This window comes from Carassius gibelio, chromosome B23 (genome assembly GCF_023724105.1).
Source record: "Carassius gibelio isolate Cgi1373 ecotype wild population from Czech Republic chromosome B23, carGib1.2-hapl.c, whole genome shotgun sequence".
NCBI lineage: Eukaryota > Metazoa > Chordata > Actinopteri > Cypriniformes > Cyprinidae > Carassius > Carassius gibelio.
The window spans coordinates 27187904-27248851 of NC_068418.1; the positions used below are offsets into that span (position 1 = coordinate 27187904).

The 60948-nt window shown below is 38.3% G+C and overlaps 3 protein-coding genes across 3 annotated transcripts; 2 read left to right on the forward strand and 1 right to left on the reverse strand.

The window, feature by feature from the left end:
* The first annotated feature begins 15481 nt into the window (after positions 1–15481).
* On the forward strand, positions 15482–17654 carry LOC128011695 (uncharacterized). The gene is made up of 3 exons (XM_052594375.1): positions 15482–16240; positions 16879–17157; positions 17269–17654. The coding sequence occupies exons 1-3, from the start codon at positions 15802–15804 to the stop codon at positions 17652–17654; spliced, it is 1104 nt and encodes a 367-aa protein (XP_052450335.1). The 5' UTR covers positions 15482–15801.
* A 20168-nt stretch (positions 17655–37822) lies between these two features.
* Positions 37823–43752, reverse strand: LOC128011697 (uncharacterized). Its single transcript, XM_052594376.1, has one exon. It carries the CDS (start codon positions 43408–43410, stop codon positions 38155–38157), a length of 5256 nt encoding a protein of 1751 aa, XP_052450336.1. The 5' UTR covers positions 43411–43752; the 3' UTR covers positions 37823–38154.
* A 2401-nt stretch (positions 43753–46153) lies between these two features.
* Positions 46154–49080, forward strand: LOC128011698 (uncharacterized). Its single transcript, XM_052594377.1, has 5 exons — positions 46154–46751; positions 47445–47723; positions 47835–48249; positions 48355–48623; positions 48719–49080. Exons 1-5 carry the CDS (start codon positions 46313–46315, stop codon positions 48985–48987), a joined length of 1671 nt encoding a protein of 556 aa, XP_052450337.1. The 5' UTR covers positions 46154–46312; the 3' UTR covers positions 48988–49080.
* The last annotated feature ends 11868 nt before the right edge of the window (positions 49081–60948 follow it).

Genomic DNA, 60948 nt, shown 5'->3' on the forward strand with positions numbered 1-60948 from the left:
ATTGGTACAATGGTTTATAAAACTAAACATGCTACATTGTTTCAAAGCCTCTATTTTCACAGTCCATACTACAACAGGAAAACAGCATCCCAAATTTATCTGCTCCGGAGGCTGTTTAAAAGGGCCCGAAGGCCAAAACAAGAGGAAAAGATGCTTTTCCAACAGGACTGTATTAATTCAGACAAGGTTTGAGCAATTGTCAAATCAGCCAACAACTACAGCAGCCAAAGCAAGCATGAAGCTACTTTTACTTGCAACACGGGCCTGCACATCTCAGTATTTCCATCCTGTTACTTCTGCTAGCAGTGCAGGCTACACAGGTTCTTCAAGACATCACACACCCCAGCCCCTTCCCACGACCCACAGCTACAGCAGCTGAAGCAAACGTGAGGCCGCCTCCATTCGTAAACGCGCCCTCAACTCTTCCGCTCCCTCATGCTACTAACCATTTTTCTGTTCAGTGGCCTCCAGCTCCAGATTTGCCAGAAGGCAGAGGGTACCAAGACCTATTATTGGTCAGGCCGATTATTTTATTTATTTATATATCTATCTCGAACCCTCTTCAGCCAACCCCTCTAACGCCAGCTCATCCCCTTTCACTAAAACTCCTAATCTACCATAGCTAACTCTCCTAACATGCCCTATCTATCTGTAATGGTCAATCCTCACTTCAGCCATCCTTCCGCAGGAGCTTTCTCTGTATCTCCCCACCGCCGCAGCATTGTCCGCTCCCGCAGGAGCCTTCTCTATATCTCCCCATCGCCGCAGTATTGTCCGCTCCTGCAGGAGCCTTTTCTGTTTTTTCCTCACTGCCGCAGCAGTCTCCGCTTCCGCAGGAGCCTCTACCTATATTTCACCACTGCCGCAGCAGTGTCTGCTCCCGCAGGAGCCTCTACCTATATTTCACCACTGCCGCAGCAGTGTCTGCTCCCGCAGGAGCCTCTACCTATATTTCACTACTGCCGCAGCAGTGTCTGCTCCCGCAGGAGCCTCTACCTATATTTCACCACTGCCGCAGCAGTGTCTGCTCCCGCAGGAGCCTCTACCTATATTTCACCACTGCCATAGCAGTGTCTGCTCCCGCAGGAGCCCTTTCCATCCTTCCCTACTGCCGCAATTCTCGCTGCCGCAAGAGCCTCAAAAATAAATAAATAAATAAATAAATAAATAAATAAATAAATAAAAATATATATTTTATGTCCATTCTCCAATCCAACCTCATCAGGCTCGCTTTTGTCTAACTCCGGAACGCCCAATCTAAATTCACGATGGACCCTCATTTCATCAACGACTCTGGTTTAAAAAAAAAAAAAAAAAAAAAAAAATTAATCGAGTAACAAAATGTGTTGTTGCTTAATTATACTGATGTGCGCATGCACAGTAAATCTGATGGGTAGGATAAAATGTCAGGACCCCGGACCTTTATTTAGTCGGGTTGACGTACCTTTTCAGTTCTGTGTATGTGATGTGACGCTAGTTTTACTTAAAGTCAAATGCTCATGAACTGACTGTCAGAGCAGTTCTGGAGATGTTGTTCATGTGTTCAAGTCCTCATTTAGTGAGACAGCAGACGCAGAAATTACCGCGAGAGTAATGCGCGCTTCAGTGGGTGTGTGAAAAAGGAAGTCGCGCTCCTGCTCCATTCATTAACAGAGACACACAGAACATGCAGGATTTACATTTAAACACTGTTCCGTCTTAATATTTAGAGATATTAATTCGTGAATCGGATGTAAGTGCAATTACCTATTTTGATTAATTCATTCAAAAAAAAAAAAAAAAAAAAAAATTCATTGCGAAAGAACCCGACGTGAGATTTAGAATAAATTAAAAGAGGCTTCGAAGCAGAGGAATTTGCCTACATCATTTTTTGTAATCGCGTTACTCGAGGAATCGTTTCAGCCCTAATCTTAAGCAGCTCAAAAGGGGCCTCTCACATAATCCGATAGATGCCCTCGGTTGTTGTTCATCAGACATTTAAAAAAAAAAAAAAAAAAATTTATATATTCCTCCTTAAATCATGTTGTGTACTTGAATAATAGAAGCCTCTCAGTTATCGTTTCTTCGGCCAAAGTAAGGGCCCTCCAGCCATCGTTACAATCTCCTTGCCTATTTCAGCATCGGACAGGGCTGTCCCTTCCGGTGCAGCTGGGCAGTGGCTCCCTTCGGTCGCAGTGTGAGCCTTTCATCTGTCATTGAGTTGCGCTGCGCGCTCAGCGGCAGATGGGGGTATCCCTCCCGGTGCAGCAGAGCCACAGGCCCCCTTCGGTCGTTGTGACAGCCCTCCATCCGATGCATCAAATTAAGCCGCTTATACAGTCGCAAGGGGGACTCTCCCTTCCGGTGCAGCAGAGCCGCAGCTCCCTTCGGACGCAGCGAGAGTCCCTCCATCAGTCGCGTTTTCTTGCCTACTCCGTATCGGACGGGGCTCCCCTACCGGTGCAGCAGACCCACGGCTCCCTTCGGTCGCAGGGTGAACCCCCCGTCTGAGTTATGTTGCATGCTCAAGGGCGGACCGGGATCTCCCTCCTGGGGGAACACAGCCGCTGGCTCCCTTCGGTCGCAGCAGGAGCCCTCCATCCGATGCATCAAACCGTTCCTCGAATCTTCTTGCCTATTCTGCATCTGATGGGGCTCTCCCTTCCGGTGCAGCAGACCCACGGCTCCCTTCGGTCGCAGGGTGAACCCCCCGTCTGAGTTATGTTGCATGCTCAAGGGCGGATAGGGTTCTCCCTCCCGGGGGAATAGAGCTGCTGGCTCCCTTCGGTCGCAGTGAGAGCCCTCCATCAGACGCATCAAGCCATGCCTCGCATCGCAAGGGGGACTCGCCTTTCCGGTGCAGCAGAGCCGCAGCTCCCTTCGGACGCAGCAAAAGTCCCTCCAACAGTCGTATTCTAGTTAGCGTCAATCAGGGTTCTCCCCTCCGGGGCAGCACTCCTGCTGCAGAGTTGCGAACCCCCTACGGAGGCTGGGAGAACCCTCAGAGGCAAAAATCCGTGCCTCCATAAACCCGCAATGGGGTACTCCCCCTTCCGGTGCAGCAGAGCCGCAGCTCCCTTCGGATGCAGCGGGAGTCCCTCCAACAGTCGCGTCTCTTTGCCTTCTCAGCATCGGACTAGGGCTCCTCTTCCGGTGCAGCAGACCCACAGCTCCCTTCGGTCGCAGTGTGAACCCCCCATCTGAGTTATGTTGCATGCTCCACGATGGCTAGGGATCTCCCTCCCGATGGGGTACAGCCGCTGGCTCCCTTCGGTTGCATTAGGAGCCCTTCATCCGACGCGCCAAACCGCGGCTCGAATCTCATTGCCTATTTAGCATCTGACGGGGCTCTCCCTTCTGGTGCAGCAGACCCACGGCTCCCTTCGGTCGCAGTGTGAACCCCCCGTCCGAGTTATGTTGCATACTCTATGGCGGCCAGGGATCTCCCTCCCGATGGGATACAGTCGCTGGCTCCCTTCAGTCGCAGTGAGAGCCCTCCATCAGATGCAACAAACCGCGCCTCGTACTCAGCCGCAAGAGGGACTCTCCCTTCCGGTGCAGCAGAGCCGCAGCTCCCTTCGGAGGCAGCAAGAGTCCCTCATTTCTTGATATCTGGCATTGTGCTCCTCCCATAAGCGGCATGGAGGGCTCGCTGGTAAGACGTTGCGAGCCGCAGCTCTCGTCGAACACTGCACGGGCTCTCCAGGTCGCTCTGCATTTTCTTCCCAACACGCATATTTTGGGGGGCAACTAAATTTTATCTCTCTGGCTGCTGTCCTATGGCTTTAAGCTTCTTTTGGGGAGTTATTTGGGTTCGGGCTATGCTCCGGGCCCGGACCCCTCCCCCAGGACAGCACGCCAAAATATGCCTACTATTTGCCTTCAGATTAGATGTAAGGGTGAACTCGTGAAATGTGGTTTTATTAACAAAGTTCGGGAGAAGCACGATCAGATAATCATCCAATTTGGTACAGGTGCATCTCGTTTAGCTAATCATCTTATAGCACGCACGCGTATATATATCCAGTCTTCCTACCTCCTGTCCCACGACAGTTTTTCGGCAACCCTCCTCCACCCCAACTCCTCACTTCTAATCTATTTATCCCAAATTGGGATAGGGGGAGTTATTTGGGTTCGGGCTATGCTCCGGGCCCGGACCCCTCCCCCAGGACAGCACGCCAAAATATGCCTACTATTTGCCTTCAGATTAGATGTAAGGGTGAACTCGTGAATGATCCGTCTAGCACCAACACTGGAGACATGTCTTCAATCGTGAACCCCTTGTCTGCCAGGACCACATCTCCAGACTCAAGCAGGTCCAAAATCCCAGATTTCTTTGTCCGAGATTGAACCTGTATAAAGCTGAGAGATAAGTGACTGCACCACACGGAGCTACCCCAACCAGAGCTTTGAATGTGGTGGTGCTCTTGTAACTGGAGAAGATCTCAGCGATGGAGGGCTTTCACAGCGGATTTCTGTGCAGTCCAGGACGACTCGCAGGTCTGGACTGAACAAACGCTAATTCTCTGGCATGGAGGAGCATCCAAATGGTACTGAACCCAACACAAAGAACAGGTAATTATCCCAGGTGATAATGGTCCTACTCACCGTAGCCACACTTACTCCAAAAATGTCTGCAATAACTCGTTCCCTCAGTCCAGCAGCTGCCCGACAGCAGTAGATGAACAGTTTTCGGTGCAGGGTTAGGTTTGGGGATTCTTCCTGACCCATCCTCTGTGTCTTGGTCCAGTACACCAGATTTCTAACAGATGGAAATATAGACTCCCAGAACACCTGGAAAACTTCCTGTGAGGGACACTTTATGTAGTATCTGAGAGTTTGATCAGAAACACAAAATCTGTTCAGTACTGTTTGTTTTCCTAGTGGCATTTTCTGCAACCTTGCCTCCAGCTCTTCGATGTACTGCAGAGCCTCATCTAATGCACCTATAAAAATGTTAAATATATATAGAGTTATTCATACTATTTGTAAATTTCACGTCACAGTACACTGTTTGCACCAAAGACAAAAGGGTCGTTCTATAATTGTAGGTACATTTATGTTTTCCCCCTGCATTGACATTTCTTACTCAGTGTCATGAATCACAAAATGTTACATACTATATACACACACACACACATATGAGGCGCCGTGTAGGATTTAAATCAAACTTCGCTTATCAATACATACATAAAACACGTGCATATACACCTATAAATTACTCGCATATACATGCATACTACTGAATGTTCAAAAATACATATATAAAATACACGTGAACACTAATATGAAATCGATACCAATACATATAATGTTAGCAATGTATGCATACACACTTGTGAATAACTTGCGTATACATATAAACTTGACACGTGCATACACCTACAGACACTCACATATACATATTAACTTGATCCATGCATATACACCTATTAAACACTCGCACATACATATAAACTCGCTGCATACAAACACACCTGCACATACTCGCACATACATATAAACTTGATCCGTGCATATACACCTATTAAACACTCGCACATACATATAAACTCGCTGCATACAAACACAACTGCACATACTCGCACATACATATAAACTTGATCAGTGCACATACACCTATTAAACACTCGCACATACATATAAACTCGATCAGTGCATATACACCTATTAAACACTCGCACATACATATAAACTCGCTGCATACAAACACAACTGCACATACTCGCACATACATATAAACTTGATCAGTGCACATACACCTATTAAACACTTGCACATACATATAAACTCGATGAGCGCATACACATCCATAAAACACTCGTGCATACAAAAACAATAACATTTACTAACGTATACAGTTCAGATGAGAAAAACATGTGTACATGTATATATGCGAGTGATTTCATATGTGGATGTGCGTGAATTTTCAGTATAAACGGAAGGCATTTCAGTGTAAACGGAAGGCGTTTCAGTTTAAAAGGAAGTCGTTTAAGCGTGTACGGAAGTAACCTGTCTAAATACCGCATTTGCAATCATGGACCGGGATTGTGCTACACCTGAAGCATTTTGCGGAATGTTCTTTTTTCGCCCACTATTATAAGATCAATTACCATCAGTTTGTGTTGCCTGCTCACCTGCAGTCTCTGTCTGCAGTCAGAAACACAATCTGAATCGCGCACTTTGTTTCGGCCTTCGAGCCCTGGTGGCATACAAAGCATCAATAACACCGCAAACGATGCGATCATCCGCCCGCGAAGTTCACGGACCGTGATATCACACTTGTCAGTGGTAAAGTAACTGGCAGTTTCGATCTAGAAAAAGGTGAGAATTTCATTTCTATGCAATCTTCACGAAATAACTTCCAAACGCTATGCAAGTTAACGTTACACACACACATACACAGAGGGAGAGAGAGAGAGAGACAGTTTTGCCTCTAGTTAAAAAATATAAAATTTGTTCCCAACTAAGTCCCACTAGTGAACTTAGCCATTTTCAGAATTAAGTGTTTAAGCTATTTGCACAGAATCGGAATATCATAACTTCATAATATAGTGAGTATGTTTGCAAATATTTTGAACAAAACAAATAAAATAAAAGCGATCCATGTGTCATACAGATCTATCGTGGCTGTGTTGTCACATGACAAGCATGACGCGTCGCCATGGAAACATTAAGGCGGTACATTCTAAAATAACGGTCGCCTAAAGAAACTCACGCTGGGGCTCAGCTAGAATATTTTAAACTCATGTGCGAAAGGGTTTTATTTCTGAAAATGGCTAAGCTCAAGTGGAACTGGGACTATTTCGTGAAGATTGCATAGAAGTGAAATTGTGAAATTCTCACCTTTTTCTAGATCGAAACTGCCAATTAACTTACTGCTGACGAGTGTGATATTATGGTCCTTGAACTCGCCGGTGTTATGAAATGTTCAGTGTCTGAGATATTTGGTGTCATTGAGAATAAAGGACTATATATAAAGACTCATATGCAGTAACAACTATTTAACTTTTTTTTTCTCCTTAAAAAAGGTTTCACATGGAAGTGCATGAGAGCCTACAGTTCATGTGGAGAATGTTTGTTTGTAATTAATGTATATGTTACAAATCAGCAGAGTTTGATACTTGCACTTCTGCCTGTTATTTTGTTCCTAGTTTGCAGAAGCTCTTCTAATGGGGGAGACTCATTCTCAAGTTATATATGAGCCACTACTGCACACATACATGAAGACATGGGTAAACCCAACCTTCTCAGAATTAAGTTTTTTATTATCTGATGCAGGGGATGGTGGATGTGTACTTTATCAGTGTAATAGTTAAACATCATATGCAAAAAAAAAAAATAAATAACCTTGTTTGATACAAATTTTGTATTATTAACCAGTTTTAAAGTTTTACTACATTCTGTTCCTGAAATCCACAATTTTGAAATCAAGATAATCAAAGGTAATCAAATCAAGCACGTCCTAATAAAACATGTTTCGTGAATAAAGGGTATTGTAAAAAAAAAAAAAAAAAAGAGCATGGTCTGTGGACAATTCATCTCAAAGTGCACCACAATTCAGTATATGATTAAAGACAAAAACAAAGTGTATAAAGACATTTTACAACCTTTTTTTAACTATAGAGTACATTTTATCTACTAAATGTATCAGTTTTGGGAAAAAATTTTTTTTGATCAAGAATCTTCCAGTTCATGTGTGTGTATATATACATATAATATTCCGATTTCGTTTTGTTATTAAAAACTTTTTTTTTTGAATGACTGAGCAAACGATTAGGAATGACACAGATCCCTGTCCATAATTGCAAATTTGGTTACTTCCGTTCACACTTAAACGCCTTCCGTTTACACTGAAATGCCTTCCGTTTATACTGAAAATTCACGCACATCCACATATGAAATCACTCGCATATATACATGTACACATGTTTTTCTCATCTGAACTGTATACGTTAGTAAATGTTATTGTTTTTGTATGCACGAGTGTTTTATGGATGTGTATGCGCTCATCGAGTTTATATGTATGTGCGAGTGTTTAATAGGTGTATGTGCACTGATCAAGTTTATATGTATGTGCGAGTATGTGCAGTTGTGTTTGTATGCAGCGAGTTTATATGTATGTGCGAGTGTTTAATAGGTGTATATGCACTGATCGAGTTTATATGTATGTGCGAGTATGTGCAGGTGTGTTTGTATGCAGCGAGTTTATATGTATGTGCGAGTGTTTAATAGGTGTATATGCACGGATCAAGTTAATATGTATATGTGAGTGTCTGTAGGTGTATGCACGTGTCAAGTTTATATGTATACGCAAGTTATTCACAAGTGTGTATGCATACATTGCTAACATTATATGTATTGGTATCGATTTCATATTAGTGTTCACGTGTATTTTATATATGTATTTTTGAACATTCAGTAGTATGCATGTATATGCGAGTAATTTATAGGTGTATATGCACGTGTTTTATGTATGTATTGATAAGCGAAGTTTGATTTAAATCCTACACGGCGCCTCATACACACACACACACACACACATAAAACCTGCAACATCTTGTGATATAATTTTTTTATTTTTTTATTTCTAGTTGTCTGAATGTGTAAATTCTGGCACCATCAAATTAGATTATTAAAATAGAGTGAGAATGTTAATAGTATTTAAGAATTGAGTCATACACAGACACACACAGTAATAATTATTAATTGCCTTGCTAGCAAAGTACTGTAAAAAAAAAAAAAAATGAAGAACTTTGAAGTACTTACATTTAAACACCCAGAGATGTATAAAGTACTAGAGTAGAGACCCATACTTGAGTAAAACTACAAGTGCTCTATCAAAAAAGTGACTTGAGTAGAAGTAGAAGTGCTCTTTAAGCACCACACTTAAGTAGAAGTACTAAAGTATTCAACATTTTTTGTACTTAAGTATTGCAAGTAGTCTATTTTAAAATGTACTACTCAAGTACTGAAAGTAAAAGTAGAAGTATTGTGTTATGTAGCTATTAAAGAAAGTAGTCAAAAGTTTGAACATATTGTTTTTACTATTTCAAATGATTAACCTAAAGGACAATCACAATTCCTTTGACTGTAACTTCTTGTAAACAAAAAACGGTTACTAGGGTCAGTTAGCCCAATTAGCAAAATAATGTCATTAATAACTTACCCTCATGTTGTTTCAAACCCGTAAGACATCAGAGGGTCATTTAGAATTTTTTGAAGCATCGAAAATACATTTTGGTCCAAAAATAGCAAAAACTACGACTTTATTCAGCATTGTCTTCTCTTCCGTGTCTGTTGTAAGACAGTTAAAAACAAAGCAGTTTGTGATATCCGGTTCGCGAGCGAATGTAACCGGATCTTCTTGAAACAGTTCACCAAATCGAACTGAATCGTTTTAAACGGTTCGCGTTTCTAATACGCATTAATCCACAGATGAATTAAGCTGTTAACTTGTTTAATGTGTCTGTTAAAACAAACCAATACCCCGGAGTAATTCATCGACTCAAACAGTACACTGACTGAACTGATGTGAAGAGAGAACTGAAGATGAACACCGAGCCGAGCCAGATAATGACTCGTTCACGAGTCAAGAACCGTTTCTGTCAGACGCGTCCGATTCGTGAAACGAGGAGCTGATGATACTGCGCATGTGTGATTCAGCGTGAAGCAAACCGACACACAGAGCGTCTGAACTGAACTGATTCTTTTGGTGATTGATTCTGAACTGATTCTGTGTTAATGTCATGAGCCCAGGTGCAGTAAACGCCAATGACGCCATTGCGTCGAGCGCAAAAGAATCGGTGAACTGTTTTCTTCAACAGGTTTATTGAATCGAACTGTCAGAAAGAACTAACGTTACTGGTCATCCGAGAACCGATGCAACCGGTTCTTGACTCGTGAACGAGTCATTATCTGGCTCGGCTCGGTGTTCATCTCTCTCTTCACAGCAGTCAGCATGCGCAGTCTTCTTAATCGCTTGATTCGCTCAATGATGTGCCAGCTTCATCAAACCTGCCATCTACAGTTCTGGCAGTGGTTTGTAATGGAATGATTCGTAACAGTTTTATAATTGTAACGAGTAACGATGCAGCACATAAAAAAATTATCGGAGTAAAAGTATTAAACTCAGCGAAAATATGTACTGAAGTAAAAGTGGAAGTAGGAGAAAAAAATAATACTCTAGTAAAGTACAGATACCGCCTTTTAGTACTTAAGTACAGTAGTGAAGTAGTTCTACTTCGTTACTATACATCTCTGTAAACACCACATCACTTGTGTGTAGATCTGATCATTTGAATCAGTTCGGGAGTTCGTAGCGGGTTCGCGAATCATTTGAGTCAGTTTGGGAGTTCAAAGCGGATTCGCGAATCATTGGAGTCAGTTCGGGAATTCAAAGCGGGATCGCGAATCATTTGAGTCAGTTCGGGAATTCAAAGCGGGATCGCGAATCATTTGAGTCAGTGCGGGAATTCAAAGCGGGATCGCGAATCATTTGAGTCAGTGCGGGAGTTCAAAGCTGGATCGCGAATCATTTGAGTCAGTGCGGGAATTCAAAGCGGGATCGCGAATCATTTGAGTCAGTGCGGGAATTCAAAGCTGGATCGCGAATCATTTGAGTCAGTGCGGGAATTAAAAAATTAAAAAATTAAAAAATTCAAATATTATAGGGAGTAATGATATGTTTTATGAAATTTACTGAAGTTAAAACTACGATTTTATGCTTTGGAATGTAGTCAAATAAAAGTAGAAGTTACTCAAAATAAAACGACTCAAGTAAAGTACAGATACTTGAAAAATGTACTTAAGTACAGTAACGAAGTAAAGCTACTCCATTACTGTCCACCACTGCCTACACACTAATGGCCCACAATAATAAACATGTTAAATACTCATCTGAGGAGGAATATAATTTATATAGGAGGATATAGTTTTATATGCAATATTACCTTTTCTTTTCATCATCATCTTTAAGAGTTCATAATCATTTCTGTTCAACTTTATTTCTCAGTTGATTAATCTGAATCAACAGAATCAACCGAGTCGCGAACAGGCTCCGAAGTGCCGATCTGAATCAACCGAGTCGCGAACAGACTCCGAAGTGCCGATCTGAATCAACAGAATCAACCGAGTCGCGAACAGACTCCGAAGTGCCGATCTGAATCAACCGAATCGCGAACAGACTCCGAAGTGCCGATCTGAATCAACAGAATCAACCGAGTCGCGAACAGACTCCGAAGTGCCGATCTGAATCAACCGAGTCGCGAACAGACTCCGAAGTGCCGATCTGAATCAACCGAGTCCCGAACAAGCTCCGAAGTCCCGCTATGAACTTTGACTAAGGAATGTAAAAAATAAATGCATTTTAATATAGTACTTATTTAATATTTAATATAAGTTTGATCTTCCTCTATATTATATTAACAGCCTAACTTTTAACGAGCAATGCACCATAAGATCACCTTTATACTATAAACAAAACATTATATTTCAGCCTATATTAATAACCTCTATGTAAAAAAACATAGAATACCGTTCTTACCAAATTAATTCATCACGTTATTAAATCATAACTAGTTTTTAAACACTTACAGGAACTTTCAGAGCTGATTTCAAAGTTACTGCGTTTATAAAACAACTCTATGAAAGACTCCAATCACGTATCTAAAAATAAATCGCTACAGTAAAAGAGAAATAATAAGAGGAGTGAAGTTTCCTACCGTTCTGCTGTGTTTGGTCCTTAAATAAGGAAAGCGTTAAATTAATCATCTGTGCTAATTATTATACATTTACTTCATTGTCAGCTTCAGGTACTTCATTTATTATTGTTCAATGAACTGTTTGAAACAAAAAAAAAGATATTCGACAATACAAGTAGTGCTGTCGACACGCGGCTATTGATAGTGATGCTACAGTCAAAAATCAGTAATAATTCAAACTTATCAAAATAAAATATTTAAAATAATAGTTTCTATTTTAATATCCTTTAAAATATCATTCATTTCTGTGATGTGCAGCTGTATTTTCAGCATCATTCCTCCAGTCTTCAGTGTCACATGATCTTCAGAAATCATTAAAATATGATGATTTATGATTAGAATTAATAATAGTTGTGATGCCAAATATTATTTTGGAATCTGCGATACCTTTTTCAGGATTCTTCAATGTATAATTTTTTTTAAAGAACAGCGTTTATTCAAAATATAAATCTCTTCTTACAATATTAATCTTTGATTCACTTCTTATCAATTTGATACATTCTAAAAGAGTTATAAACTTTTGAACTCTAGTGTTTATTGTTAGATAAGACTTCTATTTTAAATAAATGCTCTTCTTTTTAACATTTCATTCATCAAATAATCCTGAAAGAAGTATCACAGTTCAGCAGCACAACTCTGATAATAAATCAGTAATGGAGTAATGATGCTGAAAATCACAGAATAAAATAGATTTTAATGTATATTAAAATAGAAAAATATTTTTTTTACTTCATAATAATATATTTTTTAAAAAATCCTGTATTTTTGATGAGTAAAAGAAACTCCTGTAAAAACAAACAAACATAAAAAATCATTCTGATCCCAAACTCTGACCTGTGTGTGTGTGTGTGTGTGTGTGTGTGTGAGAGAGAGAGTGTGTGTGTAGCACTTACACACTAATCCCCACAATAATAAAGATGTTAAATACTCATCTGAGGAGGAAACAATGTTGCATCATAATGAAAGGATGTGTAACGTACACTTTTCTGTAAACTGAGCCAAACATTTTCACTTGTTTAGGGAAGAGTAAGAAAATTTACTGTATTGCGCAAGTTAGTTCATACTTAGATATAATTTTATATGCAATATTACGTTTTCTTTTCATCATCATCTTTAAGAGTTCATGATCATTTCTGTTCAACTTTATTTCTCAGTTGATAAATCTGAATCAACCAAGTCGCGAACAGACTCCGATGTGCTGATCTGAAAAATTAATTTGGGGTCCTGAAATACCCTGAACACTGCACAGAGGTTAAGATGACCATTGCTACAAAAATAAAATAAAAATTGAAACTCGTCCTATTTTGTTTTATTTTTCCCTTACTAAATTATACAGTTACTGATGCTATGGACTGTGGGATTACTGACAGACTATTAACAAATATCTGTCTCTAAACCTCTTTTCTCTTTATTAAACTTGATCTAGTAGCCTACATGATAGAATCAAATGCTTTGCAAATCCGCTCGAAAGACCTGATCTCAAATGATTCGCGAAACGCGCTTCAGAGTCCCGATCTGAATCAAATGTTTTGCGAACTCGCTCCGAATCCCAGATCTCAAGTTATTTTCCAGTGAAAGCGCTATAGAGTTCATTCGCTTGCCGAGAAATGGCGGAGACCAAAAGTATTCATATGTGCCTTTGTGTTCTAATTAAAAAAAAAACGGCGAGAGGAGGAGGCGACAATTATGATGTTTATTACTGGAAGTGTTGCTCTGCAAACCTTATGTGCCTTAATTTAAATAATTTCTTTTCTTACACGATGTGTAACGTTGTTTAATTTAGGGAGTAACTCTGCAGTCCATAATTATTACATGTTCAGTTGAATTTGGCATGTTGTATATTGTTGTAATTAATGTGCAGCAAAGTAAGTAATCTTTGAATAGAGATATCGTGTACTACTGCATTTCTAAGTTTGTATTTACTTAGTAATAATCATTTATTATAACACTGTATTCAAGTCATACATAACAAAACTATAATTTAATTGTGATTGTGTTTGTTTTATTATATACTTTTTAGGCATGTAATAATTCTTTGTTATTTATATAGAGTTTACATTTGTACTGATTTATGTCTGTATCTCTATTTCAGAACCACACACATATACTTTGAAACTTTATTTCAATAAACACCTAAACGGAACATCACTTCTGCATTCTCTGTGTGGTCACAACCTTCCAAAGACCAGTCAAATTATACAGTCCATAACAAACACCAAAACAACGTCAATTATTAATTCCTCAACGAAACACTATAGTATTTACAATTATGGTCTATTAATTAACCAAAATAAAATGAAATATGTTACATTTAAAATGCATTCCAACAAAAATTCCAGTCAGCATAATCAAAGCTTGATTTGCATGTCGACCATTTACAGTAGGCTATTATTTAAAGAGATCGAAATGAAAGGAAAAGATGAATATAAACGAATGTAGTATAAAAATATAAACAATAATAATAATAATAATAATAATATACAAATATTACGGGGACAAGACGATCAGTTAATGGACAAAACAAGGATAAAATATTTTTTCAGTCAAATGGAAACACCCATATACGCAGCAATCATCTTTAATTGAAGAAATGTGTAAAAACATCTCTTGAGAGAAGCTCATATTATTAAATTCTGCATTTTCTGCAGTGTGTCGCGCGTCAAGTCACGCTCCTGTGGGCGTCTTACAGACTGCATCTTACAATCACAACTTCATTGTGCTCTTACTCTTTTCGAGGCGAATTTCACAAAATTGGTCAGCTCCCGACAGCATCAGGTGTTTTATTTATTTCTTTATTTCAATGAATGTAATCGATTAATCACGGCCTGGTTTCCCAATAACGATTGATCTTATGCTCAAGAACGTTTTCTAGAGTTATTTCACGATGGTTTGTTATTGTTTCATGTGCTTTTCCCAAAAATACACTTAACACAGTTGCACGTAGCTGTCCTTTAAGTGCTGCTTATGAGTCGCTGTCCGTTTATCAAGTGCTGAAATGTCCGCATGACTCTTCATTGTAGCACACGATCGTTTATTGACTTTAACCTAATGCTGCGCTCCAGACAGACAACATGGATATATTAACTATAATATGATACAATATTATAATATATTATAGTGTATAATATTATACTTTAACATAATAATATATAGGCTAATATACTTTATATATTATATGTTATGTTAGGTAAAAATGTTAGCCTGAATGTTAGTTTTTAACCTATTCTTTAACCACTCTCTTAACCTTATGGCACGATTTTGTCTGACTCCAAAGCGCACGCTAAGAACGCGCGTTTTTACTGCAGATCACACGTCGATGACGCGCGTTTTGATGCACAAAGTATGTAATATGTAAAAATGTGGGTAAGAAAGCGGGTTAGGGACAATATTTTCTTTTTTTGCGGTCCGAGTTGCGGGGGTTAGTTGAAAACGGTGGGGTGCGGGTTATTAATACATTGACCCGCGCATCACTGGCGGGAAACTAGACGCGGCAGACGCGAATTTGACGCTCTATTCGCATTTGGTGTGAACGCAGCATGAGAGATGAATCATCAAGAGAAGCGGTTCAAACGAGTCATTTGTTCGTGAATCATCGCATTCAGACTGAAAAGCTGCATTCTCAAACCTGGTAAATGTGATTTATTATTATTATTTATTTCGCGTTGGAGAACAATCTTAGCAAAATGCCGAAATAAACGCAGTTATAGTTTAAAAACTGCTTTTACAAAGGTGATGAATAATGTATATTTCTTAGATAATTAGCGAATCAGAGAAAACAAACTGTTGTTGGGAAAACATTCCGTTTCCATGGCAACTTTGGAACGACAGCGTCACGCGCCACCGCTTTATGACGTCAGACTCCGTATAAAAGGCCTCGCAGAATCTTTGTAGTTGAGTGATATTCGAAGCAGAGACTCGAGTCTGAGTGAAAGTCTTTGTTTTACAGTCTGTATAGATCGAGATCTGCTGAGATTGTACAGAGTGTATCAGATCGAGTTTAAACTGAGATTATTGGATACAGACAGTTTGATAACTGTGCATTAAGAACAGATCTGTCAGTATGATAACTCCAGACACAGTGTCTATAGTGGCGAGAGAGGTGCGTCTGGAGGTTTATCTCAACGGTGTCTTCTACACCGGAGACAGTTGCTTTGTATTAGATGGTAAAGATGTGCAGCTGGAGCTGGAGATCACCGATGCCATCTACGACCTTCTCGGCTTCAGCGGTAATCAAGAGATAGATGTGAAGCTGCAGGTCATGACGGATGACCACATCTCCGTCAGTTCCTGCAGTCCAGGAGAGATGCACGTACAGCTGGAGACTGACGAGAATGAGCACATGTCGGTGTGTGAGCTCAAAGATCTGCAGCTGGAGATGAACAGGAACAGCATCTCGGAGCTGAAGAGCCCTGAGCCGGTGTCTGAAGATGAGAGCGATCCAGTCCCAGCAGGAGCTTCAGGAGAACAAGCCCTGGATGATGAGGAGAACCGCTCAACAGGTGTCTTCTTCATCTTTATTCATGTTTCTGACACTGTTTTATGATGTTGGAAGACAAAGACGTAATACTGTTTTACTATTTCAATGAGTTACTCTTCCACGTCCCCTGAAACCCTTATTTCCAAGAGTAACACCTCCTTGAGATTTCAAGCTGCATCCTCCAAATTTGGCAGAAACCTTCAGGCTGATCTGAATTATGATGCTATATCTTTTCTAACTGATCCGACTTACAGAATTCCTTTAGTCGACTTCAAAATACTGATAGATTTCCATTAGGGGGTGAAAACTTTTGCATTGATTTAATTTTGTGATTGTGAATTTCAGATGTGAATAAGTTTGTTATCTATCTATCCATCTATCTATCTATCTATCTATCTATCTATCTATCTATCTATCTATCTATCTATCTATCTAAAACCAATTAGAAAACAGGTAGCAGAGGATTTGGAAGTGGTTTTTAAAGGTCTAAAGGTTTTTAAAGGTCTAATTGGGTTTGAAATGTTTGGTTTCTTAGAAGTAATATTTTCTGAGTAAAACCTTCCAACTTCAAGTTTTTAAAAGTTCTTTAAAACTTTCAGACAAGGCTTTGGTCAAGTTTGTCATTACGCTCTACTTATGTAGTATCTCTTCTTTCTCCAGAACTCACCACTGGGCAGATGACCAAGAACATTAGTGCAGTCTTCCAGGGATTTTGTGCAGCTTTCCAGGGAAAAATGCCGAACCCTGTTGGGGAAGCTGAAGTGGATCTGATTGGTCCAGATGGATCATATGTCCCAGATCCAAGTGCTCATGAGCCAGAATCTGAAACATATCTGGTCGATTCTGAGCAATCGTGTTTCACTGAAACTGATCTGGTTGCTCCTCCAGAACCTAAACTGGATCCGGTTGATCCAGAGGAATCATGCGTCAGCCCGGAAGGTGAAGAGATGCAAATAGAAATGTCATCTTACAATCTGAACTAATTATTCATGTTTAATCTGGTTTGAGATGGTTCTAATGCCGCATTGTTGGGTTTTCTTCTTTGATCAGAAAGGTTCGTCATGACCAAGAGAACGGAATATGCTACAGTGAGGAACATAAAGAATATCAGCACTTTCCTCCAGAACGACAGGCCGAAGCATGTTGGAGTCTCAGCGCGGCCAGATCTGGAGCTGAACGTTCCTGATCCAGAACCTGGAGAGAATCCGGATGATCCTCCTGAAGATGATTGGGATCTGGCTCCTCCACAGGAATCATGTGCACCAGCTGCAAGCGTTCCTGAGCCGGAATCTAAAGTGACATCTGAGCTTTCAATGTTGGAAAACTACGTCCCTCTAAACGTGTTCCAACTGGAGGATCGTTTGGAGAAATACACACCTCTCAAACAAAGACACGTGACTAACGTCTGGCCCAGGGTCTTCATCGGAGATGAGTGAGTCTACAACACAACTCTATTTCTCTTATTGTTCTGTCATTTATTCTGCTTGGTACGTCCTCTGTAAGAAAGACTAACCCAGGCCGTTGTGTTCTTGTGCAGAGAGATGGCCACCGACCGAGATGCTCTGCAGGAGATGTGCATCACTCACATCCTCAACGCTGCAGCACCAAAGAAGCATCTTAAATACTACTTAGGACGTTTGATGAATGATGAAGACATGGTAGGAACGGTCAATACAGGGTCCAGATATTACAGAGGCTTGCACATCAATTATTACGGGTTGCCTACAGCAGACAGACACTGTTCTGACATCAGCAAGTGCTTCATACCAGCTGCCAAATTCATTGACAAGGCCCTGGAGAAGCGAGCAAGTGAGCTGAGAAACACACACAGCATTTCTCATCTATTAGAGTCCTACAGTCTAGAAATGAAGTGTTTGACCGTCTGACTGTGTTTCTCTCCTCAGGTAAGGTGCTGATTTGCTGCAAGCAGGGTGTGGAGCACTCGGTGACTCTGTTTCTGGCGTATCTGATGATCTGTCATGACATGATGGTGGAGGAGGCCATCGATCACGTCATGAAGGAGAGACGCATCAGACCCTCCAGAGACGTCCTGAAGAAGCTGATGCTCCTCAACGCTGACCTGGTGCTGCAGAGAAAACTGAAACTGCAGGACATCAAAACCGGCCGAAAGAGGAACAAGTGGCAGCTTAAAAAAAGGAGAGCGCTGATATAAAAATAATAAAAATGTGCACAGATGAAAAAACATAACAGCAAGAGCTGTCCTGGTAATGAGCTGCTAGTACTTTTATTCATTTATTAGTTATTTTATGTGTTCATATAGTGCAGAAGAACAAGTTCACAGATAGAAATAAAGTGTATATAAATAGAAATGTGAGCAAAATAAAAAAAAAATCATTCAGAAGTACAATCAAACTTTTGCACATAGTTATTTTAAATATTACAAATATTTCATTTCACAAACACTCAAAAAATAAATGGATCGTTTGTTTTACACAGATATGTTTTGTTAAAACAACACAAATATATTTAGTTTTCCACCAAAACACAATTGTATTGTGCTTAATCAACTTAAACTGTTTTATTTTAAATTCGTCATTAAAAAAAAACAGAAGTGACAGCTGAAAGTCGTTTGATGAGGTTGGACAGAGAACAATCACAAGGGTTGCGTATTTGTTGTGCAGCTTTTAGATCGTCTCCTATTGCTGCTTTGCAGGTTGAGACTGGAGAACTTCTGATGCGGTTAAGGAGAGGTAAGCTAATGTCTGCGTACTGGGTCAATCTCCAGGGTCATAGCTGTGTTGAAGGATTGTTGGGAACATCAGAAGTCTAACTACTATAGCTTTGGGTGGATTGTAGATAATAAAGCCCAGAATGTAGGCCTGACACAATTTAAGTTCAGTTCGACTGTACCATGTTCATCTATACCTCCATGGCTGTTTATTATGCCAGTAGTGGACTTGCAGCTACAACTGGCATTGAAAAAGGAAAGTAACGGTACCCCAGAATGGCTTGTTGTTCAAAATTATTCTGAGCAGTTTAAAGAACACCTTGTACTGTATACCGATGGGTCTAAAGATCCCAACAATGGCAGAACAGGAGCGACAGTGAGTATTCCACAATATAACATCACAATTAAAAGAAGAACTTCTGATTATCTTGCAGTGTATACTGTTGAACTCACTGCCATTGCTTTAGCTCTTAATTGGTTGGTTATGAATTATATTGGGGGCATAAACAGAGCTGTAGTTGCCTCAAGCTGCATTATTGAGCATAAAAACAGGAAAGTCATGCAGACTAGATCTAATATACAAAATTTACCATATATTGTTTCAGCTGCATAGTAAAGGTGTTTATGTTCAGTTTGTTTGGGTCCCAGCACATGTAGGTATTGATGGAAATGAACAGGTGGATATTCTAGCTAAACAGGCCTTGAAATTGGATGAGGTTAACATCAATGTCTCTCTATGCAAAGCTGAAGGGAAATCTATTATTCAGGAAAAAGTGATTGGGATGTGGCAAGAGCAGTGGGATAATAATGACACTGGCAGACATCTTTACTGTGTGCAAAGAAATGTGGGAGGGGGAAGATCTAGGGATGGAAGTAGGAGAGAAGAGGCAGTGCTGACACGTTTAAGAATTGGCCATTCAGGTCTCAATAGATCTTTACTCCGTAAAGAGAAACATCAGACAGGAGGTTGTGATTATTGCGGTCAGCCAGAAACAGTTGAACATGTCCTAATAGAGTGTAATAATTATATGGAAGAGCGTAGTTGTTTAACATCAGTCCTATATAAAGAAGGGAAAGCGCTTACTTTAGTTAATTTATTAGGAGATGTATCTAAAACTGTTAAAAATCAAGTTATGAGGTTTCTCAAAAATACGGGGTTGTTCTACCGTATTTAATATGTACATATTTATATAATAAGTATGCGCATAGGTGAATAATTCCCTCTGACTATTCTCGACGACCACACTCCTGTCTGGTAGATGGCGGTAAATGCACCTTAAGTTGGTCTGCCAACCGCCAGTTAAACTCTAAAAGAAGAAGAAGAAGAACCGGAAGTGAGGATTTCCAACGCATTTGATGACGGCGCAGAGGAGAGCAAGAGGTACCAGTCAGGTAAGAAAATCTAAAGTTTTTCTTGTGTTAAGTCGAAATCTTTAATTTCTCTTAGAGTTTCTGTTTTGGGGTGCTTTTGTTTTGCAGTCTAGTATTGTGTAATCGGTTTATTGCAATGTTAATAGATGATTTTGAGCGTTTGGGAGATGTGAAAGCGCACTACTCTTTGTAATGTATTTACTTTAGTATATATATATATATATATATATATATATATATATATATATATATACACTAGGGCTGAAACAATTAGTGGAAATTATCGACAACGTCGACGATAAAAAAAATTGGCGGTAAATGTTTTTGAGTAATGTTAGTGGTTTGATCTCGTATCTGCCTAATGCGAAAGCCTGCAATAATACAGTTTGACCAGTGTGGCGCTGTAGCGCAAGATTGTAATACACTCTCCTGATTCTATTCAAAAGAAGAAGATAGCACTTCAGTTTGAGCAAACCGAGCCGATCCGAACCTTGGATGAATATGTAAATATATAGTGCACGCCTTCCTCTCAATAACTGCATAAACACAACAAAAACTGACTGCGATGTAAAAGCAGATCTTAAGAACACATTTGATTACAGCGATGTGGATGTTTGCAGGAACTCTGAGGTTCTCCAGGCACAACAGTAAAGAAAAGTCCAGTCACGTTTATTTATATAACAGTCCTTTATGCAATAGATATCTTTTCAATATTACACATGAAAATACAGAGTCAGTGTCACTAGAATTATAACTTGATTTCCTGTTATAAAGCTGCTCTCCAGTGTGGATCTAGCTAATGATAAAATCATTTTATAATTGGGGGAAATATTTCATTAAAGTTTTAGTTCTGTGCTAGATCAAACCAAACTGTTTTGATTATCATAATCCAATAAGGTATTTTAAGAGAGATTGTATTTATTAATAAAATGTTTATCCAAAAATAAAACGTCCTATCACTTACCTTTACTTTTATTATAAGAACCTTGATTAGCTGGTTCAGGTGTGTTTAAATGGCTAGATCACCCAAAAATAAACATGTCATTTCTCACCCTCATGTCGTTTCCATCCCGTAAGACCATCATTCATCTTCAGAGCACAAATTATGATATTTTTTAGGGATGACCCGATCATGATTTTTCATGGCCGATACCAAATATTTTTACAAGCAAACTGGACGATTTTTTTTATTTTTTATCTTCAAGCAACAAACAAGTAAGAAGGAAAGTGTGCATAAACAAGATGTTTATTTGGTATTTAATAGGCTAAACTGGCTTTTGGCTGTTGTAATAACCGTGACCGTCTGAAATGAACGGCAGTAACTGCACAGTGAGCAGACTACATTCAATACAAACACAGATGGTGCAGACATCAGCATTTAGCTTCTGTTTCTGAATTGGGTTGAAACTACAGAGAACTGGCCTTAAATGAAAAGATTAACTGTAACCATGTGAAATTAAAACAACAACTGCATAGTTCTAGGGTCCAATATTGAGGAAAAGCTCAATAAAGCCCCTTTCACACTCTGATTCCAGCAAATACAGGACCCGTAACGACACGTGACATCAGGGCATGACGTGTACTGTACGAGTCGAAAACATTAGGCAGGTAATACTTTCACTGAAGCTGGCGAACGATCTCTGTGTCACCGTGGAAAGTGAGGAACTATCTCTGCTTCATACAGTTTGCACTTTTTTTTTTTTCAGTGAACGTTGATCTTCCTTCAAAACAGCCGCTAAAAGAGTCGCACGATAACGTCATCACTACGACACGGCATTAGATCTGGCTTTTGTGATTTCTGAACCTCCATAAAGGCTGCAATGCAACTGAAATGTTCCCAGAGTCATAGTAAGGACATCAGTAAAACAGTTCAAGTGACATCAATGCTTCAGCCACACTTTTACAAAGCTACAAGAACATGTTTTTGTGCAAAGAAAACAAAAATAGCGACTTTATTCAACAAATATTTGCTTTTCTGCAGATCAACAAAAAAATAACTATAAAACTAGATCTCTCTTTCAGAGAGAGATGATAACGATTCCTTACATAATCCCTTATTGGAATAGTATTGTGGAGAATAAACCTTGGGAGAAAGTATGGACCTTGCCTCATAGATATCTGCTTACCAACAAAGTAAAAGAAATAACATTTAAGTTAATTCACAAATGTTACCCAACTAAAGCCTTTCTTAGGAAATATAAGACATTGGCGTGAGTTGCTGTTTTTGTCATTCTTCTGAAGAAGACTTCATTCATTTATTTTGACAATGCTCCTACACTGAAACATTTTGGTCAGATTTTTGGCGTTTATTCAGTGTTATTTTGTAAGTGACTTCTCTTTTTGTTTTCATGATGCTTTCATGATTTCTTTGGATTGTTTCTATTCAAAAGAGAATATTGGAAAATATTACATAATGTTTCCTGTTAGCTAAATTTCACATTCATAAACAGAAGTTTACTGGCTCTAAACCTCTTTTTTCTTTATTAAAATTGGACTTAGACAAGTACATGGAAACTATCCAAAGTTCTGTTAAATTGAAAGCTATGAAAACAGTCTCTTTATATTCGTCCTTTGTGTCTTATTGAGATGTAATTTTATTACCTGGTTTTTATTACCTCGTGTTGTTACCCTGGCATAACTAACAAATCTGTGTATATTCTTTTTTTTGTGTATATAGTGTACTGTATTAATGTTTGTATTGTTTAATAAAAATTTTTAAAAAGAGTGAGTCAGTTCAGGAGTTCATAGCGGGTTCGCGAATCATTTGAGTCAGTTCGGGAGTTCGTAGTGGTTTTGTGATTCATGTGAGTCAGGTCGCGAATGATGTGCCTTTTGACAGTATCAAGTATATTCAAAAACTAAACGAATCGTGCCTAAAAAGTGCACGCATCTAGGCTAATGTAAAGTGACATGATGAAGTCATACTAGTGCGCGTGTGCATTTTGAGTGCGTTCTTTCACTGCATTATTCGGTGTATTCAAATGCGTTTATGAATGCATGTGAATGATCACAAAATTCAAGATATGGGGGTTAGAAAATGTATTTATATCATTTTATGTAGTTAATCAATATCAAACATTTCAGTTTTTTTTCAAAAATCAGCATGATTAAAATGTGATATTAATTTACTACAAACAACTTTTGGTCTGTACTATAGATATATATAAATAGACATTCTTGAATCATTCTTGTCTTGCCTCTCAACAACTATTAAATATCGTCTGTAATTTAGTGTCTCCATACGCTGATTCCAACTTTAACTTACCTGATAACGAGCTGATTCACCTTAAGGAGGTTAATCAATATACTGTATGATTCAAGACACTAAGACTTTTAAGGTTCTTCATTTTTGACAATTGTTTTAAAATTGATATACACAAATTTGACAAAATTGATAATTGATATTTCGTTTATATTTTGAGTAAATTCATGTTTAAATGTAAAATTGTGACCCAAAGCACACTTAGTAATTAACCTCTGCTGCATTTTGAATCAAAAATCACATTTAAAAACAAATACTACTGAGATTAATATATTGATGCTATATACAAAGTAAGGTGACTGCAAACTAAACCAACAGGGTCCTAGAACTGCAGCCATCGCTATATCGTCCAGTACGGTAGGTGGCGCTGTCACGAAAAACTAGAGTCCTAGATCTGCAGCCTCCGGTTGTGCAGGAACATACTATTGGGTCAAACAGCGGATCCTGATCGGACCCGTGTGGGACGCGGACGCGCCTTTACTGCAACGGTTGAGTACAGCACAAGAGCCGACATCAGTCCAGGATTTCTTTGCTGGGACACGGCTGCGCTGAACCCTCTTTTGAGTAAGTATTGATTTATTGATATATTGCGACATTCACAGTAAACAGTGGTTTTTAAATCATCATGTATATTAATGATGTAATGGAGTTGTTTGATATAGGACAACTTTAACATGTTCACTCGTGGATAATGGTTTAGCTTCTAGCTAGCTGTGCATTATTAAGTTTGCATTTTTGTAATTTTTGTCTCGTGTGTGTGTGTGTGTGTGTGTGTGTGTGTGTGTGTGTGTGTGTCTACCTGCCATCCTCTTTATAATCAAAATTAAGCTTCAGCATTTTAATCACTGTTTGAGTTGGTTCAGACAATATGCGCCTGTTTGAATGTCAAAAAGTGCTAGCTTATCTGCTAATGCTAGTTACCGTCTATTAGCCTGAAACCATCCAGCAAATAGACCGGTGATTTAATGTCACCGCTCATTTGACACAGTTTAACAACAAAACAAAATGCTAAGTGAACATTACTAGCCAAGTTACCCTTTTCATGTTGGTTTTGAGCGCTATGCAGCCCAGCTAACTTGGAAAATGTTTTTAAAACAGTGTTGTTTATACAGCGTTTCGGAGGAATACAGCGTCTCCTGCAGCGGGGAGTCATGGGCAGAGGAGCGCAGCGTTCGCTACATTAGCTTCTTGTGTCGTCTGGGGTCCGATTAACAGTAAATTCATCAAATTCAGTGTCCACAATGCTATTTTCCAACAAACTGTAGCTGTCATATTTTACAGGTTCCACGTGAGTGAGGATTTCATGTCGCGGCTTTCGTCACTGTTTGTCACTTTGTCTATTATAATATATTATATACAGTATAAATACGATTGAGTGACAAGTAGTGGTCGCCATGTTGGTAATTTGGTTGGCATGACTTCTCGAGTGAAGACGTCTTGTCACTGTTCAGTTGCTGAGAGGGAACGGATGACAGATCGTTTGAGTTCTGAAGAGCAGACCGCTGTGACCAGATGTACATTAAAAATGAAGTCGTGTAATTATAACTTTTCATAAACAGCTGAAGGAGCAGCGGTGCGACACCCAATGTTAATGACTTTTATATCAACTGCATTTATTCATAGCAGACGCTTTTATCCAAAGCGACTTACAATTGAGAACAAAAAAAGCAGTTAAACTAACAGTAGGACAACAAAAGACAAGTGTTATGGCCCTTCTCAATTAAATTTGTGTTTCGAGCGGTCTCTTGTATTACATTATGGAAAAACTCATTTTTTCGAGAATTTTGAAGCCACATTTTTTGTGCCGTAGTAAAGCTGCACAGCAGACACAAATGAGCGTCTAGCGCTGTCATTGGCTGCTGCAGCAACTGGCACTAACCAATGGTGAGGCGGCTCAGACGCTTGAACCAATCAGGGCACTTCCCGCCCTGGCACGTCAGACAACAATGTGTTTATTTAAATACAACATTAGAAACAATTATACTTTTACACACCTGACAGAAACCTGTCTCTCTTGACATTTCTCTTTTAGAACAAAACTGAATAGAAAGACTGAGTCTGTCTCCTTCTCAAGATTAAGGTGAAGGACGCGTGTAGACGTTCAGAAAATACTTCAAAAAAATAAATAAAATAAAAAATAACTGCGCTTGCAGATTTTCAATTCCCTTTCTTTTACTTTCACAAGTGGTAACGTTTTCTCTCTCTCTTTTTTTATGTTACGTTTCTTAAATCTTATGCGGTTGCAGACTTTATATTTCTTGCCTTTGCTGCTGTTTTCAGCTTTCAATTAAAAGCACGTAATGTAGCTGACAGCTCATAATTACAATTAATTAGCTAAACAATTGTCTCCTCAAACAGATGGCATTGGAATCAGAAGAGGTTGTTAGTGTTTCTGTCTATATTTGCAGCTGTGCGGCTGGTAAAGGATTGTACAACCATCTGACAGCACTTTTATATCAGACGGTCCACTACGTGCAGCTTCATTCACAAACCGTCCCATCACCACTGACCTGCACCAGTCAGACACAATTTGGTCCTGTACCTCGTGGCAGTCCACTTTCTTACCAATGTCCCCCTATAGCTGCAGGTGTTCCTGATCTTAATTTTCCCCCACTACCTGTGTTTGCGTATGAGTTTGGCTGTAATTATAAATTTGTGCCACACACCATCAAGCACTTCATCTGGAGTCTATAAAGGTTACCCATAGCTCAGCTTGCCAGATTGAAGAGGACACAAGACTACAGTCAAAATGCACTGCTTGGGGACAAATTCGGAAATCAAGGGTTACTGCGAGCAGGTTCCGGGAGGTTTGTCATGTGGTTGGGGATTCAGCGAGTCAGGAATCATTAAGTGCTATGAAACGTGGCCTTGAACTTGAGCCAGATATTTTGAGAAACTCTTCAGAGACAGCCAGTGTTAGTGTCCTACCATGTGGCTTTATTACCAACCCAGAAGCATCACATCTGGGAGCTAGTCCAGACGGACGAGTCCACGATCCATCTGAATCATTCCAGTTTGGACTAGTGGAGGTAAAAAGCAGCTCTGCTGAAAACATTGCTCTGGTTCCGTTTGTGAAAATATTAAATAAATCACAAATTATACTGTAACATTAAATATATAGTGCTTGCTCTTAAATAGATGTAAATATGTACATACCAAGCTGAACACATTTTGTATTCTATATTCTGTAACGTATATGATATGCATACACATTTACTGCTTGTATATATTTATTTAATACAATGTGTGAAAGGTGGAATGATCCGTCTAGCACCAACACTGGAGACATGTCTTCAATCGTTAACCCCTTGTCTGCCAGGACCACATCTCCAGGCTCAAGCAGGTCCAAAATCCCAGATTTCTTTGTGATTTCTTTGTCCGAGATTGAACCTGTATAAAGCTGAGAGATAAGTGACTGCACCACACGGAGCTACCCCAACCAGAGCTTTGAATGTGGTGGTGCTCTTGTAACTGGAGAAGATCTCAGCGATGGAGGGCTTTCACAGCGGATTTCTGTGCAGTCCAGGACGACTCGCAGGTCTGGACTGAACAAACGCTAATTCTCTGGCATGGAGGAGCATCCAAATGGTACTGAACCCAACACAGAGAACAGGTAATTAGCCCAGGTGATAATGGTCCTACTCACCGTAGCCACACTTACTCCAAAAATGTCTGCAATAACTCGTTCCCTCAGTCCAGCAGCTGCCCGACAGCAGTAGATGAACAGTTTTCGGTGCAGGGTTAGGTTTGGGGATCCTTCCTGACCCATCCTCTGTGTCTTGGTCCAGTACACCAGATTTCTAGCAGATGGAAATATAGACTCCCAGAACACCTGGAAAACTTCCTGTGAGGGAAACTTTATGTAGTATCTGAGAGTTTGATCAGAAACACAAAATCTGTTCAGTACTGTTTGTTTTCCTAGTGACATTTTCTGCAACCTTGCCTCCAGCTCTTCGATGTACTGCAGAGCCTCATCTAATGCACCTATAAAAATGTTAAATATATATAGAGTTAGTCATACTATTTGTAAATTTCACGTCACAGTACACTTTTTGCACCAAAGACAAAAGGGTCGTTCTATAATTGTAGGTACATTTATGTTTTCCCCCTGCGTTGACATTTCTTACTCAGTGTCATGAATCACAAAATGTTACATACTATACACACACACACACACACACACACATAAAACCTGCAACATCTTGTGATATAATTTTTTTATTATTATTTATAGTTGTCTGAATGTGTAAATTCTGGCACCATCAAATTATATTATTAAAATAGAGTGAGAATGTTAATAGTATTTAAGAATTGAGTCATACACAGACACACACAGTAATAATTATTAATTGCCTTGCTAGCAAAGTACTCTTAAACTGTAAAAAAAAAAAAAAAAAAGAACTTTAAAGTACTTACATTTAAACACCACATCACTTGTGTGTAGATCTGATCATTTGAATCAGTTCGAGAGTTCGGAGCTGGATCGCGGAACATTTGAGTCAGTGCCGGAATTCAAAGCGGGATCGCGAATCATTTGAGTCAGTGCCGGAATTCAAAGCGGGATCGCGAATCATTTGAGTCAGTGCCGGAATTCAAAGCGGGATCGCGAATCATTTGAGTCAGTGCGGGAATTCAAAGCGGGATCGCGAATCATTTGAGTCAGTGCGGGAATTCAAAGCGGGATCGCGAATCATTTGAGTCAGTGCCGGAATTCAAAGCGGGATCGCGAATCATTTGAGTCACTGCGGGAATTCAAAGCGGGATCGCGAATCATGTGAGTCAGTGCGGGAATTCAAAGCTGGTTCGCGAATCATTTGAGTCAGTGCCGGAATTCAAAGCGGGATCGCGAATCATTTGAGTCAGTGCGGGAATTCAAAGCGGGATCGCGAATCATTTGAGTCAGTGCGGGAATTCAAAGCGGGATCGCGAATCATTTGAGTCAGTGCCGGAATTCAAAGCGGGATCGCGAATCATTTGAGTCAGTGCGGGAATTCAAAGCGGGATCGCGAATCATTTGAGTCAGTGCGGGAATTCAAAGCGGGATCGCGAATCATTTGAGTCAGTGCGGGAATTCAAAGCGGGATCGCGAATCATTTGAGTCACTGCGGGAATTCAAAGCGGGATCGCGAATCATGTGAGTCAGTGCGGGAATTCAAAGCTGGTTCGCGAATCATTTGAGTCAGTGCGGGAATTCAAAGCATTTAAAAATTTCATCCTTACAAAAAAATCCTGCAGGACCTACAGACCACATACCTGCATATTCTTACAGGATCCCGCAGTATTTTCGTGACCGTTTTCCTGTAGGACTCCTACAGATTCCTAAAGGAAATCAAAAGCATTAACATTATTGTTCAATTCCTATAGGATGTCTGCAGAAATCTAAATTAATGATTATATATATTCATCATGTTGGACTGCTAAAGGGATATTCAGGGCCTCCTGTATAACAAAACACTTTTTTAAAAGCAATGTTGTGTCTAAATTTTAATTATCAACAAAAAGTAAAAAAGACAGAAAATGTTAATTATGAATTATTTATTAGTCAAAAGAGCTTGAAAATAAAATGAGACCAGTGTGAAGAAAATGAACACTGAACAGAACATGGCCCATCATTCTTCTGAAACCAATATCACTGGACTCTGGAAGAAAAAAGAGAGACATTTTTGTCTTAACTTAGTTAATAAAATATGCATAAATATAAATATAATTAGATGCATATGTTATAGTGAATTTCCCTCACCTCTTATGTGCTTCACTCAGTGTTGCAGCGTAACATTGTCCTTATGTTGCCTGAGAAATATGAGTATACACTATATATATTTATATATATGTGCTGAAATATAAGGTACTGTAGTTATAAGAACTGTAAATTATCATCTTGCAGATTAGTTGGCGTAAAACAAAATGTCTAATGATTAACACTTAAAATATTCAAAATTATAATAGAAAGTAAAACCTGCTAAGGAGTTTGGAATGAATCCTTTTAATCTGTGCAATAAACATTAAATAATAAATTGAATATACATCACATATTTTTATCTGCACTTTACAAAATCCTTATGTTTTCCTAAATCTAATCGTATGGTGTGAAAATAATACTAGTATTGTGACATGGTGGAGTCCAGAAGAGCTGAGATGTGAAGAGCTGCAAGCTGCACTTGTGAGGGAGGTTTGCACAGCATGCTTGTGTCCACTGCTGTTAGCCAGCATCTCTAATAATCTGTTCATGATCTCTATATAAAGCAATGTTTACATTAACTCATTTATTCATATAGCAAAACATCTATAACCATGTAAATCAATAGCCTACCATTGTGCAGTTTAATGTTCAGGTCCTTTAGTTGCTGATTCTCTGCTCTCAAGGCCTTGATTTCATTTCTCATCTCATTTCATGTGCGATTTTCTTGGGTTTTTTTTCTTCTATTTTTTTAAGCAACAGTGTATCAAGTTTTTTCTTCTCTTACAGTTAATAACTGAAGTGTAGGTTAAATTTTTAGAAATATATGTAAAACAGATGATTGAAATAGACATAAACTCCAAAGACTTCAACTTTTATCTTTGTGACTTGTTCAGGTTTGATTCTAATCATATTGTAACATTACTAAAAACCTTTTTTTTTTTTCATTACAAAAAAATATATATAAAAAAAAATATATATATAAACCTACTATATATATATATATAACAACTTCTGTGGAGTAAAAACATTAATACACAGGAAAATTGCATGTTTTGTTGTTGATTATGTTGATATAATTGATCAGGAAGTTAGATTTGACTTCTTTAAATCTCTTGATCTGGACTTGATGATGGTGTTTTCTGGACTGAATATTATTTTCCTTTTTATTGCTCTCTTCTCAGGCAGCTTGCACTCCTCTCTACTCGTCTAGTTAATCCAAACAATATACATATGTATAACGTTACTGTTGATAAACAATATAAGAACAGACGTCACATAGGACATGGATGGTAGCATTTTAATAAAACTGTTAACATTATGGCAGCGGGGAATTTGAACGTGCATGAGTTATTGTATTTAATCTGTGTTATTTTAATGTTTGGGGTTTGTTTGTTTTGACCTACAATTGATGTGTCTGCATCATCTGAACTCGAGCATTTCAGTGGGCTTAAATAGATCACTCTTTACAACGGATTTAGTTCCCAAATACTGACAATTTTGACCTAAATATGATTTTCAGTTACAATAATTACTCCAAAATTGCGACATTAATAACTTACTTTTAGCAACATCAGACGCAGTCGCGCGCTCACAATATCTCCCGGTTCTTACTTCTGGAGACTCGCACTAAACGGTTCATTTGAATCAGTGAGTGGTTGACTCCACAACAGCTGCAATCAGATCATTCTAATTCCTAAAGGAATCGTTTGGTGCGATTTGCGATCTGATTAAAGTTTATTTTGAAAAGACTCAGTTCGTTCATAATGAATCAGACACCGCTTTGAGCACGTGATATATTAAAGAGAGTAATGATATGTTTTATGAAATGTAGTGAAGTTAAAAGTACGATTTTATGCTTTGGAATGTAGTTAAGTAAAAGTAGAATTTACTCAAAATAAAATGACTGAAGTAAAGTACAGATACTTGAAAAATGTACTTAAGTACAGTAACGAAGTAAAGCTACTCCATTACTGTCCACCACTGCCTACACACTAATGGCCCACAAAAATAAACATGTTAAATACTCATCTGAGGAGGAATATAATTTATATAGGAGGATATAGTTTTATATGCAATATTACCTTTTCTTTTCATCATCATCTTTAAGAGTTCATGATCATTTCTGTTCAACTTTATTTCTCAGTTGATCAATCTGAATCAACAGAATCAACCGAGTCGCGAACAGTCTCCGAAGTGCCTTAGAGTAAGAATATTTACCGTAGTGCAAGTTAGTTCATACTTAGATATAATTTTATATGCAATATTACCTTTTCTATTTATCATCATCTTTAAGAGTTGATGATAATTTCTGTTCAACTTTATTTCTCAGTTGATAAATCTGAATCAACAGAGTCGCGAACAGGCTCCGAGGTGCCGATCTGAATCAATGGAGTCGCGAACAGGCTCCAAACTCCCGATCTGAAAACTTTGACTAACCAATGTAAAAAATTATTGCATTTTAATATAGCAAAAATAATTCAGATTGATCTTCCTCTATATTATATTAACAGCCTAACTTTTAACGAGCAATGCACCATAAGATCACCTTTATACTATAAAAAACACTATATTTCAGCCTATATTAATAACCTCTACGTATTAAAAAACATAGAATACCGTACTTACCAAATTCATTCAACACATTATTAAATCATATTTAGTTTTTAAACACTTGACAGGAACTTTCGGCGCGTCTCCGCCCCTCACACGCGCGTTTTTTTTGCATTTTAATATCCTTTAAAATATCATTCATTTCTGTGATTTGCAGCTGTATTTTCAGCATCATTCCTCCAGTCTTCAGCGTGACATGATCTTCAGAAATCATTAAAATATGATGATTTATTATTAGAATTAATAATAGTTGTGATGCCAAAGATTATTTTGGAATCTGAGATACCTTTTTCAGGATTCTTCGATGTATATTTTTTTTAAAGATCAGCGTTTATTCAAAATATAAATCTCTTCTTACAATATTAATCTTTGATTCACTTCTTATCAATTTAATACATTCTAAAAGGGTTATAAACTTTTGAACTCTAGTGTTTATTGTTAGAAAAGACTTCTATTTTAAATAAATGCTCTTCTTTTTAACATTTCATTCATCAAATAATCCTGAAAGAAGTATCACAGTTCAGCAGCACAACTCTGATAATAAATCAGTAATGGAGTAATGATGCTGAAAATCACAGAAATAAAATAGATTTTAATGTATATTAAAATAGACAAATATTTTTTTTACTTCATAATTCTTTATATTTTTTAAAAATCCTGTATTTTTGATGATTAAAAGAAACTCCTGTAAAAACAAACAAACATAAAATATCATTCTGATCCCAAACTCTGACCAGTGTGTGTGTGTGTGTGTGTGTGTGTGTTTGTAGCACTTACACACTAAGACTAAGAAAATTTACTGTATTGTGCAAGTTAGTTCATACTTATAATTTTATATGCAATATTACCTTTTCTTTTCATCATCATCTTTAAGAGTTCATAATAATTTCTGTTTAACTTTATTTCTCAGTTGATAAATCCATGCACAATTCATAAAACACAACACATGCAACTGAGGTAAGAAGGCTTGACTTCCAAAAGTCATTGAAATCATTTAAAAATCAAATTGACAGGTTAAACAAAGCCTCAGGTCAAATATTAATTTATCACCAATGGACTCTTTGACAAAAACCTCCTGCTCCGATGTCCAGATCTGAATTTTTAAAAATTACAAGTAATCATTATAGTAAAAATAATAATAATCATGATTGATCTTCCTCTATATTATATTAACAGCCTAAGCACCATAAGATCACCTTTACACTATAAAAAACACTATATTTCAGCCTATATTAATAATGTATTAAAAAACATAGAATACCGTTCTTACAAAATTAATTTAACACGTTATTAAATCATATTTAGTTTTTAAACACTTGACAGGAACTTTCAGATCTGATTTCAAAGTTACTGCGTTTATAAAACAACTCTATGAAAGACTCAGATTATAAATTAAATTAATCAATTATAAAAGTTTTCTACTGTTCTGCTGTGTTTGGTCCTCACGCGCGTCTGACGCTCCGCGGCGCGTCTCCGCCCCTCACCCGCGCGTTTACAGCGCTAAATTAATCATCTGTGCTAATTATTATACATTTACTTCATTGTCAGCTTCAGTTACTTCATTTATTATTGTTCAATGAACTGTTTGAAACAAAAAAAAAGGTTGTATTCGACAATACAAGTAGTGCTGTCGACACGCGGCTATTGATAGTGATGCTACAGTCAAAAATCAGTAATAATTCAAACTTATCAAAATAAAATATATAAAATAATAGTTTCTATTTTAATATCCTTTAAAATATCATTCATTTCTGTGATGTGTTATAAACTTTTGAACTCTAGTGTTTATTGTTAGAAAAGACTTCTATTTTAAATAAATGCTCTTCTTTTTAACATTTCATTCATCAAATAATCCTGAAAGAAGTATCACAGTTCAGCAGCACAACTCTGATAATAAATCAGTAATGGAGTAATGATGCTGAAAATCACAGAAATAAAATAGATTTTAATGTATATTAAAATAGACAAATATTTTTTTTCCTTCATAATAATATATATTTTTTTAAATCCTGTATTTTTGATGAGCGAAAGAAACTCCTGTAACTACTGCCAGCCTACATACATCCCGAAGAGCAAAGAGCTTTAAATTCAAACATTCACGTCGTCATTATTTAGGACTAAAATTGTGTGTTTTGCCAGATTTTTAGCATTTATTTCTGTCTTGTCTTCTTCAGAGAAACTGACAGATTTCTAAATGTTCATGTAGCATAGGGCAGGGACAACGCGTCGAGGTCATCGATGACGTCGACGCAAAAAATACGTCGACGCAAAATATGCGCATCGATTCGTCGACCTGTTTTTATTTCTCTAAAAAACGTTTGCAAAATTGTTTACCTTATGTGCGCTGAATATACGCGATGGCCGGATCAACATTCTGTCCAACGTTATAGAACCAATCCAGGGGTTTTTCTGCATTGATCTTTTTTTTTGGCGGCTGTCAAAGCCTTATTTGATCGCTGTGCCTGACAGGGCGCGTAGGAGAGAGAGCCCCGGCTGAGCGCGCACTCACCAGTCTTCAAACAACACGAGCGCTTCTTGCTCTCTCTCTCTCCCTTGTGCATATTAATCAAAATCATTAAACACGATATAAAAAGGGCGAAACACCAAAGTTTCACGCGCGCTCGGCCACTCACAGTCTTCAAACGACACGAGCGCTCTCTCTCTCTCTCGTGCATATTGACCAAAATCATTAGACACGATAGAAAAATGGCGGAACGCCCAAGTTTCACGTGGAGCATTGGGAGATTTTTTTTTCTCCATGACAGGCTGCTGGCTCCCACTGTTAATTTTTATTTATTTGGAAAAGCACTCTCTGTATTAGCTTAAAGCCCTCAAGTTTACATTGGTTACTTTATTCTTTCAATTGCTCTAAACAAGTATTTTGGGTGACCTTTTTATTGAATGCTAGACATCAAGTTGTTGTTAGTTTCATCTGAAAGAATAACTTTTTTCAGTAAGCTAGGCCCTATACAAGTGCAAAGTAATGCATTCTTAGTCAGTCTTTTGTAATTTTAAGAGCAATTAATATTTATATCACAATGCTAAGGAACTAATGTTTTTTTTTCATTCATATATGTAAATCAACATGTTCGAATCAAATTCGAACCTGCTCCGAAGTCCCGATCTGAATCAATGGAGTCGCGAACAGACTCCGAAGTGCGGATCTGAAAACTTTGACTAACGAATGTAAAAAATAAATGCATTTTAATATAGTAAAAATAATTCAGATTGATCTTCCTCTATATTATATTAACAGCCTAACTTTTAACGAGCAATGCACCATAAGATCACCTTTATACTATAAACAAAACACTATATTTCAGCCTATATTTATAACCTCTATGTAAAAAAATGTAGAATACCATTCTAACCAAATTAATTCAATACGTTATTAAATCATAATTAGTTTTTAAACACTTTACAGAAACTTTCAGAGCTGATTTCAAAGTTACTGCGTTTATAAAACAACAATATGAAAGACTCCGATCACGTATCTAAAAATAAATCGCTATAGTAAAAGAGAAATAATAAGAGGAGTGAAGTTTCCTACCGTTCTGCTGTGTTTGGTCCTCACGCGCGTCTGACGCTCCGCGGCGCGTCTCCGCCCCTCACACGCGCGTTTAAAGCGCTAAATTATTCATCTGTGCAACAATACAAGTAGTGCTGTCGACACGCTGCTATTGATAGTAATGCTACAGTCAAAAGTCAGTAATAATAAAAACTTATCAAAATAAAATATATAAAATAATAGTTTCTATTTTAATATCCTTTAAAATATCATTTATTTCTGTGATGTGCAGCTGTATTTTCAGCATCATTCCTCCAGTCTTCAGTGTCACATGATCTTCAGAAATCATTTTTTTTAAAGAACAGAGTTTATTCAAAATATAAATCTCTTCTTATAATATTAATCTTTGATTCACTTCTTATCAATTTAATACATTCTAAAAGAGTTATAAACTTTTGAACTCTGGTGTTTATTGTTAGAAAATACTTCTATTTTAAATAAATGCTCTTCTTTTTAACATTTCATTCATCAAATAATCCTGAAAGAAGTATCACAGTTCAGCAGCACAACTCTGATAATAAATCAGTAATGGAGTAATGATGCTGAAAATCACAGAAATAAAATAGATTTTAATGTATATTAAAATAGAAAAATATTTTTTTTACTTCATAATAATATATATATATATATATATATATATATATATATATATATATATATATATATATATATATATATATATATATATATATATATATATTTAAATCCTGTATTTTTGATGAGTAAAAGAAACTCCTGTAAAAACAAACAAACATAAAAAATCACTCTGATCCCAAACTCTGACCAGTGTGTGTGTGTGTGTGTGTGTGTAGCACTTACACACTAATCCCCACAATAATAAATATGTTAAATACTCATCTGAGGAGGAAACAATGTTGCATCATAATGAAAGGATGTGCAACGTACACTTTTCTGTAAACTGAGCCAAACATTTTCACTTATTTAGGGAAGAGTAAGAATATTTACTGTATTGCGCAAGTTAGTTCATACTTAGATATAATTTTATATGCAATATTACCTTTTCTTTTCATCATCATCTTTAAGAGTTCATAATCATTTCTGTTCAACTTTATTTCTCAGTTGATAAATCCATGCACAATTCATAAAACAAACCACATGCAGATCGATGTCCAGATCTGAATTTAAAAAAAAAAAATTCACAAACAGTCTCCGGAGTCCCGATCTGAATCAACCGAGTCGCGAACAGGCTCCGAAGTGTCGATCTGAATCAACCGAGTCGCGAACAGGCTCCGAAGTGTCGATCTGAATCAACCGAGTCGCGAACAGGCTCCGAAGTGTCGATCTGAATCAACCGAGTCGCGAACAGGCTCCGAAGTGCCGATCTGAAAACTTTGACTAACGAATGTAAAAAATAAATGCATTTTAATATAGTAAAAACAATTCAGATTGATCTTCCTCTATATTATATTAACAGCCTAACTTTTAACGAGCAATGCAGCATAAGATCACCTTTATACTATAAACAAAACACTATATTTCAGCCTATATTAATAACAGTAAAATATCAGTAATAATTCAAATTTATCAAAATAAAATGGATAAAATAATGGTTTCTATTTTAATATCCTTCAAAATATAATTTATTTGTGTGATAAGAAACACATAATAAATCATTCTGATCTCAAACTCTGACCGGTTTGTGTGTGTGCGTGTGTGTGTGTGTGTGTGTGTGTGTGTGTGTAGCACAGAGTTTTTGAATGTTTTCATTTCCGGTTCATAATCTCTGCTGCTGCTGTTACATTCACAGTCACGAACAGCTTGAATCATCTGGACTTTTTGAGTCAAATATTTTGGCAAAATTATTTAGCATTTTTATTTTATATTATTTCTTAACATATCAGACAATATCTGCCTTCATTTTGCATGCATCTTGTTTATTATCTCTTATAAACTTTTTTTGTTGTGTTGTTTTTTTATCCTCATTTGTAAGTTTGTAAGTTTGTAAACTTATCAAATTATGGCTTCGTTTCCTTACATGAATATCGAAATATTCAACTCAAATAAACACTTGTATGATGCAGTATTATAATTTAATTTGGGGTCCTGAAATACCCTGAACACTGCACAGAGGTTAAGATGACCATTGCTACAAAAATAAAATAAAAATTGAAATTCGTCCTATTTTGTTTTAATTTTCCCTTACTAAATTATACAGTTACTGATGCTATGGACTGTGGGATTACTGACAGGCTGTTAACAAATATCTGTCTCTAAACCTCTTTTCTCTTTATTAAACTTGATCTAGAAGCCTACATGATAGAATCAAATGCTTTGCAAATCCGCTCGAAAGACCTGATCTCAAATGATTCGCGAAACGCGCTTCGGAGTCCCGATCTGAATCAAATGTTTTGCGAACTCGCTCCGAATCCCAGATCTCAAGTTATTTTCCAGTGAAAGTGTCGTGTCTTCTTCACTTAACAAGCAATAATGAACTCTGACGACTTGAATTAAAACAAAGAACTTGTTTACTGTAGTTTCAGGCAGTTTACAGGGGAATGAATTCTCTTTAGCAGCATATAAAATACTAAGTTCCCTTCTCAGGGAGCTCTCAATCTGAATAGCATTATGGGCAAATGAATTCTTAAAGGGGAACAGCCCAATTAATTACTATATATATCGTTAATGTTCTTATTATTGAAAACAATTAATTAAACATTGTACTAAACATTTATGACTCTCATTAATCTAATTTAAGTTACAACATCCTCCCCCCCGATGAACGACTGTTCATCAACTTAAATCTCTAATGCATAAAGCAACTGAACGGGTCTTCTTAATACAGTTCCTGTGGATGTGCGAACAGCACAGGATCTAACTTTGCCATCTCTGCCTGGAAACAGCTCTTCAATTTTTCCTAATTTCCAGGTTTGTCTTGGCATGTTGGCATCTCCTATGAGAACAATGTCACCTGTTTTCAGCACAGTGGGTTTCTGTGTGCTGCAAGAATGTGCAGATTTCAAGTCTAGCAGATAGTCTTTCCTCCAACGATTCCACAGATTGGTCATGAGTCTGTTTTTGTATCCCCACCTCCTTGTCATCTCTTCCTTACTCACAGTGGTATGATCATGGTCTGCAGGAAATGGTTTTGGCGGCAGTGAAGTTAGTCGTTCACCAACCAGGAAGTGAGCAGGTGTCAGTGGCTGTGGCTCGTCAGCTTCATTGTGGACAAAGGTAAGGGGTCTGGAATTCAGTGTAGCTTCTACTTCTGTGAGGAGTGTAGTCATTTCTTCAAAGGTGAGCGATGCTCTTCCTAGCACCTTTCTCAGGCACGTCTTTACAGACCTCACTAGCCTTTCCCAAAATCCACCCCACCAGGCCGCTCGCTCTACGATGAAGCGCCAGCTGATGCCCTTCCCTGAGAAGTATTCCAGCAGTTGTGGATCTTTGATGGCATGCCACAGCTCACTGAGGTCTTGGTTTGCTCTTTTGAAAGTTTTGGCATTGTCTGAATAAATGACCTTGCACAATCCTCTTCTAGAAACAAATCGCTTAAGTGCTAACAGGAAGCTTTCTGTTGACTGACTTGATACAAGCTCCAAATGCACTGCTCTGGTGACTGCACATGTGAACAGAGCAACATAAGCCTTGCATAGCACATGATCATTCTTCACATACAGTGGACCTGCAAAGTCTATACCAGTCACTGCGAATGGAGGGCTCTCTATTATTCTGTCTCGTGGGAGTGGAGCCGTGTCCTGTTGTGCGGGTTTTGCTTTAAATCTTTTGCAAACAGTACATTTTGACAGGATACCCTTTACGAGTTGTCTGCCTCGCAAAATCCAGTGTCTACTTCTTATTTGTACAAGAGTGTCTCTTAGACCAGAATGCATGGTAACTTCATGGTTGTACTGGACCAGCAGCTCACAATATCTGCCTTTGCTAGGTAGAATCCATGGGTGTTTTTCTCTGTAACTGAAGCCCGGCTGTTGCAATCTGCCTCCAACACAGAGCAATTCATCAGCATCAAGGAAAGGTTTCAGATCTCTGATTTTGGAATCTGAATTCAGGGTTTTTCCAGCTTTCATCAAACTAATCTCATGACTAAAACTGCAAACTTGTGTCACTTTGGTCCAGTACTTCTCAGCCTCAAACATTTCTTCAGCAGTCAACTCACCTCTTCTCCTTGAGTTTGAACTTGTGTTGTGCACGAACCTCTTAATCCAAGCAGTAACCCGCAATACCCTTTTCAGTTTACTGTACTTCGGTAAATCTAGCACAGGTTCTGTTTCACTTTGGTCACTGCTGCTGCTGAGTTGCACACTGATCTGCTGAACTTGTTTTAGCTCATTAGTCACGTCTTCAACACTCTGATCTTCATCACTTTCCTCAGACAGATTTGGAGTAGTCAGAAATGGGGGTCCTTTCCACCACAGTCCGCTTTCTTTCAGATTAGCTACGGTCTGACCTCTGGTTGGGAGATCTGCTGGATTGGCCTTGCCTTTGCAGTGAAACCACATTGCCGGGTTGGTTAAAGACTGTATTTCAGCTACTCTGTTTGACACAAACTGTTTCCATCTGTAAGCTGGACTGCGAATCCACTGTAGTACGATCATTGAATCTGTCCAAAGGTGAACCTGTTGTAGCTCCATATTCAGAGGCTTTAGCAAGTTGTTTCCTAGTCTTGCTCCAATGACTGCTCCCATCAACTCAAGACGTGGCAGGGACATCTTTTTCAGCGGGGCTACCCTGGACTTTGAAGCAACGAGGCATGTAGACTTTGTTCCATCATCCGCCTCTCGCAGCAAGTATGCAACTGTACTGTAAGCTTTCTCACTTGCGTCACAGAACACATGAAGTTGTTGTGCATCATGCTTGTGCTCAGATTTTATTCCATACCAGCGGGGAATGACTATGTGGTGGATCTGTGGAAGTTCTGAACACCAGCTTTGCCATTCTTTTGCAAGATCTGTAGGCAGCTCCTCATCCCAGCCAAGGCCTCGTATCCACATCTCTTGAAAAAGGCATTTCACCCGCACAGTGAAAGGAGTCAGAAAGCCTATTGGGTCGAATATGCGAGCAGAGAGTTTCAGAACGCTCCTTTTGGTGTTCTCTCTTTTTGCTACAGCGTCCAGCAATGCAGTCAGATCAAAGACGAAATCATCCTTTTCAGTCCTCCACACCAAGCCTAGCACCTTCAGTACAGCTCCTGGTGTCTCTGTCTCTGGCGCAAGCTCATTCATCATCATTTTCCATTTCTCCTTCAACTCTGGACAGTTCGTTGTCCATTTGCAAAGGTCCATGCCAGCTGTGGACATAATCTGTTTGGCATTAGCAGTTATGGAGAAAGCATTCTCTACGTCACTTGCACTTGAGATAAAGTCATCGACATAAAGTGATTCCTTTATTATCTTTACTACCTCAGGAAGTTGGGCTTCATATTTCTTCAAATGTTTTCTCACTGTAGCTGCGAGGAGAAATGGGCTGGGAGATACTCCAAACACCACCCTCGTCATCCGTAGCACACGCAGCTTCTCACCTCTGACTTCATGAGGCAGTGCATCAAGCCAGAGGAATCGCACAGCATCTCGGTCCTTCTCAGCAAGAGAAATTTGCAAGAAAGCCTTTTTGATATCTGCTGTAAATGCAATCGCATGCAGTCTGAACTTGATTAATATACTGAGCAGATCTGGATTCAGGTTAGGACCAGTAAGCAGACAGTCATTAAGTGATGGAGAGTCTGTGTCATGTGATGAGGCATCAAACACTACTCTGAGTTTTGTTGTTACCTTGTCTTCGCGGAGAACAGCATGATGAGGCATATAGTATTTCACAGTGGTCGGAGATGACTCCTCCTCCACTGCATCTTCGACAATGCCCTGCTCAAGGTAATCGTTCACAACTTCATTATATCGGTGACACATCACTACATCTGACTGCAACTTTCTCTTAAGGCCTTCAAATCTTTTCCTTGCTATTCTGTAGTTATCTGGAAGTTCTGGCTTGTCAGGTCGCCACGGCAGTTCAACTTCATATCTTCCATCTTTGTACAGAGTTGTCTTTTCAAACTTGTGAAGAGCCTCCTCATCCTCAGGACTGTCTGTCTGCTTCATGGTGATACCGAGAGACTCTATTTCCCAGAAGGCTTTCAGGCGCTCTGAAACCAGTGTGTCTTCAGTAACTTGCACTTGCATGCAGGCTGAATCAGCAACACTGGACATTTTGACTGGGCCTTGCACTGACCATCCAAAGATGCTCTCAATGGCTACAAGTGCATCTGTAATTCTTTCTACTCGGCCTGACACTATACGCCAGTAGTAATCGGCACCAATCAGCATTGACAACTCTGTATCATAAGTGCCGTCGTCTGTATGATCTGCTAACTGCAAGCCTTTTCGTTCCAGCTCCGCTTGGATGTGCTCACCTGGGATCTTCATCACGGCAGTGCACACTTGGGGTGTCTCGAGTGCTTCTATTTCAATTTTCTGCTCCTTCTTCCAGATGTTCTGCAGAGTTAATTTGACTGTGTTGCGCTTTGCTGTAACTGGTGCTGTAGAGCCAAAAGTATGAAGAGTGACTGTTTCTTGCTTGATCACAGGTAACTTTAAAGCTCTCACTGTGTTTTCACTGATGAAGCTTCTCTGACTGCCTCCATCCAGTAAGCAGCGAATATTTCTACATCCACCAGGTCCTTCTGCACATGCTCTTACAGTCTGCAGAAGCACAGTGTTGTTCTGTTTAGCGGGCTGTATCTTTACTGAATGGGAAGCAAAAGAAGAAACTACATTGTCCTTGTTATCATCAGTGTCAGAATTGCGTGTCTCTCTTCTTTCACATACAGCACTGTGGTGTCGGCTTCCACATACATTACAGCACATTTTAGTCTTACAGAATCTTGCGATGTGCTTTGGCCCAAGACACACAAAGCATCTTCCCATCTTCATCAGTTTGTCCTTTCGTGCAGCAATATCAGTTTCGGGACACAGTTCTGTTTTGTGTGCTGCACTATCACAGAAAAGGCAGTTCTGTATTCTTTGACTGGTGGTTTGCAGCACTGCAGCTGATGGCATGTTGTGTTTTCTGTGCTTCATTTCAAATGATGTGTCTTGTCTTTTAACTGGTTTCTGATAACTTTGACTGTCTCTTGAATTACTTGGCTTAATCAGCTGCATGGTTCTTTCTCTGCTCAGAATCTCTTTCTGCAGGAATTCCATAACTTCTGAGACTTTCCATTCATCGCTGGCTCCTCTCTGTCGACTGTACTGGAGAGTAATGTCATCTGGAATCATCTGTAGCAGAACAGGGCACAACAAGCTGCCATAAGCCTCTGATGCGACACCCAGCGATTCTAAGCTGCGGATATGTACTTCACATTCATCATAAAGTTGTCTCAAAGCAGTGACATCGTTTGATTTCTTTACTGGGCAGAGATTCAGCAGTTTGGTCATATGAGCGTTAACAAGCAGGTCTTTTCTTCCGAACCGATTCTGCAGCAGCTCGATCGCGTGATCATAATTACTGTCTGTTAACATCAGTCCCGCTATTGCCTTTGAAGCAGCGCCGGTTAGGTACGTCTTTAAATAATTGAACTTCTCTGTTTTGCTCAGCGCATCGTTCTTGTGAATAGCGGTTTCAAACTGATTCCAAAAGTCTTGCCACTGACTAATTTCACCGTTAAACTTGTTTATAATCAACTTGGGCAACTTAACTGTTTGTCTGTGCAGCGAGGGCTCTGTGCTGCTCGGTCTGCTACTTTCCCGGTTTCTCTGTATCACTCGGTGCGCGCGTGATTTCGCGGTTATGACTCGCTCTTTATACTCCTCAACATCAGCGATTTCATTCTCCAAATCATCGGTGTCCGTCCCTTCCTCGATTCCAACATCCAACTCCAGCAGCGTTTCCCCCTTTTCAGATAACAGGGCTAACAGTTCACGTAATCGTTCAATGACTGGATCTTCTTTGTCTACCTCTGTTTCGATGTCTTGTAAAAGTCTCGTTGTGGAAGCGCGTACAGCTCTCCGTTTTCTGATTAGTCTTTCAAGTCGCTCCGCCATTTCGGGTCTTGCTTGCTAGTATCCCGGGTTTCGGCACCAAACAATTGTCGTGTCTTCTTCACTTAACAAGCAATAATGAACTCTGACGACTTGAATTAAAACAAAGAACTTGTTTACTGTAGTTTCAGGCAGTTTACAGGGGAATGAATTCTCTTTAGCAGCATATAAAATACTAAGTTCCCTTCTCAGGGAGCTCTCAATCTGAATAGCATTATGGGCAAATGAATTCTTAAAGGGGAACAGCCCAATTAATTACTATATATATCGTTAATGTTCTTATTATTGAAAACAATTAATTAAACATTGTACTAAACATTTATGACTCTCATTAATCTAATTTAAGTTACAACAGAAAGCGCTATAGAGTTCATTCGCTTGCCGAGAAATGGCGGAGGCCAAAAGTGTTCAGATGTGTATAGTGTGCCTTTGTGTTATAATAATAATAATTAAAAAAAAACTTATTTATGATTTCATAGTTTTCCCACCAACGAAAATAAAAAAAGCGTTGAAATTGGGCTATACGGCAAGAGGAGGAGGCGACAATTATGATGTTTATTACTGGAAGTGTTGCTCTGCAAACCTTATGTGCCTTAATTTAAATAATTTATTTTCTTACACGATGTATAATGTTGTTTAATTTAGGGAGTAACTCTGCAGTCCATAATTATTACATGTTCAGTTGAATTTGGCATGTTGTATATTGTTGTAATTAATGTGCAGCAAAGTAAGTAATCTTTGAATAGAGATATCGTGTACTACTGCATTTCTAAGTTTGTATTTACTTAGTAATAATCATTTATTATAACACTGTATTCAAGTCATACATAACAAAACTATAATTTAATTGTGATTGTGTTTGTTTTATTATATACTTTTTAGGCATGTAATAATTCTTTGTTATTTATATAGAGTTTACATTTGTACTGATTTATGTCTGTATCTCTATTTCAGAACCACACACATATACTTTGAAACTTTATTTCAATAAACACCTAAACGGAACATCACTTCTGCATTCTCTGTGGTGGTCACAACCTTCCAAAGACCAGTCAAATTATACAGTCCATAACAAACACCAAAACAACGTCAATTATTAATTCCTCAACGAAACACTATAGTATTTACAATTATGGTCTATTAATTAACCAAAATAAAATGAAATATGTTACATTTAAAATGCATTCCAACAAAAATTCCAGTCAGCATAATCAAAGCTTGATTTGCATGTCGACCATTTACAGTAGGCTATTATTTAAAGAGATCGAAATGAAAGGAAAAGATGAATATAAACGAATGTAGTATAAAAATATAAACAATAATAATAATAATAATAATAATATACAAATATTACGGGGACAAGACGATCAGTTAATGGACAAAACAAGGATAAAATATTTTTCAGTCAAATGGAAACACCCATATACGCAGCAATCATCTTTAATAGAAGAAATGTGTGAAAACATCTCTTGAGAGAAGCTCATATTATTAAATTCTACATTTTCTGCAGCGTCGCGCGTCAAGTCACGCTCCTGTGGGCGTCTTACAGACTGCATCTTACAATCACAACTTCATTGTGCTCTTACTCTTTTCGAGGCGAATTTCACAAAATTGGTCAGCTCCCGACAGCATCAGGTGTTTTATTTATTTCTTTATTTCAGTGAATGTAATCGATTAATCAGGGCCGGGTTTCCCAATAACGATTGATCTTATGCTCAAGAACGTTTTCTATAGTTATTTCACGATCGTTTGTTATTGTTTCAGTGCGTTTCCCAAAAATACACTTAACACAGTTGCACGTAGCTGTCCTTTAAGTGCTGCTTATGAGTCGCTGTCCGTTTATCAAGTGCTGAAATGTCCGCATGACTCTTCATTGTAGCACACGATCGTTTATTGACTTTAACCTAATGCTGCGCTCCAGACAGACAACATGGATATAATAACTATAATACCATACAATATTATAATATATTATAGTGTATAATATTATACTTTAACATAATAATATATAGGCTAATATACTTATGTTAGGTAAAAAATGTTAGCCTGAATGTTAGTTCTTAACCTATTCTTTAACCACTCTCTTAACCTTATGGCACGATTTTGTCTGACTCCGAAGCGCACGCTAAGAACGCGCGTTTTTACTGCAGATCACACGTCGATGACGCGCGTTTTGATGCACAAAGTATGTAATATGTAAAAATGTGGGTCAGAAAGCGGGTTAGGTACAATATTTTATTTTTTTGCGGTCCGAGTTGCGGGGGTTAGTTGAAAACGGTCGGGTGCGGGTTATTAATACATTGACCCGCGCGTCACTGGCGGGAAACTAGACGCGGCAGACGCGAATTTGACGCTCTATTCGCATTTGGTGTGAACGCAGCATGAGAGATGAATCATCAAGAGAAGCGGTTCAAACGAGTCATTTGTTCGTGAATCATCGCATTCAGACTGAAAAGCTGCATTCTCAAACCTGGTAAATGTGATTTATTATTATTATTTATTTCGCGTTGGAGAACAATCTTAGCAAAATGCCGAAATAAACGCAGTTATAGTTTAAAAACTGCTTTTACAAAAGTGATGAATAATATATATTTCTTAGATAATTAGCGAATCAGAGAAAACAAACTGTTGTTGGGAAAACATTCTGTTTCCGTGGCAACTTTGGAACAACAGCGTAACGCGCCACCGCTTTATGACGTCAGACTCCGTATAAAAGGCCTCGCAGAATCTTTGTAGTTGAGTGATATTCGAAGCAGAGCCTCGAGTCTGAGTGAAAGTCTTTGTATTACAGTCTGTATAGATCGAGATCTGCTGAGATTGTACAGAGTGTATCAGATCGAGTTTAAACTGAGATTATTGGATACAGACAGTTTGATAACTGTGCATTAAGAACAGATCTGTCAGTATGATAACTCCAGACACAGTGTCTATAGTGGCGAGAGAGGTGCGTCTGGAGGTTTATCTCAACGGTGTCTTCTACACCGGAGACAGTTGCTTTGTATTAGATGGTAAAGATGTGCAGCTGGAGCTGGAGATCACCGATGCCATCTACGACCTTCTCGGCTTCAGCGGTAATCAAGAGATAGATGTGAAGCTGCAGGTCATGACGGATGACCACATCTCCGTCAGTTCCTGCAGTCCAGGAGAGATGCACGTACAGCTGGAGACTGACGAGAATGAGCACATGTCGGTGTGTGAGGTCAAAGATCTGCAGCTGGAGATGAACAGGAACAGCATCTCGGAGCTGAAGAGCCCTGAGCCGGTGTCTGAAGATGAGAGCGATCCAGTCCCAGCAGGAGCTTCAGGAGAACAAGCCCTGGATGATGAGGAGAACCGCTCAACAGGTGTCTTCTTCATCTTTATTCATGTTTCTCACACTGTTTTATGATGCTGGAAGACAAAGACGTAATACTGTTTTACTATTTCAATGAGTTACTCTTCCACATCCCCTGAAACCCTTATTTCCAAGAGTAACACCTCCTTGAGATTTCAAGCTGCATCCTCCAAATTTGGCAGAAACCTTCAGACTGATCTGAATTATGATGCTTTATCTTTTCAAACTGATCCGACTTACAGAATTCCATTAGTCGACTTCAAAATACTGATTGATTTCCATTAGGGGGTGAAAACTTTTGCATTGATTTAATTTTGTGATTGTGAATTTCAGATGTGAATAAGTTTATATCTATCCATCTATCCATCTATCTATCTATCTATCTATCTATCTATCTATCCATCTATCCATCTATCTATCTATCTATCTATCCATCTATCTATCTATCTATCTATCTATCTATCTATCTATCTATCTAAAACCAATTGGAAAACAGGTAGCAGAGGATTTGGAAGTGGTTTTTAAAGGTCTAAAGGTTTTTAAAGGTCTAATTGGGTTTGAAATGTTTGGTTTCTTAGAAGTAATATTTTCTGAGTAAAACCTTCCAACTTCAAGTTTTTAAAAGTTCTTTAAAACTTTCAGACAAGGCTTTGGTCAAGTTTGTCATTACGCTCTACTTATGTAGTATCTCTTCTTTCTCCAGAACTCACCACTGGGCAGATGACCAAGAACATTAGTGCAGTCTTCCAGGGATTTTGTGCAGCTTTCCAGGGAAAAATGCCGAACCCTGTTGGGGAAGCTGAAGTGGATCTGATTGGTCCAGATGGATCATATGTCCCAGATCCAAGTGCTCATGAGCCAGAATCTGAAACATATCTGGTCGATTCTGAGCAATCGTGTTTCACTGAAACTGATCTGGTTGCTCCTCCAGAACCTAAACTGGATCCGGTTGATCCAGAGGAATCATGCGTCAGCCCGGAAGGTGAAGAGATGCAAATAGAAATGCCATTTTACAATCTGAACTAATTATTCATGTTTAATCTGGTTTGAGATGGTTCTAATGCCGCATTGTTGGTTTTTCTTCTTTTATCAGAAAATACCAGCACGATGAAGAATAAGAAAGTCCATGGCTTCGTCATGACCAAGAGAACGGAATATGCTACAGTGAGGAACATAAAGAAAATCAGCACTTTCCTCCAGAACGACAGGCCGAAGCATGTTGGAGTCTCAGCGCGGCCAGATTTGGAGCTGAACGTTCCTGATCCAGAACCTGGAGAGAATCCGGATGATCCTCCTGAAGATGATTGGGATCTGGCTCCTCCACAGGAATCATGTGCACCAGCTGCAAGCGTTCCTGAGCCGGAATCTAAAGTGACATCTGAGCTTTCAATGTTGGAAAACTACGTCCCTCTAAACGTGTTCCAACTGGAGGATCGTTTGGAGAAATACACACCTCTCAAACAAAGACACGTGACTAACGTCTGGCCCAGGCTCTTCATCGGAGATGAGTGAGTCTACAACATAACTCTATTTCTCTTATTGTTCTGTCATTTATTCTGCTTGGTACGTCCTCTGTAAGAAAGACTAACCCAGGCCGTTGTGTTCTTGTGCAGAGAGATGGCCACCGACCGAGATGCTCTGCAGGAGATGTGCATCACTCACATCCTCAACGCTGCAGCACCAAAGAAGCATCTTAAATACTACTTAGGACGTTTTAATGATGAAGACATGGTAGGAACGGTCAATACAGGGTCCAGATATTACAGAGGCTTGCACATCAATTATTACGGCTTGCCTACAGCAGACAGACACTGTTCTGACATCAGCAAGTGCTTCATACCAGCTGCCAAATTCATTGACAAGGCCCTGGAGAAGCGAGCAAGTGAGCTGAGAAACACACACAGCATTTCTCATCTATTAGAGTCCTACAGTCTAGAAATGAAGTGTTTGACCGTCTGACTGTGTTTCTCTCCTCAGGTAAGGTGCTGATTTGCTGCAAGCAGGGTGTGGAGCACTCGGTGACTCTGTTTCTGGCGTATCTGATGATCTGTCATGACATGATGGTGGAGGAGGCCATCGATCACGTCATGAAGGAGAGACGCATCAGACCCTCCAGAGACGTCCTGAAGAAGCTGATGCTCCTCAACGCTGACCTGGTGCTGCAGAGAAAACTGAAACTGCAGGACATCAAAACCGGCCGAAAGAGGAACAAGTGGCAGCTTAAAAAAAGGAGAGCGCTGATATAAAAATAATAAAAATGTGCACAGATGAAAAAACATAACAGCAAGAGCTGTCCTGGTAATGAGCTGCTAGTACTTTTATTTATTTATTAGTTATTTTATGTGTTCATATAGTGCAGAAGAACAAGTGCACAGATAGAAAAAAAATGTGTATATAAATAGAAATGTGAGCAAAATTATTCAGAAGTAATTCAGAAGTAAAATCAAACTTTTGCACATAGTTGAATAAAATATAAAAATGAATGGAGCTGCCAGTGCTTTTGTGTATTTAATTCTTATAGTGCAGATGAATAAGTGCACAGATAGTTAAACAGTTCAAATCAAACTTTTGCACACAGTTATATTAAATATTACAAATATTTCATTTCACAAACACTCAAAAAAAATGGATTGTTCGTTTTACACAGATATGTTTTGTTAAAACAACACAAATATATTTAGTTTTCCACCAAAACACAGTTGTATTGTGCTTAATCAACTTAAACTGTTTTATTTTAAATAAGGTATTGATGGAAATGAACAGGTGGATATTCTAGCTAAACAGGCCTTGAAATTGGATGAGGTTAACATCAATGTCTCTCTATGCAAAGCTGAAGGGAAATCTATTATTCAGGAAAAAGTGATTGGGATGTGGCAAGAGCAGTGGGATAATAATGACACTGGCAGACATCTTTACTGTGTGCAAAGAAATGTGTGAGGGGGAAGATCTAGGGATGGAAGTAGGAGAGAAGAGGCAGTGCTGACACGTTTAAGAATTGGCCATTCAGGTCTCAATAGATCTTTACTCCGTAAAGAGAAACATCAGACAGGAGGCTGTGATTATTGCGGTCAGCCAGAAACAGTTGAACATGTCCTAATAGAGTGTAATAATTATACGGAAGAGCGTAGTTGTTTAACATCAGTCCTATATAAAGAAGAGAAAGCGCTTACTTTAGTTAATTTATTAGGAGATGTATCTAAAACTGTTAAAAATCAAGTTATGAGGTTTCTCAAAAATACGGGGTTGTTCTACCGTATTTAATATGTACATATTTATATAATAAGTATGCGCATAGGTGAATAATTCCCTCTGACTATTCTCGACGACCACACTCCTGTCTGGTAGATGGCGGTAAATGCACCTTAAGTTGGTCTGCCAACCGCCAGTTAAACTCTAAAAGAAGAAGAAGAAGAACCGGAAGTGAGGATTTCCAACGCATTTGATGACGGCGCGGAGGAGAGCAAGAGGTACCAGAGGTAAGAAAATCTAAAGTTTTTCTTGTGTTAAGTCGAAATCTTTAATTTCTCTTAGAGTTTCTGTTTTGGGGTGCTTTTGTTTTGCAGTCTAGTATTGTGTAATCGGTTTATTGCACTGTTAATAGATGATTTTGAGCGGTTGGGAGATGTGAAAGCGCACTACTCTTTGTAATGTATTTACTTTAGTATATATATATATATATATATATATATACACTAGGGCTGAAACAATTAGTGGAAATTATCGACAACGTCGACGATAAAAAAAAATTGGCGGTAAATGTTTTTGAGTAATGTTAGTGGTTTGATCTCGTATCTGCCTAATGCGAAAGCCTGCAATAATGCAGTTTGACCAGTGTGGCGCTGTAGCGCAAGATTGTAATACACTCTCCTGATTCAATTCAAAAGAAGAAGATAGCACTTCAGTTTGATATTTTTTATTTTTTTTATTTTTTTTATTTTTTTATCTTCAAGCAACAAACAAGTAAGAAGGAAAGTGTGCATAAACAAGATGTTTATTTGGTATTTAATAGGTTAAACTGGCTTTTGGCTGTTGTAATAACCGTGACAGTCTGAAATGAACGGCAGTAACTGCACAGTGAGCAGACTACATTCAATACAAACACAGATGGTGCAGACATCAGCATTTAGCTTCTGTTTCTGAATTGGGTTGAAACTACAGAGAACTGGCCTTAAATGAAAAGATTAACTGTAACCATGTGAAATTAAAACAACAACTGCATAGTTCTAGGGTCCAATATTGAGGAAAAGCTCAATAAAGCCCCTTTCACACTGTGATTCCAGCAAATACAGGACCCGTAACGACACGTGACATCAGCGCGTGACGTGTACTGTACGAGTCGAAAACATTAGGCAGGTAATACTTTCACTGAAGCTGGAGAACGATCTCTGTGTCACCGTGGAAAGTGAGGAACTATCTCTGCTTCATACAGTTTGCACTTTTTTTTTTCGTGAACGTTGATTTTCCTTCAAAACAGCCGCTAAAAGAGTCGCACGATAACGTCATCACTACGACACGGCATTAGATCTGGCTTTTGTGATTTCTGAACCTCCATAAAGGCTGCAATGCAACTGAAATGTTCCCAGAGTCATAGTAAGGACATCAGTAAAACAGTTCAAGTGACATCAATGCTTCAGCCACACTTTTACAAAGCTACAAGAACATGTTTTTGTGCAAAGAAAACAAAAATAGTGATTTTATTCAACAAATGTTTGCTTTTCTGCAGATCAACAAAAAAATAACTATAAAACTAGATCTCTCTTTCAGAGAGAGATGATAACGATTCCTTACATAATCCCTTATTGGAATAGTATTGCGGAGAATAAACCTTGGGAGAAAGTATGGACCTTGCCTCATAGATATCTGCTTACCATCAAAGTAAAAGAAATAACATTTAAGTTAATTCACAAATGTTACCCAACTAAAGCCTTTCTTAGGAAATATAAGACATTGACGTGAGTTGCTGTTTTTGTCATTCTTCTGAAGAAGACTTCATTCATTTATTTTGGCAATGCTCCTACACTGAAACATTTTGGTCAGATTTTTGGAGTTTATTCAGTGTTATTTTGTAAGTGACTTCTCTTTTTGTTTTCATGATGCTTTCATGATTTCTTTGGATTGTTTCTATTCAAAAGAGAATATTGGAAAATATTACATAATTAATGTTTCCTGTTAGCTAAATTTCACATTCATAAACAGAAGTTTACTGGCTCTAAACCTCTTTTTTCTTTATTAAAATTGGACTTAGACAAGTACATGGAAACTATCCAAAGTTCTGTTAAATTGAAAGCTATGAAAACAGTCTCTTTATATTCGTCCTTTGTGTCTTATTGAGATGTAATTTTATTACCTGGTTTTTATTACCTCGTGTTGTTACCCTGGCATAACTAACAAATCTGTGTATATTCTTTTTTTGTGTATATAGTGTACTGTATTAATGTTTGTATTGTTTAATAAAAATTTTTAAAAAGAGTGAGTCAGTTCAGGAGTTCATAGCGGGTTCGCGAATCATTTGAGTCAGTTCGGGAGTTCGTAGTGGTTTTGTGATTCATGTGAGTCAGGTCGCGAATGATGTGCCTTTTGACAGTATCAAGTATATTCAAAAACTAAACGAATCGTGCCTAAAAAGTGCAGGCATCTAGGCTAATGTAAAGTGACATGATGAAGTCATACTAGTGCACGTGTGCATTTTGAGTGCGTTCTTTCACTGCATTATTCGGTGTATTCAAATGCGTTTATGAATGCATGTGAATGATCACAAAATTCAAGATATGGGGGTTAGAAAATGTATTTATATCATTTTATGTAGTTAATCAATATCAAACATTTCAGTTTTTTTTTCAAAAATCAGCATGATTAAAATGTGATATTAATTTACTACAAACAACTTTTGGTCTGTACTATAGATATATATAAATAGACATTCTTGAATCATTCTTGTCTTGCCTCTCAACAACTATTAAATATCGTCTGTAATTTAGTGTCTCCATACGCTGATTCCAACTTTAACTTACCTGATAACGAGCTGATTCACCTTAAGGAGGTTAATCAATATACTGTATGATTCAAGACACTAAGACTTTTAAGGTTCTTCATTTTTGACAATTGTTTTAAAATTGATATACACAAATTTGACAAAATTGATAATTGATATTTCGTTTATATTTTGAGTAAATTCATGTTTAAATGTAAAATTGTGACCCAAAGCACACTTAGTAATTAACCTCTGCTGCATTTTGAATCAAAAATCACATTTAAAAACAAATACTACTGAGATTAATATATTGATGCTATATACAAAGTAAGGTGACTGCAAACTAAACCAACAGGGTCCTAGAACTGCAGCCATCGCTATATCGTCCAGTACGGTAGGTGGCGCTGTCACGAAAAACTAGAGTCCTAGATCTGCAGCCTCCGGTTGTGCAGGAACATACTATTGGGTCAAACAGCGGATCCTGATCGGACCCGTGTGGGACGCGGACGCGCCTTTACTGCAACGGTTGAGTACAGCACAAGAGCCGACATCAGTCCAGGATTTCTTTGCTGGGACACGGCTGCGCTGAACCCTCTTTTGAGTAAGTATTGATTTATTGATATATTGCGACATTCACAGTAAACAGTGGTTTTTAAATCATCATGTATATTAATGATGTAATGGAGTTGTTTGATATTAGGACAACTTTAACATGTTCACTCGTGGATAATGGTTTAGCGCTAGCTTCTAGCTAGCTGTGCATTATTAAGTTTGCATTTTTGTAATTTTGGTCTTGTGTGTGTGTGTGTGTGTCTACCTGCCATCCTCTTTATAATCAAAATTAAGCTTCAGCATTTTAATCGCTGTTTGAGTTGGTTCAGACAATATGCGCCTGTTTGAACGTCAAAAAGTGCTAGCTTATCTGCTAATGTTAGCTACCGTCTATTAGCCTGAAACCATCCAGCAAATAGACCGGTGATTTAATGTCACCGCTCATTTGACACAGTTTAACAACAAAACGCTAAGTGAACATTACTAGCTAAGTTATCCTTTTCATGTTGGTTTTGAGCGCTATGCAGCCCAGCTAACCTGGAAAACGGTTTTAAAACAGTGTTGTTTATACAGCGTTTCGGAGGAATACAGCGTCTCCTGCAGCGGGGAGTCATGGGCAGAGGAGCGCAACGTTCGCTACATTAGCTTCTTGTGTCGTCTGGGGTCCGATTAACAGTAAATTCATCAAATTCAGTGTCCACAATGCCATTTTCCAACAAACTGTAGCTGTCATATTTTACAGGTTCCACGTGAGTGAGGATTTCATGTCGCGGCTTTCGTCGCTGTTTGTCACTTTGTCTATTATAATATATTATATACAGTATAAATAAGATTGAGTGACAAGTAGTGGTCGCCATGTTGGTAATTTGGTTGGCATGACTTCTCGAGTGAAGACGTCTTGTCACTGTTCAGTTGCTGAGAGGAAACGGATGACAGATCGTTTGAGTTCTGAAGAGCAGACCGCTGTGACCAGATGTACATTAAAAATGAAGTCGTGTAATTATGACTTTTCATAAACAGCTGAAGGAGCAGCGGTGCGACACCCAATGTTAATGACTTTTATATCAACTGCATTCATTCATAGCAGACGCTTTTATCCAAAGCGACTTACAATTGAGAACAAAAAAAGCAGTTAAACTAACAGTAGGACAACAAAAGACAAGTGTTATGACCCTTCTCAATTAAATTTGTGTTTCGAGAGGTCTCTCGTATTACATTATGGAAAAACTAATTTTTTCGAGAATTTTGAAGCCACATTTTTTGTGCCGTAGTAAAGCTGCACAGCAGACACAAATGAGCGTCTAGCGCTGTCATTGGCTGCTGCAGCAACTGGCACTAACCAGTGGTGAGGCGGCTCAGACGCTTGAACCAATCAGGGCACTTCACGCCCTGGCACGTCAGAGCCCGCCGAAATGGGCGTGGCTTATGGCTATAATCGACCCATACCTAGCCTATGAAATAAAACGTTAATCAAAAAAATAATCACACAGTTGTGCCCATCATTATAATTGTAGGTTATTGCAGGACATCTAAAAGGTTTGAATTAAAGGTCAAAATAATACTAGTTTCTCACAGTAGGGGTTCAGCTAAATAAAACGGCAGCAGGAAGTAGCTGCCCAGCCGAAAGCCCTGCCAAATTAGGAGGGACCTGCTATTTCGTGGCAGCCATAGACTGTATAAAAACAGCTAATCAGTATCGTATAACTGGAAGTCAAGTGACAGCAAGCTAATGTTCAATGGTGGCGCCGGCGATACCTAGTAAACCATACTAGAAACAGAGTTAATCATGTTAAACCATGCTAGAACATTTACAAACTTTCTGACTAGGCTTTTTTCAAGCCAACTTAAAATGTGTCTACAAACTTTACTATAGTCAGGATTATTGTCGATCATTCTGATTTCAGAACAAATACCAAGTTTGTTTCAAAAGTTACAGCTGCTTTATTAAACTAAGACAAGAATGTATTTAAGTACTGCAAATGTACAAATATCAATTGATAGCAAAATATGATTTTAAATAAGTCACTGATGAGATGATGTTCTTTTTTTTCCTTTTAGACAGGACTTTTATTATTAAAATTAAAAGTATGTTTTATTTATGTTAATATGATTATGTCATACTAGGCATTTCTCTCTGTATGTATATTTATATTAGTGCTGTCAAAATTAGCGCGTTAACGCATTCGATTAATTTGAAATATTTAACGCGTTAAAAAAAAATAACGCAATTAACGCGGTTGCAGTTTTTTTTTATTTCCAGTTGTGGCCTATGTGTGTTCAACGTGCAAAGAAATATGGATAAGACCAAGGAAGGACTTTTAGACGGAAAGTTTCAGTATAAATATCTGCCGGATTACTCTTCAGTCTGCCACAAGAAACATTACTCTTCATTTAGTCTGCCACAAGAAACAGCAACATTAAAATCATGAACTCAAATGTCATTTAAAAAAAAACAAAAAACAATGACTGTAACAGTGCGTAAATCAGACCTTTCTGTAACTCTAACGTTAATAAGCTTAAACGAAAATAACGAAATAATCGTGTAGCGGAGTATTTTTTGTACACAGTGCCGCGAACTGTCAATCACTCCTGTGCGCGTGCATCACTGTCCTCCTCGCAGCTGCAGCAACTTGCGCTCTCTCTCTTCATCAAGCTTTAAAACACAAAGGGGACGAAAAGATCATATTGTCTTTGTGCATAGGCTATAGATTAATTAGATAAATGAATATCTAAATTTGTGCATTGCCGTCTACGGTATTTTTTTAGAACTTAGAAAAAAGATGCTGCAGCCAATGAGCAGCCAGCGGGGGCTGCAGGACGACTCAACCTCCGCAGACAGTTTTTAATGTTTATCAGACAATAAATACTCAAGATTTTGCTTTAGTATGACTCACAACGAGTTTCACACACCTTCTCCGGCCACGTTGAGTTGTTGACACTTAACAGTGGTAAAAGCGACACATGCGCTATTCACTTGTATAACTTAAGGGTGAATGGGTAATGTAGTTTCTGCTCTGGGTGGGATGAATTAGGAAGCTTGCATTGTGAAGGGCGCTCTGAAAATCGGCAGTGCAGGTAAAAGATTAAAACCTCTATTAAAACAGATGTCCAAATGAGCGTACCGGCTCACTTAAAGCCCTGGCAATGACTATACTTTGGAATTTTTTTGCAGTCCACTTAGAATTCAACATGGAAATCATTTTTGTTTTTTATTGGCATTGATTGTTTTGAAATTCAAATGGTACTTACATGCCTGTGTTTTTATTTCTGTAATAAATATGGCTTTCAAGCCAACAGTTAATTTGGAGGATATTGATGATTTATTGCAGGTATGTTGTTTACATGAGAAAATCTGTGTTACAAGTTAAACAAAAATTCCAATAAACAATCATATTTTGAATTTAAATAGTTTCTTTGTCTTGAGTTTACATTAATTATTTACATTTTACATTTACATATCCAAAAAGTTTCAGTCTTTTAATTGCGATTAATCGCGATTAATTTTAAAAAATTGTGCGATTAATTAGTTATTTTTTTTTAATCGATTGACAGCACTAATTTATATACATTTCATTATTTAACATGTACACTCAATCATAAATTATATTTATACACATACAAATTCATAATTTCAAGTGTAGCTTAATGGGGTTTTTGTATTATGTCTATGATCTTCATTTTTTTCTTCATTTATGATTTATATTTGATAAACCTTTTTAATCATATAATATAAAATAATTACTAATTGAAGTTTCTCTCTTCTTGTCTAGTGTGTAGCAAAGAAACAGACAACACCAGCATTCAAGAATGTGTTTATTTAAATACAACATTAGAAACAATTATACTTTGGAATCAGAAGAGGTTGTTAGTGTTGCTGTCTATATTTGCAGCTGTGCGGCTGGTAAAGGATTGTACAACCATCTGACAGCACTTTTATATCAGACGGTCCACTACGTGCAGCTTCATTCACAAACCGTCCCATCACCACTGACCTGCACGAGTCAGACACAATTTGGTCCTGTACCTCGTGGCAGTCCACTTTCTTACCAATGTCCCCCTATAGCTGCAGGTGTTCCTGATCTTAATTTTCCCCCACTACCTGTGTTTGCGTATGAGTTTGGCTGTAATTATAAATTTGTGCCACACACCATCAAGCACTTCATCTGGAGTCTATAAAGGTTACCCATAGCTCAGCTTGCCAGATTGAAGAGGACACAAGACTACAGTCAAAATGCACTGCTTGGGGACAAATTCGGAAATCAAGGGTTACTGCGAGCAGGTTCCGGGAGGTTTGTCATGTGGTTGGGGATTCAGCGAGTCAAGAATCATTAAGTGCTATGAAACGTGGCCTTGAACTTGAGCCAGATATTTTGAGAAACTCTTCAGAGACAGCCAGTGTTAGTGTCCTACCATGTGGCTTTATTACCAACCCAGAAGCATCACATCTGGGAGCTAGTCCAGACGGACGAGTCCACGATCCATCTGAATCATTCCAGTTTGGACTAGTGGAGGTGAAAAGCAGCTCTGCTGAAAACATTGCTCTGGTTCCGTTTGTGAAAATATTAGATAAATCACAAATTATTCTGTAACATTAAATATATAGTGCTTGCTCTTAATTATGTAAATATGTACATACCAAACTGGATACATTTTGTATTCGATATTCTGTAATGTATATTATATACATACACATTTACTGGTTGTATATATTTATTTAATACAATGTGTAAAAGGTGGAATGATCCGTCTAGCACCAACACTGGAGACATGTCTTCAATCGTGAACCCCTTGTCTGCCAGGACCACATCTCCAGGCTCAAGCAGGTCCAAAATCCCAGATTTCTTTGTCCGAGATTGAACCTGTATAAAGCTGAAAGATAAGTGACTGCACCACACGGAGCTACCCCAACCAGAGCTTTGAATGTGGTGGTGCTCTTGTAACTGGAGAAGATCTCAGCGATGGAGGGCTTTCACAGCGGATTTCTGTGCAGTCCAGGACGACTCGCAGGTCTGGACTGAACAAACGCTAATTCTCTGGCATGGAGGAGCATCCAAATGGTACTGAACCCAACACAGAGAACAGGTAATTATCCCAGGTGATAATGGTCCTACTCACCGTAGCCACACTTACTCCAAAAATGTCTGCAATAACTCGTTCCCTCAGTCCAGCAGCTGCCCGACAGCAGTAGATGAACAGTTTTCGGTGCAGGGCTAGGTTTGGGGATTCTTCCTGACCCATCCTCTGTGTCTTGGTCCAGTACACCAGATTTCTAGCAGATGGAAATATAGACTCCCAGAACACCTGGAAAACTTCCTGTGAGGGAAACTTTATGTAGTATCTGAGAGTTTGATCAGAAACACAAAATCTGTTCAGTACTGTTTGTTTTCCTAGTGACATTTTCTGCAACCTCGCCTCCAGCTCTTCGATGTACTGCAGAGCCTCATCTAATGCACCTATAAAAATGTTAAATATATATAGAGTTATTCATACTATTTGTAAATTTCTGTTTGCACCAAAGACAAAAGGGTTGTTCTATAATTGTAGGTACATTTATGTTTTCCCCCTGCATTGACATTTCTTACTCAGTGTCATGAATCACAAAATGTTACATACTATACACACACACACACACACACACACACACACACACACACACATAAAACCTGCAACATCTTGTGATATCATTTTTTTATTTTTTTATTTATAGTTGTCTGAATGTGTAAATTCTGGCACCATCAAATTAGATTATTAAAGTAGAGTGAGAATGTTAATAGTATTTAAGAATTGAGTCATACACAGACACACACAGTAATAATTATTAATTGCCTTGCTAGCAAAGTACTGTAAAAAAAAAAAAAGAACTTTAAAGTACTTACATTTAAACACCCAGAGATGTATAAAGTACTAGAGACCCATACTTGAGTAAAAGTACAAGTGCTCTATCAAAAAAGTGACTTGAGTAGAAGTAGAAGTGCTCTTTAAGCACCACACTTAAGTAGAAGTACTAAAGTATTCAACATTTTTTGTACTTAAGTATTGCAAGTAGTCTATTTTAAAATGTACTACTCAAGTACTGAAAGTAAAAGTAGAAGTATTGTGTTATGTAGCTATTAAAGAAAGTAGTCAAAAGTTTGAACATATTGTTTTTACTATTTCAAATAATTAACCTAAAGGACAATCACAATTCCTTTGACTGTAACTTCTTGTAAACAAAAAACGGTTACTAGGGTCAGTTAGCCCAATTAGCAAAATAATGTCATTAATAACTTACCCTCATGTTGTTTCAAACCCTTAAGACATCAGAGGGTCATTTAGAATTTTTTGAAGCATCGAAAATACATTTTGGTCCAAAAATAGCAAAAACTACGACTTTATTCAGCATTGTCTTCTCTTCCGTGTCTGTTGTAAAACAGTTAAAAACAAAGCAGTTTGTGATATCTGGTTCGCGAACGAATGTAACCGGATCTTCTTGAAACAGTTCACCAAATCGAACTGAATCGTTTTAAATGGTTCGCGTCTCCAATACGCATTAATCCACAGATGAATTAAGCTGTTAACTTGTTTAATGTGTCTGACAATCCCTCTGAGTTAAAACAAACCAATATCCCGGAGTAGTTCATTGACTCAAACAGTACACTGACTGAACTGCTGTGAAGAGAGAACTGAAGATGAACACCGAGCCGAGCCAGATAATGCCTCGTTCACGAGTCAAGAACCGTTTCTGTCAGACGCGTCCGATTCGTGAAACGAGGAGCTGATGATACTGCGCATGTGTGATTCAGCGTGAAGCAAACCGACACACAGAGCGTCTGAACTGAACTGATTCTTTTGGTGATTGATTCTGAACTGATTCTGTGTTAATGTTATGAGCCCAGGTGCAGTAAACGCCAATGACGCCATTGCGTCGAGCGCAAAAGAATCGGTGAACTGTTTTCTTCAACTGGTTTATTGAATCGAACTGTCAGAAAGAACTAACGTTACTGGTCATCCGAGAACCGATGCAACCGGTTCTTGACTCGTGAACGAGTCATTATCTGGCTCGGCTCGGTGTTCATCTCTCTCTTCACAGCAGTCAGCATGCGCAGTCTTCTTAATCGCTTGATTCGCTCAATGATGTGCCAGCTTCATCAAACCTGCCATCTACAGTTCTGGCAGTGGTTTGTAATGGAATGATTCGTAACATTTTTATAATTGTAACGAGTAACGATGCAGCACATTCGCGAATCATTGGAGTCAGTTCGGGAGCTCGTAGCGGGTTCGCGAATCATTTGAGTCAGTGCGGGAATTCAGAGCGGGATCGCGAATCATTTAAAAATTTCATCCTTACAAAAAAATCCTGCAGAACCTACAGACCACATACCTGCATATTCTTACAGGATCCCGCAGGATTTTCGTGACCGTTTTCCTGTAGGACTCCTACAGAATCCTAAAGGAAATCAAAAGCATTAACATTATTGTTCAATTCCTATAGGATCTGTGCAGAAATCTAAATTCATTATTATGTATATTCATCATGTTGGACTGCTAAAGGGATATTCAGGGCCTCCTGTATAACAAAACACTTTTATAAAAGCAATGTTGTGTCTAAATTTTAAATCTCAACAAAAAGTAAAAAAAAAAGACAGAAAATATTCATTATGAATTATTTATTAGTCAAAAGAGCTTGAAAATAAAATGAGACAAG

Excerpts from the sequence above, each read along its gene's own strand:
- LOC128011695 (XM_052594375.1), top strand. The coding sequence starts at position 15,802 with ATGATAACTCCAGACACAGTGTCTATAGTGGCGAGAGAGGTGCGTCTG. Across the intron at positions 16,241-16,878 it reads TGAGGAGAACCGCTCAACAG|AACTCACCACTGGGCAGATG; the intron begins GTGTCTTCTTCA and ends TTCTTTCTCCAG. Across the intron at positions 17,158-17,268 it reads ATCATGCGTCAGCCCGGAAG|AAAGGTTCGTCATGACCAAG; the intron begins GTGAAGAGATGC and ends TTCTTTGATCAG.
- LOC128011697 (XM_052594376.1), bottom strand. The coding sequence starts at position 43,410 with ATGGCGGAGCGACTTGAAAGACTAATCAGAAAACGGAGAGCTGTACGC.
- LOC128011698 (XM_052594377.1), top strand. The coding sequence starts at position 46,313 with ATGATAACTCCAGACACAGTGTCTATAGTGGCGAGAGAGGTGCGTCTG. Across the intron at positions 46,752-47,444 it reads TGAGGAGAACCGCTCAACAG|AACTCACCACTGGGCAGATG; the intron begins GTGTCTTCTTCA and ends TTCTTTCTCCAG. Across the intron at positions 47,724-47,834 it reads ATCATGCGTCAGCCCGGAAG|AAAATACCAGCACGATGAAG; the intron begins GTGAAGAGATGC and ends TTCTTTTATCAG.